Below are 51,018 nucleotides of genomic sequence, written 5' to 3'. Positions count from 1 at the left end.
CTGAGAAACCAGCGTTGCCATGCCACCACGTATGCCAGGTGTGGAAATTATTTCACTGAATGGATCCTTGCTTCTATGGTCAGCAGTGTAGCTGCAGGGAATGTTAGGGAGTATCCCAGATGTCCTCTGCCTCGACCTCAGCACTGGTCTCTCTCAGGCTTTCTGGCTTCTGGCCTGACAGACTGGAACACACCTGCTGTCCATGACTGGAACATAATGGACAGGGATGTGTGAGATTTGGACTGTGGGCTACTAGACCATGCTTTCTTTTAGGGAAGAAAGTAACTCTAGAAGCAAGGTTGTAACAGTGGACTGAATTCTGCCTCAACTGAATCTAGCTCTGCTGATTAGCAAAGCATAATTACACCAATAGATTTCTGAAACAGGAGGAATGCTGGGCACAGCTCCGTTGGTGCATGGCATTCAGGGGGCTAACCCTCATGATTCTGAGTTGAGCTAATATTCTGTAGTGTAATAGTGGAAGGTGTCTCTGCCCATGGCAGCAGGGTTGGAACAAGATGATCTCCAAGGTCCCTTCCAACTCATTATGCTTTCTATGATTCGATGATAATATTCAACAGGGACAGTGCCAATATTTTTTAGTTGTGGTAAGGCTTGAAGAGCAGTGAGTGTTTAATACACCTTTGGTTGGACCCGTGAGAGCAGCACACAGTCTGATTATCAGGGTCTGTCCCTGTTTCTTGTCTTTTTGGTATTCCCTACAAGACAATCTCCTCCCCAGTCACTAGAAGCTGTTGGAATAAACATCACCTATGACATCTCAGCATGATTGACTTCCCAATTAGCCCTGCTGGGATAAAAGAGCTTTTCTTGTTTGAAACAAGCCATCAGAATATTCCTCATCTCCACCTGGACCCTAAGCTTGAGTACTACAAAATAGCATAACCAGGCATCCAAATTCTCTCAAAAGCATATTCTGACCCAAGCACAGGAGTGCACTCACCTAGGAATCTGCATCTTTGCAGAGCTCACACCACAGCACCGGTTTTCATGCCAGATAGCCTGTATAGTAATCAAAGCCTTCCTTGATTTGCACCTGTTTTTAAAACTGTACTTTGTTTCAAAAATGTAGACACCGTAGTCAAGGCAGCAGGTAGCCAAAGAAAAGGGATTGCACGAAACATCTTTGGTAGATGCTGTCTCTCTGCTCTTCTCCCAAGAGAATACAGTTGCTGTGGACTTCATGATCCTGAGGTTCAAAAAGCCCCACTACTGAATCTCTGATTTGATTCATGATGTTCTGCACAAGATATGCTCTCATGCACCATGGTCCTGGCTCCCTCTTCCCTTCTCCCCCTTCCTCAAACAGCTGAGTAGAAAAGGGACATAACTTGTTTTCCATTCTTTTTTGAGAAAGAAACACTTTCATTTATCTTTTAAGTATTTGAGAGATTTTGTGGAATTAAATTTAACAAGGTCATGTAAAAGCCTTCTTGAACAGGTAGATCACACTTTAAGAAAAAAAACCCCAAACTTGGATTTTGGTCTGTTGCACTTTGTGACCCTCCCTTTATTTATGCTACAGAAGGAAAAGCTCCATGTGAATTAGGTGTGTACAGATGCTGAAGTAGTGCCTTGGAGAAGTAATTAAACCTTGCCAGAGTACTAATTTCTATTTCTGGAAGGAAAGACTATAGGTCTTTTGAAACCACTTTCTTTCTGCCCCTGACATCCTGCAGAGAGCCTACATCACTCACTGATGCTTTTTGCAACAGCTCCTGGGCTCTTTCCCATTTAACTCTGCTTTACATATTAATTTATAGCGGCCGCTGCGGGAGCTGCCCTTTGCGGCTCGCCCGTCCCGAAGGAGTTAACGGGGTTTATTACATAATCTGTTTAACATTCGGGATGAATAAGAAACGCACGCACGCCCCTCTTCTCCTGCAGTCTGTGGGTTCGCTCAGCCCGCCCTGCTGCCAGCCCGGTGCCAGCCCGGTGCCAGCCCGGTGCCTGCCCGGTGCCAGCCCGGTGCCCGGCTGTGTGTCCGCATGTCCGCCCGCAGCCGTGCCCCGCTCCGCCTCCGCTCATGCCCCGCCGGCATCGCACGCCCGCGGGTCTCCGTCTGTCTGTCCGTCTGTGCGTGCACATGAGAAGAGAGGAGCGAGGGGAGGCGAGACCGCCCCGTTTGTAGGAAGTGCCGGCGGCCGGTGCGAAGCGTGAGCGAAAACTCTGCCATCCCTCGGGCTGCTGCAAGGGGACAGACCACCTCACATAATGCCATCTTTTGATGAGGTTTTGAAGGAGGCCGGGGAATTTGGAAGATTTCAAAAGAGGGTCTTTTTCCTCCTTAGCCAGACAGGCATAACTTTTTCTTCCCTGTTCGCCAGCGTAGTTTTCCTTGGGCGAGCACCAGGCAACTTCTGGTGCAGGATCCCTGGGGCAGCCGAATTGAGTGAACGATGTGGCTGGACCCTGGAAGAGGAGCGAAACTTCACGGTACTGCCCCTGCACCTGGGGAACGAGTCCTTCTCTGGGCAGTGCGAGAGGCTGGATGTCACCTGGGACGCCTCTGCCAGCTGCAGCAGCCCGCTCGGCCGCTCCGGCAATGGCAGCGCGGGCAGCCGGCCCCTCGCCCCGTGCCACCGCCACTGGGTCTACGAACAGCCCCGCTCGTCCATCGTCAGCGAGGTAAGGAAAACACCCACCTCTGACCAGCGGGGTGTACCTACAAAATGGGATTGCCAATGCGAGGGTTGGTGCTTTGCTGGCTGGTTTTCCTTTGCGGATTTATTTAATTCTGAGCGCAAATCCAGACAATGAGCGTGATCGAGTGCCGGCACCGAGCTTTTAGGGAAAGGTGAGCTGGTATGAAAGGTGGCTGTTAAAAGTGCTCATGCAAAGTCGAATGTCCTGCAGAGATATTGCTCTGTCTGTAGAGGAATGTCAGATTAAAACAGAGTTAAATCCTTGCAGCTGAGGCTTCAGGTGCTCAGTCTCAGACCAGCAGCTTTGGTAGTGTAAATTCTATGACCGGGATCAATATAGATTATCTCTTCTCTGTATTTCCAGTATTGAACATGTAAGTTTGCAGGTAATAAAAAACAACAGGTGGCAGACTGCCTATCTGAGATCTGGCAGGAGTCAGCAGAAGTGATTGTGCTTACTAAAGAAGAAGAAGAAAAAAAACCAAAACCACATTTTTGTCCAAAGCTAACATTCAGCTTTTCCTGAATATCAGTGTCAGAGAACATCAGGCTATTATCACTAGTGGTAAGCACTGGCAAATGCAGTGATTTTGTAATGAGGCTGCAAAAGGTCAGTGAAGATGCTTTCCTAGGAGATCCTTTGTGTAATCTGTAACTGTGCCACGGGTGTGCTGTGGTCTGGCTTCAAAATACAGTCTGCACACTAGGAGTGTGTATTTAAGGGTCATTCTGACAGCAATTGTCCCTCGTGCAGTGATGAAAAATCCAAAGTGTGCTTAGAGGGATTGGCTCAGAAATAATCAAGGTGCACTGCAAAATGTGCAGTTGAGGGCTCTGGTTCCTCCCTGTCTCGTGAGCCTCCTGCTGTGCTTTTTGATTCGGTGCTTGCACTGGAGCTGTGTGCTCCAAAACAGGGAGCAGGGCACAGCTGGCAAAGCCCTGAGCAAACACTGACTGGAGATGCTTATCCCCTCCTTCCAGCTCAGCATAGCATCCTTCTCCCATCCCGCTGGGGCTCCTGTATCCTTGTCAGCCTCAGGCTGTCCCGAGCAGCAGCTTTGTTCCCTCAGCACCGTGCGCAACCTGAGCAGCTTTAGGCGGGCTCTGTGCCCAGGAGAGGAGAAATCAGAGCGCCCTGAGCAAAGGTTCAGATCTGGCTTTTGTGTGAGATCTGTGATATCAAGGCTGCTCAGAGGGCTGCAAACGCCATGCAGGAGTTGGTGCCAAACTTTGGTCCCTAATAATGATGGATGTGTCTCTGCCCACGTTGGCCGTGGAAGGCAGGGGTGGGTGGGCACGGAGGGAGGACAACTGGTGCCTGGGAGCTGCAGCCTGGCTCTGGAACAATCCATAGGACATGGACATGGTGGGAAGTTTATACTGCTGCTTCCAAGGTACCTCTGCTGGGGGACTGCGAGGAGTTAGACCTTAAAAATAAAAATATAGAGATTCTTTTTCTGTTGTTGTCCCTTCCCCCCCCCCCTCCTTCAGCCCTGCTATAGGTGAAGGCATGTGGGCTGTGTCCATAAGATCATGCTCAGAGTCCGTTTATGGCAGCACTTTGTGTATCTAACAGAGCCACTGTGATTTTCCAGCAGCTATGGGAAAAAGAAACCAGTATTTATCTTACAGCAATAAATGGGAGTGAATGGTTCAATGTTCTCAGGCAAACACCTCATCCATCTTCACTTTCTTGCTCTTCTCTGCTGAGGAGACCTTTCAGGACCAGGGAAGGGAGGAGGGATGAAGGGATGATTGGGCAAGCACTCCCACCTGTGTCCCCAAAGGTGCATATTGGGAAAACCCTGGAGTAACAGTCTGCCAGGCTGGGACTGTCTCTCCACTCTGCCAGGGCAGCAGGTCCCACCATTGGTGTCACTGTGACTCCTAGAGACACTCTTGCTGGCCAGGTCCACCTCAGATGGAGGCTGCTGGGCTGTGACCTGTGCAACTTGGAACCTCTTCCCAGTTTTGCAACATTTTCTGGATAAATCATATCCCACGAGGCTCAATTTCTTAATCTAAAAAGGAGGCTTGTGGCATGCATGTCCTGACTCAATTGCTCTGAGATCAGCTACTAAAAGGGGCTTGATATCTTATTATGAGTTATATACCCAGCAAAGACAATTTATATCCCAGATTTCATTTAGTCTCTTTTTTCCCAGCTGAGTCTCTAACAAAGCATGACTCAATTTAGGCTCTGTTTAATTAATGCACCAAAGACTTATTTTCTTACCCATCTACTTGTAAATGCTTCATTTTGTCCACGATTGCAGAAATGTTTCTTTCAGCTCAAGATTTCTGGCATGTCTTGTTCAATCAGCAGTGGAAGTGACCCGGGAGACAAAGTCAAAAGGAGGAGTTACAAAACAGTCTCAGGATGTGAGTTTAGGGAGAAAGAGAGAGAAGAGGGGGAAAAGTCAGTGTACTGAAGGAGTGCTTCCAGGCCTATGGCAAGCCCAGCTTCAGAGTGGGTTTGCAGTGTGACAGGGGATTCAGAGGGCAAAAGCAGGCATATAAAGCCTTCTCTTTGGATAGAAGTCATATCACACAGGAGCTGTGGCAGCCAAAACACTAGCTATTGCAGTAAGTTCTGAGCACCCTTCAGAAGCTAAATCACGTGGCTGATTTGTGAGGAGCTGTGAAACAAATGGCTCTGTGGCACCTGACTCCACTGCTCATGCTGCCCACTGGCCATTCCCTCATCTTACAGAGTTGTCTTGTGCAAAGGCACTCACAGCAGCATCAGTAGGAAGAGGCAGAGGGAAACAGGGAGTGTGGATTGATACAAAGCACACACTTCTTTGTGAGCACTGCTTGGGGTGCCTGCTGCATCACCTGCTGCTGCAGGACTCCCAAGTATCAGTGCTGGGGGTACAGAGAGGTTCTGGGAGAATGTACAGGACTTTCCTCCTTCAGTGTTTGAGGAGAAGAGCAAATTGTATTAAGAAATCATCACAGGAGCAACACATGGCAAAGCCAGCTACCTTGTTCTAGTGATGGCAATGCAGTTTTGCTAAAGATTCCCTCTTAACATCTTTTGGTGTCCAATGGGCTCTGAGAATAAGTCCCAGCCTCTGCAGAGACATGGCCAAGGGTCTCTGTGCTCCATTGCTTTAGGTCAGGTTTTTCTGTGAGGGCAATCCAGATTTGAGAAAGTTGTCACTGGTGTTGCACACACAAACCTGCACTGTGTTTGAGTCGAGCAAACAAGACCTGGGCTGACATAAAGGTTTCAAGATATCATTTTGAGACACAGCTGTGCAGAGGACCTTGGCCCAGTGCAATCAGCTCTGGTTTAATTGAGTGTGTCTTGCATATCTCCCTGTGAAGCTGCGTCAGCAGCAGGGTGGGAATGCAGTGGCTATTGAGATTTTTCTTGGAGAGGGTAAATAATCAAGGTAAATCAATTCCTGACTCACACCAGCTGGTGCCATCTGAAATGATGCTGGTCCCACAAGGTGGCTGGCGCTGCTCAGGAGGGAGGGCTGGTGACAGCAGCAGCTCCTCAGAGGGAGGAGGGAAGGGAAGAACTGTGTTTCTGTGCAGCAGATAGAGATGGAGAAACAACTGATGTGCTGGGAGGGTGCAGTGAACTGGGGGGTCACAGCCTCATGCTCTGGTCCAGGGCTTTGGAGGGGAGCCCAGGTCACCCCCTGACACGGAAAGTGTTTTGCCTGCCAAGTCCTGCTGGGTGAGCCTTGGGAAGGACCCATATACTCAGGACACACAGAAGTCAATAAACCTAACTTTTCCTGGAAACTGTGCTGAAGATGGGGTCACTGATCTTTGAGACTGCTGGGCTTTGGCACTTTGCACTATTATCCCTGAGAGACAGATCAAGCACTTTGTGAGAGGGTGGCTGGAAATAGTGTGCAAAGGAAGAACCATTTTCTTCAGACATTTTTGTCATTGGTGACTCCTCAAGGCATGGACATGAGCTACGATTGTGGCTGCAGTGAAATGGCCTGAGGTGGTGGAGGAAAGGAAGAGGGAGATCTGTGTGGTCAGCAGCAGCTACAGCACAGATGGGCATACTTTAGGCAGCATTCATTTCAGCCTTTGTTGGCAGGAGTTGAGCAGAAGGGACAGATTTCACTATGTCCTGTCTGCAGCAAATCTTCACATTGTAGAAGATGCCATTTTCAGCCCTAACAACACTTTGTTGCTGAAGTGTGAGGTCTGAGGTGGACAGATGATCATCTGAGCATAGCCTTTTGTACCTGCTGGGAATCAATCTTCTAACTTCTCTGCTTGCCAGCCATCTCAGAAAATACCAGTCAACATTTGCAGAGAAACCTGGAAGGAAAAAAATAATGTTTGTCTCGTGGTTTTTAGTCCCCCAGAGAAGGGGGACTAAAATGTAAAATGTCAGTCAAACTCAGGGTGGAAAAAGCACAGCTGATCCTTATGCTATCCTCCTCCAAGGGAATAAACAACTCAATTTACCCTCAAATTGTTGATCTAGTGTTGTTATTGGCATGGCAGTATATCCTGCCTTACTTTCACAGTCATGGTGGGATTAATATTAATTAGGGGAGGGAAAAGGGGAAAGGGCACACAGAGAGCAGAGGAAGGAGCAGCGGCTGAATTTCCTATGAAACTCTGACTAAGATTTCTCTGTATGAGCGGGGTGGAGCAGTTGCTTGCAGGGGTCATGCCAGTGGGGCTGTGTTTCTTCCACTGCCATCAAACCCTGGTACTAGTTGAGGGTTCAATATCTTTTATTATTATTTTGAGGACAGTTGCTGCTTTTCCCCCATAAGGAGATGAAGACTTTCTCTACCTCCTTCTGGCTTTGTCCCTGAAGAGACAGAGAAAAAGGAGAAGTACAGAAAAGGCCTTTTGTGGTAGGACACTCAACAGGTGATCCCAGTGGCAGGAACACAAAGTTCATGGGCTTTTGGTCATGCACAGGAGAGGAGAGAAACTTCCAAAGCTTTCAAAACTAACCCGTCCCTCAAGCCCTGAGCCCCAGGGCCCTGGCAGCAGGGTAGGCTGACTCCTCTTGTCCTGGAAGTGCTCAGCTTGAAAGAAGACATGGAGAAGGACAGTTGCTTGATCCCTGAGCATTCTGCCAGAAGCTTTAACAGAGAGCAAAAAAGAGGATAGTTTCTCCCTTTCCACTGCATGCACTTGCAGAGGGGTTGGATGCAGTAAGGATGTAGGAGAGACGGCAGCTTGAAAGGCCGGTGGACAAAAGAAGAGGAGAAGAACTGCCCAGCAACAACTAAGGAACATGTAGCAACAGTCAGCATCCCCCCAGTTTTCCTTAAACTATGAATATCTCACTGAACCATTTGTCACTGGCAGTGAAAGAGTAAACCAAACTCTTTTTGGTCACTTGTATGAAGGCCATTTAAAACGTGTACCTGGGCTCTGGACATGCTGCTGCAATTGGGCTGGGGAATCACTGTAAAATTCTTTATTGAGCATAGAGTTTAATTAACTGTTTTGTAATTTAATTGTAACAGGCAGTAAAGCTCTTTGAAACTCCTCCCCAAGGGTGCTACATTTTGAGGAGCTATTAATGGCATGCTGTGATTTAAAACAATATATTTCTACAGGGAGATGTCTGCTGAAGTGAATAAAGGTCACTCAAGTACCAGGAATTACAAGTTTGTGGTTAGTCTGGAGGTCAAACTGAAATGGAAAATGTTGGCCTTGTTCCAAAGCCATGAAGAAAGGAGAAGTTGCCACAGTTCCATATTTCCCAGTCATTAGTCATGTACAAGCTCATCCAGTTGCCTCTCCTTCTTACAGCGATTGCACCACGGATGAGCTACAGGGAGCAGTGCAAAGCCTCTTCCTTCCCCCAGAGAGATCTCACTTAGGTGGTTTGCTGCTCCTTTAGAGATCAGTTCCTTCCAGTCACAGCACTGCTCTTGTAAATCTGAGCATCTCATTGGTGTCCAAGCCTCAGCAGGCACGCAGACATTCATGGCAGGGTTGCATTTCCAACCAGCAGTGGCTGGCTGCATGGACTGCAGGGCTGGCAGGGAGGACAGAACTGTTTTTTCCATCTGATTAGGACACTGTAGAGAAATGTCTGGAAGGAGCTGGTCCCTGCTGCCTGTCTGTGCTGGCAGCATCTCATTTCTGCTTAGCTCCTCGTCAGGGCTGAGAGAGAAGCAGTGAGGAAGTGGATTGTTTCCCAGTTTGGGCAGTTTTTTAGTCAGCTCCCTAAATGGAAAAGGTGTGTGCCCAGGTGCACAGTGGCTTGCATCCTACACTGGCTAGAAATCCTGTAGGTGGGGCCAGGACTGAATGCAGAGGTGAGCTGCAGGGCTGTGCTGGGTGCCCGCACCAGGGCACTGAGGGGCTTGGCTGGGAGCACAGCAAAGCCAGGAAGGGGACATGCCCTTAGCTGGAGCTGGCCAGCTGAGCTAGGTCACCTGCAGGGTGGTTACAGTGAGCAGTCAGCTCACTGGTGTCTAACAGGGTCTGCTGGGGTGTAGCCAGCGCTCTACAGAACAACACATAGGCTTAAGATCAGGGGAAGAAAACCCTAAGGCTTTACTTCACATTGTCATATCCTTCTCCCCCTGCCCTCTGGCACTGAAATAAATGCTTTAGCATTTTCAGGAGTGTACACATCAGCCTGTGCATGGACAGGTGTGTGAATGTTCAGAAGGAGAGAGGAGGCACCACGCCACCGCCTTTCGTGGAGGCTGCTGGCCAGGAACGTGGGGCGTGTTTGGGAGGGCTGGCATCCAGCACTGACTGGAGGCAGCCTGAAAACAGAGGCAGTCTGCTGCAGATGGCTTTTGTCCACGGGATGCATGTGGGGATAACTTTCATGCACAACCAAGCCAGGTCACAGCTGAAGCACTGAAGTGGGTCTGACAGGCAGCTTGGGTAAAGAAAAGGTCTCTGCGGGGTATGCAATTCTCTTTTAAAGGTTACATTCCCCTCTAAAGGTTATGTTTGCAAATGAAACAACACATTAGCAGCGTGATGACTTCAATGCTGGGTGCTACGTCAAGCAAACAGAAGTGCTTATCTATATCAGAATTTATTTAAATACTCAGAAAGTGACAAAATGCAGGCCTAACTTAGGAGAACAGTTAATGTACTGTCACTAATCTTCACAAAGAGCCCTTAGCTCCTTAGGAAGTTTCCTGTATGGTGCTATTTCCCAGAATATATACAATATTTGACTACATTGTTAGTGTTGAGGTAATTTCAGCTGCTGCATAAATAGTAGGAAATTGCTGTACAGATAAAAGAATTCTCTCTGTTAAAGATACTTTCCCCTTCCTTTCTGGTATGCATTTGTTCTCCTGCCTTCTTTCATGATAGTTTATTTCTTGCTTGTTTACAGTAAAGAGAGATAAAATAATTTTTTTTAAAAAGTGGGTTTTTTTTTAGTTTTTGAAAAGGGGTCAAGGAGAGTCCCAACATCTGTCATCAGCACAGGCAATTACATTGTGTTTTTAAAAAAATCTTCTTTTAATGGTCATTCTAATAAATCCCCACTGTTTTCCAAAGATACATTTTTTGATACCATTTGCTAGCATTGTCATAGCTTCAAAAAGCAAGAGGTTAAGCAGCATTTGAAATCTGAAAGTGCTGCTCCATGTTCAGTCTAATTTAGGGAAGCATTGCAATTGCCCTTGAGTACGACAGCTGAGAGCAGGTTTTATTCTTCTCAGAGGTTTCTGCAGCTCTTGCTCAAGATTTACAGAAGTGGAGGCCAGGTGCTCATAGCTTGACTTGGCTGACAGGCGGCCTCTCAGGCTCCCTGGAGTAATGGGGCTGACATCAAAACCATGACTTTGTTTAACTTCAGTGGAGTGGGGTACCCATCAGGCTGGAGACCTGTGAGGTGCCCCTTGTACATCCTGTGTGATCTGAGAGCTCTGAGACCTCAGGCCTAGATAATACTCTGGGCATTACAGCATGCAGATGGGCTGGGATGCAGCTCAGGCACATGACACAACATTTTAGGGTCTGGAGAACTGTGAATGCCCAAAGAGGCTGCTGTCTCCCTAGCCCAGCCTGTGCCCACTCTGCTCCAGCAGAGTGCTTGAGCAGTGGTGTTGCCATGTGCAGGTGAGCACAAATGTGGCACATTGTGTGTTCTTCAGCCACCAGCACCTTACTGACAATTAAACATTTATCATAGCCACATCTGAAAGCAAAAGGGTCTCTCTAGGTGAATGCTGGCAGCTGCTGTTGTCTGCGGCTTCCTTTGGTCCTGAGGCCTCATTGTTGCAAAGATTACTCCAGGTATGGATTGAAACCTCCCAAATCCCATTTCATCTGCAGTGGTTAAATTTCTTTATTCTCCAGAAACAACTACAGTAATTTCCAATGCCATGCTGTCTATAGAATTACTTCCATTTTAGTTTAGTTCTAGTTTTAGTTCACAGTCCCTTCCTTCCTCTCAACCACTTTTCCCTTCCCTTTGCCTTCTCTCATCCCCACCCCCATCCCTGTTAGTAGTGCTAGGGAGTTATGGGTGCTGCAGCATAAGGAATAGAAAAGTCTGGGAAAGCTTCAGCAAGAAAATACATATTCAGTGTGTCTGCAATTGACCTGAGATCTGTTTTCAGTTTCCTTGGAGACTACATGTTTTTGCTTTTATCTAGAAGAATAACTAAACTAAACTAAACACTAGGAAGAACAACTAAACAAACAGATTTCTATAAGATGCTGTTTTCACTGGCAATAGCTGTGGACCCTTACTCTGCACCAAACAAAGCCAGGACTTTGCCTTGGCACCATATTTAACAGTGCTGTTTGCAGAGGAGCGATTTGCTTTCCAAATCTGGACAATTGATGCATGAAAGGCAGCATCCTCTTGGCGAGGAGGAGCTCTCCCTGTTCATCACCACTTTCAGAGCGCTTGCTATGGGCCCACCAGTGCTTGTTATTGAGCAAGCAAATTGGAGCTTCCCCTTCCTCTTCCTCTTCCCCTTCCCTGTGGACCTATGCAGTTCTGCAGTGTTTTGCCCTGAGGGTGACAAATGACCCACCTGGGTGTTTATGCCTCTCCCTTGCTCCCACAGTATGATCTTGTGTGTGGCAATGCCTGGATGCTGGATCTCTCACAGGCCATCCTCAATCTGGGGTTCCTGGCTGGAGCATTCATCTTGGGCTATGCTGCTGACAGGTACAGTATGAGCTCACACTTTGGCTTGTTGGGAGGTGAAGCCACTCTCAGTATCACCTGCAAAAGGCACGTGTCAACATTTTGCAGGTTAAATTCTCTTGGGATAAATATCTCCAAACTGAGTTAACAAAACCCAGCCAACGTAATCTTTGCTTTGATTTGGGCCGGAAACTTTATGCAATTTTACTTACTGGTCCTGTTTGGAGCTTAAAATGCCACAAAGTGAGCTTTTCTTGTGGTTTCCAAACTTTTCTCTGCACATCTGGACCCAGAAAGGGCAGAAGGACACAGAAACAAAAAAGGAAGCATTCAGAGGAGCTTTCTGACTGATGTTTACTGAAGGATATTTAATAGGCACCATTGATGATTTCCACTTTCTTTTCCTTTTTCAACAGATATGGCAGAATCCTCATCTACCTGCTCTCCTGCCTTGGGGTTGGGATATGTGGTATCATAGTGGCATTTTCACCAAACTTTACTGTATTTTTGATCTTCCGGTTTCTCCAAGGCATGTTTGGCAAGGGAACCTGGATGACGTGCTACGTGATTGGTGAGAGCTGTTACCCTCTCTCTTTCTTGGTTAGGCAAAGTGAAGGATTTTTGGAGGACAAAGACTCTGGCTACATCTGCTTGTCATTCTATATTTTCTTGGGAACAAAGCACTGGCCCTGCAGTCAGCAGACAGAGTAACCCAAATCCACCCAGGTTAAAGCATTTGTTCTCCAATGATTAAGAGGTGAGGGAACGGATTATTCATATATAAAGTTTTTGTTGTTACATAGAAGATCACCAGGATGATAAAAAATGGACAGAGCAAGCCCCAGACAAACCGGATACACAGACAGGGACATGCTTTATTTTGGCAGAGTCTGAATGTCTTACACAGATGCTCAGAGGAGTTAGCTGCTTCTCCTCACTGGGAGGACAGCTTGGCTGGCTGCTTTCATTCTTTAGTTTAGTGTCAAGGCTGGACACCAGGGTCCATATTAGGATTATTATTTTCCTGAAATGGGAAAAGAAAGGGGAAGCTTTGTTAGAAATAGCATCAAAGCAGCAGGGATACAGAATCTCTGGTAGATTATAATTTATCAGTCTATAGTAATGAAGCTCCTTGCACAGCAAGATTCCTTTTGATGAGGAAAGGATATTGTTGTGGTGTCTTGAATGACTGCCAGGTCCAGTAAGGCAGTCATAAAGCAAGAAAAAGCCAGACATTGAGGAAGGCATCCTGCAAGAGACAGGATGCCAGATTTGCTTAAAAACAAAACCAGCCATTTGGTGATCTACTGTTATAACCCAAACCATAGTGATAACATCATTAGGCAAAAGGGCAAAAGCTTGTAGCATTGCTGCTGTCCATGAGGCCTGTGACAAGTGTTTAAAATTCCTGGTGGAAGTTAGATGAATGGGAGCGGAATTGCAACCAGACATAAACACTTACAGTGAGACCTGGGAGCACTGCGGTGATGTACTTGCAAACATACCAGTCTAGCCCTTTTAGTACCTAAAGCCCAAAAGAACCCTGTTTTGCTGGGCTAAGTTACACTGCTGAGCAACTCCTGTCCAAGATCCAGAGAAAGGACCAGAACCTGCTCTTCCTCTTACTTCCATGCACATGGCTTAATTTTAAACTGAGATCTTATCTTGAGACTTTGGAAAGTGCTCTAACCAGCAATATGTTTTATGACAGACCCAGGGCTTCCTTTAAATGGCCAAGCTTTAACAGAAAGGGATGTTTTTCAATGCTCAGATCAGGCTGCCTGACTTTAGGGAAAGATTCAGAGATCCTGAGAACCTCAGGATCACTGTATTACTGCAGGCCTGAGCAAGGTGCCTAACTCTTGGATAGAGTGATTCCTTCCAAAACCCTGCAGGGATCAACTCTTATCTCCTGGGATCACACAGAGTATTTGGCAACCTAACATCTTTTAAGAAACATACATATACAGATCATAGGTTTGTTTGCACCAGGAGGGAGGTTGCTACTAGTACATTCCCAAAGCTCTTGATCTCTGCTTCAGGCTGCCCCAATAACCTCCCTCTGCCTTCACACACAATCCAGCTCTTTTGGGGACAGTGCTAATCAGCAATCCTTAGGCAACAGAGTTGCCCCTGAGCTATGCAGAGGTGATAGATAGTCAATAAAAATGGTCATGCTGCCATATCTCTCTGCATTGCCAGCCAAAACAAATCATTGTTACTTGTAAATTTGTGCCTCCTTTAGCTAAATAAATAAATAAATAAATTTAAAAGAAAATGTTTTCTGTGTGTTTCAAGCCAAGGTAAAACCCTCTGCTTTTACTCTGAAGGTGTTGAAATGGAGATTGTTTTGAAACAAACAGGAGACACTCCTTCATGCATTGCTCACCACAGTTGTGGATGTCATGGCCATGGGATATTGCCTGAAAAACGAGCATAGATTTCAGAGCTATTAGACACATTCACAAAATTAAAAATCCACCAAATAATTTAAAAAACCCCAAATGACAAAAACTAAAACTTTCCTAAAAAATAAACAAACCAGACTGGATCATACCTTACCCTCAGAGCAACCATGATACGGTTAAACTCTCTTCCCCAGAGATGCCTTGTCCATGTTACCTGCTGTGAGCAGCCTCTGCCTGAAGGATCCCCTTGTCTGGGGCATGTGCCAAAACCGCACTGGGGGAGTGCTAAGGACTTCCCACCAAGCACATGATCACGGTGCAATCTCAAACCCCTGCTGTGGCCCTGTGTGGCAAACATGAAGTCAGAAACCCCTCTGGCAGGAGGAGGGTGGGTGAGCTGATGAGGACACGTCACTCGTGTTTGCCCTGGACAGCCTCAGTGACATGCCTACACTGCTGGAGACAAAAATGCTGGGCTAGACACAATGTGGCCTGATACAGCATAGTCTTCCTTACATTTCACCTCTAACAATTTATTTTCAACTTGGGTTTGTTTCTGTGTTATTTATTGTGGCTTTGTCTCTGCTCAGTGACGGAGATCGTTGGTTCCGATCAGCGGATGGTTGGAATTGTGATTCAGATATTCTTTACCCTGGGAATTATAATTCTCCCTGGAATTGCATACTTGATTCCCACCTGGCAGGGGATCCAGCTGGCCATTTCACTGCCCAACTTCCTCTTCCTGCTCTACTATTGGTAATGTTGCAGTCATTGCTCTTGTCGTTATTGCTATTGCTATTTGAGCATCTCGGGAGTCTCCTGCCGTGGCTCCAAGTCTCCAGAGTGGAAGATGTAGGTTAGGAAGAAGATATTTGCACATTGTTGACTTTGTAATTTGCAATTACTTTTTAGTGAATCACAGACATACATTCCTCTAGTTTTTCTGCCCACAGTTTGCCCCTCTGATCAGCCACAACTGGCCCTTCACAGAACCCTGCACTGTTTCTAAGGTTAACTTGACTGAAGTTGGTTTTTCCCTTCAGCCATGAGACCCCACTTCTGCCTCCCATTATCTACTTAGTTAGTTTGACCTTGCTCTCAGGTCCCCTGAGGTGGGCAGTACAGCTGATGAGAAAGCAGAACTCTAAGCCATGGTAAACACCTTTCTCAGTGCAGCAGTCCTGTGGGATGGATCCCAAGAGACTAACCCATGGAGCCTCCTCCTGAACCCTGCTTCCTTAAACACTGCCGGCTGTGAACCTTAAAAGAGTGAATCATCTTAACCCTAGGCCAGCAGAAAGCCACCATCAGTGGTATTGCTTTGTTCAGTCTATGAAAGAAGTATGTTTGTGTGTGTGTATCTTACAGTGATACAGGCAGATGCTTCCTCATCTGCCTGTATGTGTTACTCTACCTGTTTAGTGTTGGCTTTCAGTGTTGCTGTTCTACAGGAACCTTCTTTGCTTGTTGGTTATACTTTTGACAACAAATGTGCAGATGCAATATTAAAATTTCTGATTTTTCAGCTTTTCAGAGTATTGATGTAGTCTCTTTTCTTCTTTCTTGCCCACTAGGATCAAATATTTTACAGAAGGCTGACTGGAAAAGCAGTCCTCAAAAGAGTTTTTGTGCCCCAAAGACTGACAAGTCTGTGTTTTGTGTTAACACAGGGTAAAAGATAAAAGACTTTGGTTTACTTATGATGTTATAAGGTAAAAGCCTTATTTACAACTTTTGTGTTCTTACAGGGTGGTTCCTGAATCTCCACGTTGGCTCCTGACACGCAAAAAGGGAGAGAAGGCATTGAAAATCATGCGCAGCATTGCAAAACACAATGGGAAATTTCTCTCACCCCATTACTCAGAGGTACAGTCATGTGTTTGAGCTAGAGGTTTTTCCAAAGCTTTCTTAAGCTTTGGAAAGGTTTTGGAAGGTTCAGTAGTGTAAAAACGCATTCTCTCCAAGGGATGGGCAGCACTCTTGAAGAGTCACACCGGAACAGTTTGTTGTCAGTCACACAGCTACTTTGTTAATTGCAAGATGGGAAAAATGAACCGGCTGGAAACATACAGGCTGAAAAATATAAGTTTGCAAAACAAGGAATCAGGTCTTTCTTTTGTAACACTCCTACTTTAAAAACTTGTGGGAAATATCAGAAACAAACCTGAGGGGCAATGGTGTTTCATAGCAGTTGCCATTTTATCTGACAGAGTGAGTGGAGACAGCATGATCCACTTTCCTGGCTCCTTTTCTAGAAGTCTCTTTTACAACTGTAAGAGAAAAGGAAATTAGATTTCAAGTATAAATTTGCTACCGTCCCAACAGGGAGAAAATATGCTGCAAAATTCACAGCTGAGGAAGCTCTGTCTGAGATCACTATGCACAAAGTAGCATGACATGTGTTAGAGCCACAGTCCTTTGGCCAGCAGTCGTGACAGAACTTGAAAGGATTGATGCATTTAATGCAAATAATGCTGCTGTGACATTGCAGCATTTGGCTTGTCCTGTGTTGGTAGCAAATGCCTGGCTCTCAGACCATGATTACTGCAGCATTGGACTTATGTTTCAGTGGGAACAGATGTGGTTAACTGCAGTGATTATGGTCCCTTTCAACCCCAAGCATTCTATGATTCTTGTCCTGGGTGCAGCACTCCAGGTGGGGTCTCACCAGAGCAGAGGGACAGATTCTCTTCCCTCACCCTGCTGGCCACGCTGCTTTGGATGCAGCCCAGGCTCTCTGGGACCCAAGTGCACATTGCTGGGTCATGTCCAACCTCTCACCCACCAGAACCCCCAGATCCTTCTGGGCAGGGCTGCTCCCAGTCTGTTCATTCCCAGCCTGTGTTGATCAGGAGTTGCCTGGACCCAGGTGCAGCACCTTGTTAAACCCCTTGTTAAACCACATGAAATTATGAAAGGACATAGGGGTGTTGGAGTGAGTCCAGAGGAGGGCTGAGGAAAGGCTGAGAGAGCTGGGGTTGTTCAGCCCAGAGAAGTGATGTTTCCAGGGAGACCCTAGAGCTGCCTTCCAGTACCTAAGGGAGAGTTACAAGAGAGCTGGAAAGGGACTTTTGTCAAGGGCATGAAGGAACAGAACAAGGGGGAATGGCTTCAAACTGAAAGAGGGCAGTTTTAGATTAGATATTAAGAAGAAAATCTGCACTGTGAGAGTGATGAGGCACTGGAACAGATTTCCCAGAGAAGCGGTAAATGACCCATCCTGGACAGCGTCCAAGGCCAGGCTGGACAAGACTTTGAGCAACCTAATAGACAGTGGCCTAATAGACAGTGTCCCTGCTCATGGCAAGGGAGCTGGAACTCGATGAACTTTAGTGCCCCTTGCAACCCAAATCTTTCTACCATTCTATGAATCTATAGTCTTTTGCTGGGGCATATACACCAGTGGGATTCCCACATCCAGGTCAGAATTATGCAGCACCAAGGTGCCCCAAGTCATGTAGCAGGAAGTTTGTGCTTCTGCACCCTCCTCTCCACATTCAGCCCCACATTCCTACACCCACTTCCTCTCTAAACATCAGCATTTTCAAATCATCATGTCAGAAAGATGTGTCTTTCCTTGTTTTTTCTTTAAAGTTTTATTTATTTTTTTTCAAAACTATCCATGCTCACGACCTTTAGCCACTCACAGCTGTAACAGATAACCTCCACACATCCAGATTTGTACTGGATCTGTTCCTAGGACCTTTTTAATACAGAATCTGTGTCAGGCTTTTGCTGTGCCCAGGGGAAAGAGAGCATCTCCAGGAAGTGCATGGGTAATGGATCAAGGGTATTTCTCCCATTAACTGATATCAGACTTCTCTTTCATGAAGCAGCTCCAGAATTTCAGGCTAAGTGCTGCAGGTGTGGAGGCTCAGGAAGAAGTGAGAGGCATTATTCCTCAATGCACTTGGGCTCAGATTTCCCAGTATGTCTGTATCAATTTCATCAGCCAAGTCTCTTACATGGCTCTGGATGTTGCAGCTTTCATTTTTTGTTGGCATGCAGAAGCCACAGATGACCTTTATATGAAAAAGGATAAACATTTGTTTCTTTTGCTTTGTGAGTTATGACACTGGTGAGGGTCAACGCCAACCAGAACTTATTAAATTAATTCTAAATTATAAACTCTTTTTTTTTCCAGTTGCTCATATTTATCCTATCATGGAGAGTTTTTTCAAACTAATTTTCTAATTCTTGGTCTCTGTCCAAAACCAGAATGAACTGCAACCTTCTGAGTAGAGCTACTTCTTATGGGAATTGGGGATCAAAACCTGTCCCTTTATCTACAGATTTTTTTCCTACCCTATACAACATATCTAGACATATATATTTCTTGCATACATTAACTTACATATGTAAATATTATATACATACACGTAGGTATAAACCTGCATGGCCCATGAAGAATTAAGCATGTGTAGAACTATATATACAAAAAAATTGTGGGAAAACCGATATGTAAGTTTGCTGGAACATGAAAATGTGAGAGAAGTTATAAAGGGCTCATCCAGGGTTTTCAAATCTTTGGAAACATGGGCCCTGTCACTGAATTCCTGACTGCACTGGTATGAATAGCAAAGCTCTCCTTGACTTCAAAGAACAAAAAGAGGATTTTTTCCCCCTGCAAAGTGTTGACTCTCCATAGTGCTTTTTTTCTTCATCTATAAAAAAGTGCTCAGTCATGCTGGGGGTTATTTTGACTTTATTAAGACATAAAAATACAAGTGGCAGTTGTGCTGAATTTATCTTTAGTTCTCTGGAAATCTAAAACCATATTTGCACAAAGTCACAACTGATGGCTGGCAGCCTGTTCTTATAAACAACAGACATGGCAGCTTTATAACCATATTATGAGAGAGTCCAAGAGCAGTGCAGAAACCCAGCAACCTCAGCCTGCCTCACTGAGGACTCTGGCATGCAGCACAAGTGGCAGTGCTTTGAAGAAAACTTTTGGCTCTGGTTACAGAAGAAAAGTGAGAGGGAGTAGAAAGGAAGTTCAAACAAGTGTGGGGTTTCTCTGTCTTACTTACAAAGCTTTGTGTCAGTCAGTTAGGAAAAAGTCATGTGTAAATACACCCAGCCAAATCTCACTGAAAAGCAGCTGTGCTACCTTATGATATAATAAAACAAATAAAGGGTGAAAGCTTTGGGCTCAGCCCTGGCTGTGCTGATGAGATCCTCAGGCAATGCCTTTGGCTTTACCTGTGTTCTCATCATGGATCTGCATCTTACCTCGAGCTGCTCTGTCTTTTCACCCCTGTCTCCCCTCTGGCCTGGGCTCCTGCAGCTCTGTAAGCAGCGAGGGCTGTGCTAATAGAGAGGGGTTTGCTCCTCTCTTTGCCCTCTTAGGCCTCCTCTCAGGAGGGGTCTATAATGGAGAGTTAAAGCAGCAAGGCTGCCTAAAATCCTTCTAAAAATGGCACAGCAGGTTTAACCCCATGTTGCCCACAGCTGCTTTGAGAGCTGATAGCAATCCCAGCTGTGGCTGCCAGTTCTTGGGCAGTATCACGTTTGGTGCCTGCCTGAAACTGCCTCTGCCTTATCTTCCTTGTGTCTTCCTCACTTGCCAAATGACCATATGAAAAAAGGGTTTTCACCTGGCTTGGTTAAAAACTGCTGGCCAGAGTTAAAAACAGCTTAGATTGTAACTAATAACCTCAATGTAGCTAATCCCTTTTCGGCCCTGCTAGTATTCTGGCTCTGTACTATCTACAGCAATGAACTTCAATGGGTAAACACAGGACTCTGTGAAATCCTGCTCTTTTCTGTTAGTGTTAAACCTTCTAACCAGTAGTTTCATTGAGTGTCTCATTGTGATTGTATTGCAGGCAGCTGAGAGCAGATTTATTACACTTTGTAGGCAATATGAGAACCATTAATTCATACTTAGCAGGTTATTTTTTTCAGGGCAAAAGCCATGTTCAGCACAGCGTGTGTGTATTTTAGGACCCTCTGAATTTCACTGGTTGAATATTTTGTAGCACCCAAGCATTGTCATAGATCTGCTCTTTCTCTCACTCCCGTTTTCTTCCTGCTGCCCAGCTTGCTGCCAGTGATGTTCCCAAACCCATTGCCTGCTGCTCAGCCCCTCTCTCCCTGCTTCCCTCAGCCCGCTGCTTTGCCCTGTCTCCTCCTCCCTGCCACCCCTGGCAGAAGGCAATTCTGTACCCAGTGGCCCTGATGTGACAGTGATTGTGTGTTAACTTCCAAGAAAATCAGGTCAACAAGGAGGAAATAATTTTTCCATTCTCAAGTTAAGATTGGGGAATTTTTAAAATTGATTTTTGCACAATCATCATGAAGGAAAGCCCACAGCTATATCCAGTTATTAGCTGTTCCAACACCCATGCACTGCTCTGGAGTGCTATGAGCAGCAAACTGGCTTGCCAGCACCTTTGCTCACTGGACTGGAATATTGCTGATCACTGTATTTACACAGAAACTGTGTCCCAGTGTGTCTCTCTTGTGCTGGGGTCGGGCAGGACCAGCGAGAGGCAGGATGGCAGCAAAGGCAAAGAGGGCTTTATTCAAAAGGACTGCGTGGCTTTTACAGAGAGGTACGATAGGTTCTATTCTATTGGCTAAGTAACAGAAACATCTTTCTCACACACTGTCCTTGAGAGGAACAGAAAAATAAAATAGAAAAACACCACGTGTAAATTCTTTATACTCAACAAGTTATCACATCTTTCTAGCTCCCTAAAACTTCTCACAAGCCGCTGTGAGAAATGCTTGCCGTTTCTCTCTCTCTGTCCCATTGCATCCCCACCAGTTCCTGCCTGACTGCTGACAGCTGGCTCACTTGTCTCCTCAGATCACTATTAGCAACGAGGAGGTCACCAACCCCTCCTTTCTGGACCTGGTGAGGACTCCCCAGATGAGGAGGAACACACTCATCCTGATGTATGCCTGGTGAGTGCCTGTGTCAGTCCAACTTGTTACCTGGGTGGGGGCTCTTGAGGAAAGATACCCTTGTGACTTTTAGGGTCTCTCCAGCTGCTTGCAACCATTTGTTTGCCTCGCAACACTTTTTTCCTTCTGCTGTTCAGGTTCACGAGTGCCCTTATCTACCAAGGGCTTGTCATGCGCCTGGGAATTATCGGAGGAAACCTCTACCTGGACTTCTTCATCTCAGGAGCTGTGGAGCTGCCCTCTGCTTTCCTCATTATAGTGACAATGGATCGCATTGGCCGGCGCCTGCCCTTCGCCATGGGCAACATCGTGGCGAGCGTGGCGTGCCTCATCACTGCCTTCCTGCCAGAAGGTAATTCCCTGCCCTGGGACTGGCTCTTCGGGCCAATGGCACCCCCTGAGCAAGGATAGTGAAACACACAGGGCTGCAGATGAAAGTAAAAGCATCTAGGGATACAGGCAGCACCCAGCCATGGAACAGCACCCCTTATCTGCATGTAGCACAACACCTTGTTTCCCTGGCACATGGAAGAGCCAGCTCTTTGATGGGTTGTGAACAACAGCTGGGGGCCGCCTTAGAGAAAACTTCTATAAAGGCCCTGCACTCTCTGTAAAGCCAAATGCAAGGGAAGAATATACAAACATAAAGGGAAAATACATTCCCTGACCTGGAACAGGCTTAGTGATGTAGGAAATCAGTGATTTTGGTGAGTCATATTGGTAAGCCTTTTCCTTTACAAACAGAACAATGCAAAACACAACACAATGTAGGGGCTGTGGTTGGCATCACAGAGCTTGTTGCCTCACCCTCACTCTCTCAGGGGTTTGGACAATGCTAAGAGGCTGGGAGAAAGATATGGCTTTTGATTAAGCCATTCTTATCTGGTTCCAAGGACAGAGAAAAGGTCTGATATTGCACAAAGGCTTCCCAGCACTTCTCTCCTTTCTTTAAATTGTTTTCCCTGGTTTTTTGGAGGGTTTGTTTTTGTTCTTGTTGTTGTTTGGGTTTTTGTTTGTTTGTTTTTTGTTGGGTTTTTGTTTGTTTGTTTGGGTTTTTTGTTGGTTTGGTGGGTTTTTGTTTTGGTTTTTTTTAATCCCTAGGGAGGCATTTGGAGGTGCTTTGAATTGTATATAGGATTATGCTTTGCCTTACTGTAGCTGGGGACCAGCAGCTCAATGGACATCAGAAAGGCTTATTCCTCCCCAGAACTGTTCCTATCAAAGTGAGGGACAGTCCTGGCCATCCTAAGAGGTTTTAGTTTCTCAAGGTATATCATGGGGCTTCTCTCAGTAGGAGAGGACAGCCTTGGGATTAAGATACTTACAGTTGGACACTTGAGGTCCAAGCCTGCCTTAAAGAAGTCTGTTTATACAGATGAAAAAAACTGCAGCTCTCAGATCTGAGCCCCTTCACACTGTGTTGCTCACACAGTTCGAGTCCCCTGGCAGAGGGAGGATCCACATGGACATCACCATCCCCTTGGGAATCTGATGGACTGAAGGGATGCCATGGAGATGATGTGGATTTGTTTTCTTCTTTCCAGCCTTTGTTTTTCTTATATAGTTTTGAAAACAGAACTCTTCAGGGCAAAAGCAGTGTCTTGCAACATGGGATGAAGTTTGATGGTGGTTTGTTTGGTTGTTTTGGAAGGGAAAAAACCCAAGTGTCTCATTTTTTGGTTCAGAGAAAACTGAATTGTTTTCTTGTTCTTCCACTGAAGGTTTGAAAAAACACAAACACTGCCAGAGCCCCCTCCAGTGGCAGGGCTCCCCTTTGTGCCAAGTTCAGGCTCGGTGTTCCACTTGCCTCCCTGTCTGCCTAGTCATGGTTAGACCATGCAGGAGACTGTCCTCTCCCAAAAGCGTGACAGAAGTGCTTTGTCACATTCCTTGTCACGGGCTTCCAGAGAGCACCAAGATCTCCAGAGAGGGGCTGCTCACAAGGAGAGGAGCAGCTCTGCCCTGCTGTGTGTGAGTGGTCACTGCATCCCTGTTGATGTACAAGGGCTTTCTGCTGATGTATTCAGGGCAGTGGCTGCTCACCAGAGCTTGAGTGGAACTGGGAGAGCTGGGCAGAGCCAACGGGGCAGCGCCAGGTACAGCCTGTGCCAGGTACGATGGGAGGGGAGGATGACCAGGACTAGCATCATTAGGAGTGGCTAGAAACATCACAAGGGGTAAGTGGACTGCTCTAGGGAGAATCATTTTACTGCAGCCTTCCTGGAGGTTTCTAAGTGATGTGTAGACTCAGGGACATGCTTTAGTAGTGGAACAGCAGGGTTGGGGAAACGGTTGGACTCAATGGTCCTAAAACTTTTTCCAACCTAAGTGATTCTATGATTCTGTGCAGATTTAGAGGTACTTTCCTTGGGGTCAGAAGGCTTTGGGAGGTGACTCAACAGTGTTTCTTACAGCATAACATCTCTCAATAGAAAAATACTCCTTTCTGCAGCACAATTTGGATGTGGTCATGGAAGCTTATGATGGTTATTCTCCCACCCATGCTGTTATGCCCCTCCAGCATCTTGAATAATCAACTCTAGTGATTTCTAATTCTCCAAAGCAGCCTCACATGACGTTTGAAAGCAATAAATGCCAGCGCAGATTGATACCTACAGCAGTGGCCTTTCAGTCTGATTTGCAGTGTTCCTGTGGTATAATTTCTGCTGACAGGCCTGGGGCTCTCAGAAATGCTCTTCTGGTGTGGAAGAGCACACTTCATGCAGAATTGTTTCTTTTTGTATGAACAGATATCCCATGGCTCAAAACAACCGTTGCCACGCTGGGAAGACTGAGCATCACAGTAGCTTTTGAAATTGTCTATCTAGTGAACAGTGAATTGTACCCTACAACACTGAGGTATGTCAAAAGCTTCCAGGAATTTTTCAACTTTTCCCTGTGCTTTTCAACATTTCCTATTTCACTGTCTTTTGGTTAAACTTGGCTCTTTCCAGAGTTTCCCACTCTGAATAGCCACTGCCTAATGTGGAAGGCATATACTGAAGAGATAAGTTTGGAGCTAAGTCCACATTCTACTCCTTAAACTGCTGGCTATTCTGTTTGGTAGCACCTCTCTAATATCTGGTACTTTTTGTCTTTTGCAGAAACTTTGGTGTTTCCCTGTGTTCAAGTCTGTGTGATCTTGGTGGGATCATAGCCCCATTCCTGCTTTTCCGATTAGCAGCCATTTGGTTGGACCTACCTCTAGTTATTTTCAGTAAGATTAAATTTACAATATACTTTTGGTTTAAATATCCTTCTCCTAAACAGAGCTTTTCTTTTGGGTCAAAAGCAGTATGTGGCCTTATCTCCCCCACAGAGCAGTGCTTCTCCACCTTTATGCCTAGAGCAAGAGGCTGAATGGCAAACGGGTGAAATGTGATTTCTCTGCACAGTGTGGAAGAGCTCAGGTCTGCTTGGGTAACTCTGCTGAAGGAGCAGAAAAGAAACTATGTGAAGTGCTTTAAGACTGAGAAACCTTTCAGCTAGGTTCGGTAACTGCATGGGAGTCTGTGGCTACACCAGATTTCTAGGAGGTAGATGTGACTGGAAAAAATCAAAATGAAAATGATAGACTAAGAGGGGAAATTTGCACCAGTGACAACTTTAGCTGAAAACAAAATTGGAAAGACAAAAGACTTTAATCTTTTAAAAGATTACCATTATTTCAAGAAAATACATAAATAGAAGTACAGTGTTCACATTACCTAATTATTAAATTCTGCTGCTTCTGAGGGACAGATGAATTCCTTCTGTCTTAAGTAAACAGCTACAAAATTAGAGAGGATCAGAGTGAACTATGCAACACTCAGGGAACATTTGATTTTTGGCTCCAGCCCTTCTATTTTTGACTTAATACATTATATAAATTATATCTATGCAGGAAATGATTCCAAAATATCCATTCCTAATTCAGATTGTATCTGAATGCTGTTCCCCAAGGAGGAGTTTTTATTCTGAACCACATAATTTACTTTGGCCATGGATAAAGAAGAGAGTATTCAGGAAAATCTCAGTGGTTTCAGGAAACACAGATGCATCTACATGACAGAGCCCTTTGAGAAAAGGCAGATTTGTTCTACATGAGAAATACCACTCTGGTTCCCGTGCTGTTCTTATACATTTGCCCATGTGCACTTACCTCAGGTTTTTGACTTCTAAGACCTCCCTTTGTGGAGATCAGGCTGCAAATGAGCTCCTAGCCCTCAAGGGATTTTGTAAAAGGCTAAATTAATGTAACATAGGGGTATTTGATTAGAATAGGTTAATCAGAAATAGCTGATGCACGTAAAACATCTCACTTCAAATCAATCTGAATAAACTCTTCTCAGTGGATAAATGCTGAAAGTGAAAAAAGTAACAATGTTCTTATTGCTTTTGTATTTCTTCAATGTCCACTGTAGGTATTCTTGCAGCTGTCTGTGGCCTCCTAGTATTGCTTTTACCAGAGACAAAAGGAATCTCATTACCAGAGACAGTGGAGGATGTGGAGCAGCTTCCAAGGTATGAGATGTATTTTCTTACTTATACTTGGGTGAGGTTTCCAGGGGATGTTCTCCACCAACTTTACCAACTCTCATAAAGTATTGATGTTCTCCAGTGTCAAAGTAAATTCCCCAGTTAGGTGGATGCCATGAGCAGGTGGTATTTTCCTCAATAGAAACCTGAACTTTGCAATATCCCGAAGGAAGGCTATTAAAAAAATGTATGGTGATAAAACCTGTATTTTTCTTATAGAGACACAAAGCTGTCCTATGCATCTCTGGAAGCAAAAAGCAACAACAGTGCACAAGAGAGGTGCTGCAAAGCATAGTCTGCAACTCTCTGCTCAAAAAAACCAATCATTACCTCAGTCAAAGCATCCTGTGGAGGAGGGCCCCTTATCATGGATGCAACCCCACAATTTGGGAAGTCATTTAAAAGTCACATATGAGATGGATTTATATTTGAAGAGCTTCAGGCACAGCTTTCCCACTCCTGGCACACAGCAAGCCAGACTGCCCTACAGATATATGGGGAATATTTGCACCTTGGCTAAGTAATTTGAGGTCCTAGTGCTATAAATGAGTTTCAAGGAGAGGCTTTGAATATTACATTAACAACTTTTGCCTGATTCAATGTACAAACAAAAGAAAAGAAATTTTCTATGGAAAAAAATAATGTTTTAGTACTGCAGCTTGGACCACAACTTAAACTACATATTTCCCTGGTTTTTCACACTTATACTCCTCTCCCCTTCTGTTTCAACAGTCATTTTGGAAAATGTGGCAAGAAACGGAAACACCGGGACACCAACTCTTACATTTGACTTTTGAAGGACAGCACTGAGCTAAGAACTTTGTTCTCATGCTGGGAATTCATTCTTCACCTGCCACCACTTCAAAATTTGCTGCAGAATATGGATTAAACTTCATGTTTTCATTCTAAGCACAAGGACATTTAATACAAGTAGTGTATTTTTCTATTAATATGGAATAAATACTTTTTTTTTCTGAGTACATTGTTTGCAAGAAGGGACTGTGGTTCTTCACAGAGAACAGAACAGCTTTAAAAATATGGAATGTCCAGCTCAGTGACCTTGTATTTATTTCTGTATCTATTTGAGACCTTTGTTTATTGTTTTGTTAGGATTTGCATTTGTGTGGGAAGGATTTAAATGGTAGTGCTTGTTTAAATGACCTCGAGGAGGAGAGGATGACTATTTTAACCTGTCCTCCTGTGCCCCTGAAGAATCTGGACCAGCAGAAGTTATGATGGCTGAAGAAGGAGGGCACTGATCAGGGTGACTCTTTCCCTGGTTGACAGGGATGGAAATCAGCAGTGTGCATCAGCAGAATCCCTCTCTGATCTGATCGTCGTCCACAGGGACCCTTTCAACAAGTGCCCTTCTTCTCTCCTTGTTCAAGGGCTTTCTGAAATGTGGAAGCAGTCCTCCTCACCTTTCCAGGGCTTCTTGTAGGAGTCAATCCCTGCACAGGGCATTGCACAGGACAGATGGTCCTGCTGCCCATTAGTGCCTTTCCCCAGACACAGCTGGAGTTCATGTGACACCCCTCATCTCTCCAAGGGAAGGGCTTCTGCCTGCTCTCCTCTGCTGAGGGTTTTTTCAAACACCTCTTTCAAGAGCAGGCTGATTTTTTCCTTTGGAAATCATACTCTCTGCCCATCCCTACAAACCAAATTCCTTCTGCTGCCAAGATGACCTGCAATTTCTGCATTCTGTTCATTATCACTATTTGTCATCTTTCTGTCTTGGGGATAATTTTTTTGGGTTGTTGACAAAGATGTTAAGCTGTTACACTGGCAGGGATGAGCCAGGAGCTTTGATTATGAAGGGAGGTAAGTGTTAATTGGTCCTTTGAAGCTGACATGTAACAGAAAAACTCTCTGGCTCTGTGAGCAGATTCCAGGGACAGACTGCCTTTCCCTTCTCCTGTATGACCTTCATCAAGAATTGTGTCCTGGCCACTGACTGGTGAACAATATGCTCCTTGCAGGGAAGAACTTGAAAAGATGTGGCATTCAAAAGGTATCCTGTTACCAACAGTGAAATAAATAAAAGAAAGTTAATGAGATGTTGTAAAGTACCTTATAAACTCACAAAAAAACCATGTTTGGCACAAGCAAATATAGAACTGAGTTTGGAAGGTTCATACCACAAATCAGTAGCACTATGGTCCTGTCAATGAAAATGAATGATCACTGACCCAGTCTCACCATCCTAGGAGCACAGGAGGATTTCCTGTGGTGAGGAATACACTGCACTTTTCAGCAATTCCCAACTCCCCCTGCCTTTTCCCAGCAACTGCCTTTATCACCAGCCCTTCTGGAGGAAAACAGGGCCTTTAATAATAATCCCAGCCTAATGTTTGCACACTTTTGGTAGTTAGTGATAAAGGCCTGTCTTTCAAGGCTGTTTCTAACTTGCTCTGAGGCATAGCAAATGTCAAAGGTACGCTTAGCAAAAGTCAGTAATGACTTAGAGATATGAAACTAAATTAACATCTCACAACATATATGGCTAATCTACAAGACACTGCACAAAACTGGAGCTACTGCTACAAGGAGAAAACTTCTCCTGGACCAATACAATCTTCTGTAGATAGCTGAAGACGATAGCCCAAGGCTGGAACTGGAAGCTATGGGCTTGCACTGGCCACAGGCTGTGTCCCAGTGAAGGCCCCCAGCCCCAAAACTCAGCCAGCCCCTACTGAAGGCACCTTGGAGAACCAGGGTGAAGTGATCACAAGTGATGCTGGTGAGCTGAACCACCCTCTTCCATTTAGTGTTTCTTTTTTGTGATTTTTTAAAATTGGTGTCTTAAACGCTTTAGCAGCTTGAGAAAGATTGCAGAGATCTTTTAAAACCACAAATTTCCAAATAAATGTGAATAATATTTGACAGCTTCTTCAGTTTGTGGACGACTAAAATGCATTGAGAAATGAGAGATTTCAAAGACTTGTTTCCTCCTTTCAGATTATGCTTTGTTTTGCATGTGTTGCTCAAAATATAATGTAAGTGATAAATTTCAATAGGTAATAGTATAATTCACACACATAATATTCAATGGGATAGTGTCAGAAGTTTAAAAATATTTATTTCTTAAAAATTTGTTTTGTAAAGGACAGCATAAAAAAGCCTATGCATATGTTTTGACTTCTAATCTAGTAGTGCTAAGCAACTTCAGGTGGAGTTTGTATTCGGTCACTGCTTTTGTGCTAACTCTTATCCCTAACAGGGATTTTGTAAGTTGAAAAATCCTTCCATCTCTGTGAGACTCTGTGTTGCCTCCTGAAGGTGTAGTGGGTACATAATGTGGTGCATGACCAGCAGTCTGGTAATGGTGGGGTTACACTCTTGTGGGCGAGAGATGACGGATGAGGTGGTGGTACCAGATGAACGGCTTCAGCATGGGAGAACCCTAAGCCAACCCTGCTGCATGGAGGTGGAGGCACCTGGGCATGCAGACCACAGGACAGGCTGTTTGTTCAAAATAAAGTTATTCTAAATTCATAGGTGCCTCCAACTGCTTAATACTTGCAGGAAAGTGCCACAAGCTTCTCAGGAGGCATAGTGTGTGTCGCTATGCCTAAGATGCATGTGCTGACACCAAAATGGCTGTCGTGACCCAGCTCACTCAGTGAGAGGCACCTCTTCACTGAGGGCTTGAAGTCTGTCAGCTATAATTGTCCTGCACGTGTGTCCTCCAGAGGCACAGTGAGAGATGTGAGGTACTCAAGAGACAAAGGGTCACTCTGTACCATCACCACATGCACACAAACAATGTGACCTCAGAAAGCCAACATTGTTTTTCCCGTTGGCAAAGAGGTTTCTTGGACCAACAAACAGATGGAAGTGCTATTTTGGGTCAAATGTGCCACTGCCACTACATGTGCTGGGTTACTTTATCCAGTCTGTGCAAATGGTTACCACAAAAAGTGACAATTTTTATTGCCCTTGACAGTCTTGCAGAAGGAAAGGATCACAACTGGCACTGTTTGAAGCATTATGAGGTGGGACTTTTGTGGTCACTCAGGCATATCCAGGCAACCCTAGCCAGTTTGGCAAGGAGAGCAGGGCCAATGGTTTCTGTCTATGGCTTGTATGGATAGGTATTAGCCATGCCTTCAAGAGTTCACATCTGAAGAGCTTAATAAATTAAAGCCCAAGCTGCAACACAGAATTTCTGTTGTCAGGGAAGAACTGTACAAATCTCTTGGCTGACTTAATGACCAAAGTGGATATATATGGAAAATATGCAGGAGGGTATTTGTGCTCAGTGGGTCTCTCTGACCAGACAGGTGGGCAGTGTGTACTTTATCAGAGCTGCTCCTGCTCAGAAAGGCAATGCCCTGAGATGATTTCATCTTCCAGAACCTGACTTCAGATGTAGAAGCTTCCAAAACCACCCTACCACCTAACTATGCTTAATAGTTCTCATCTCCCTTTAAGGCACTGGCAGAAAAAGACAAATCAAACCAAAACTCTAGGATGCAACACATCCCTTCTGCATGTGCAAGCTTACAAAAAAAAAAAAAGAAAAAAAGACAATTTTAAAATGACGTGGAGTTTGGCTTGTCTGGGAGTGCAGAAAATGGACAGGACAAATCCCAGCCCAGGAAGTAGCTGTGTTACTTGCAATGGCCTCAGCACATCCTGGGGATGCCAGAAGGACCCCGTCCAGAGCTGGGGGTCTCCAGATGCCTGTGGGGAGCTCCCTGCTTTATCTGCCAGAGAGGCAGGATGTGAGCAGGAGTTCATAGTCAGCAATTGTTTCACTTTGGCAAGCATGAGTCAAGCTTTCCCTGGAAAGCATTTCAAAAGGTTTAAGCTTACACTCCCTATAACCACATGTGTACATAATTTTCTTTTAGAGGAGAAAAATTTACATCTAACAATTATTTAGTCAGATAATTTTATACAAGGAAATAAATGGGCACTATGGGTACACAATTTTATAATATGTAGATGCATTGTCACTATTTGTGGTACCTACTGATAGATATTTTCTTTTCTTTTCTTTACTAAGGACTAACCAAGGTGAGGCTGTTTTTTAATTCATCGTTTTATATCTTTGATGCAACATTTATACTTTTGTGACACGTGTATTTCCGTAACGATAAAAAATAAGTAAACACAAACCAAATGTGTTTCCTTCCTTTTTTTTCCCATCCCATGTATTTAATGCTATCAGATATATCCAATAAAACTTCACAGGCATATAAGATATGTACTGTGAGATTCTTCTTTGGTTTGTAGCATCAAATTGGTAATAGGTTCAGACAACACATAGAAAATAAAAAGTATCCTCATTTCTTCATATGTTAGAAGCAGAACATCTTGAAAATGATGACCTTAAAAGAAAATGTCATTGCAGAGCTAAAAAAAAATTAAAATGCAGGTGTCCAGTTACAGTTAAGGTTGGAATTTTCAACATGTATTTCAGAGGTGGGTAAGTCTATTGTCAGATATAGCATACAAACTATAGAACATATAGAAACAGGGTGACAGACTGTCAGCTGGGCTTCCTGGCAATGACTACTAATTTATTGCAATTTAAAATGGATGATCGTATTTATTTTGCTTTCTCATGAATGATTGTAGCTTTAATGCACTTGGAATCTTGCATTGCTGACGTGCATGCTGCTTTCCAGGAGAGGGCAGTCCATACCTAGTTTCAGTTGTTTTCCATCACACTTTTAATCCAAGGAATGTAGTTGGAGACTCGAACATAAACACCAGGTTTCATGGGTTGGGCACAGCCAAGGCCCCAAGAGGTGACTCCATGTTGGACAAATTTATCTTGGTCCAGACAGACTAGAGGTCCTCCACTGTCCCCCTAAACAGCAAAAAAACAGGATGATTCCTTCTTGGACAGACCCATGGCCTTCCCACAGGAGGCACAGAAGTAGAAGTACCTCCTGCATGCAAAGGACACAGAAGTTATAAGGAAACACTGGAATTCCAGCAAGGCAAGAGTTTTCCATACATTTTGTTGAACACTTTTATAATAAAAGCCCTATTCATGCCACCCAGGCGTTACATTTATTTTTGAAGTAAGGGGATTTATTGAAAAAGAATCTGATTGCTCTGGTCAACTTGAACTGTGCTTCCTCCCTTAGTCTCTTTTCTGAGGTCTTCATGGGTTTCTCTTGTTGCTAGATGATCCTGTGGCACTGATACTTGGAAGTTCATAGTTCCTTTGGCCCCTGTTTTGCCTGCATGGCAGGTTCCACTGCATCCTTCCTTGACTGCTAACTGAGATGCTAACTGAGCTAGCTTGGACACTGGAGGTAATCTATCTGAGACTAGCAAGGGGGCCTGGGGAAAGAAAATCAGGCCTTTTGTCATTCTAAGTTGGCTTCCACACACCCGACTTGTGCAGCTGCGCATTACCACATGCTCTGGATTTCAGGCTTATCTGAAAAATTGCCCCACTTCCCAGCAGCAGACAAGGGAGCAAGGAAAGAGAAGAATACATGAGCATTTTTCAGCTCAGATACATGTGGTGTGGTAACATCCCAAGGATAATTCTGGGCCTCTAAAGCCCAAAAATTCGATCTGAATGTGCTTACGAGTGATTCTCATGCTGACAGACTTTCTTACCTGGCAGGTATCTGTGCCACCATGAATATTCCCAGCACAGAGCTCGTGCTGTTTAACTCTACCATTCAAGAATTCAGGGCGGTTGCATATTTTATTCTCGATTACGGGAAAGCCAGTTTCCTTTAAGAAGCCCTTACCAGAAGTACCTTTGCAAATAAAAATGAGATGAAAAAAGAATGAATGACAAAGGTAATTATCATATTCACAACACACAAATATCAGAATATGGATAAGCAATAAAATCAGCATAGAGTGCACTGTGCATACACTTCCCAGGCCCAATATGAAGATATACCAAAATCAGTAAGCATTATCAGCATTACAGTACTTAACACCTTCTACCACCCACCATTGACCTTCCTGCTCTCACAGTACATCCATTTGGATCCAGTACCCACAGATACTTGGGGGAGTCATTCCCAAGCCATTTTATTTCTCTATATCTGAATTTTGTGCAGAAGAAATTAGGTAGTAAGCAAACAGTAGTAAATGGCATGATGGGCAAGGAGGCAGAGAAGGTACCAATACACTTCTGAACCAAGACACAGTAAGAGGTTTTGAAAATGAGGGTTTTATTTGTGTGAGATGCAAACCAGCCTGGCTGGGAGGAAGAATCACTCAAGAGCATGAGAAAAGTCACATTTATGTGATTAAGAAATAACCTAAATCTAGAAAAACTTTCCATCCAATTGGGCAAAAGCCCACTTTGGGGAAAAGCGTATGGACTGAGAGAGAAGTGACTCCTAAGCTCTGCTTCTCCTCTTGTAGCATCTACTTAGAGGTTTTCAGTTTATATGGCATTGAATGATTTAGGAAAATCAGTGTCAGAGAGAAACAGTGGGAAGTTTGGCAGCACTTGATGAATTTTGATGCAACAAGTTTTTCATGAATAGCTTGTGTGGGGCACAAGAGAGGGCACACTTTGGATACAAGTATATACCAGTCTGCAAACATGGAGCTTTTAAATGTGTTCATGCTGTCTCACCTTTTGTATCCCCCCAGCCTGTCACATAGCACTCCTCTCTTCCTCCTAACACAGAGTTTTCTTTTGGTAAACAAACGGGGATTACATGATTATTAATGACTGCTGGTCTGAAATGAACAAAGAGGAAAAATCATTAGCACAATTATACTTAATACTAGGTTCTAATTCAGGTTTCTAAAAAGATTTTATATATATTTAGCCTTTTATAATTTAAATCCTTAGTTTCAGTTGAGTTTTTTTCCTGACATGCAAAACTGCTTTTTAGCCTCTAAACCCACAGAAAGTGATACACAAAAGAGAAAAGTCTGAAATGGATAATGACATAAAAAGAACCAACAATAATCCAGGAGAATGCTTGGAATTAGGCTAATGCATAGCAAACAGAACCTAATGACAAAACTATTACAAAAGGTATAATTTAACACGTAGGTGTTAGATTGCTCTTTCTGCATCTAGTCTGGTTTTAAATCACTTTCTGTCAGGACATTTGGCTCACAGCAGAACCTAAGTCCATCTGGCTTGCCATCTGACTTGCCTTTGGGTGCAGCAAAAGCTCATTTAGAAGACCACATTTTTAAGCTGACCTTGCATCTGTTTCAGACATACACTGCAGCCACAGCACTGAGAGCCCAAGCACCACACATTCACATCTGCTGGCAGCTGCATGGACAAATTCCTTTTCATTGCACAGTTCCACAGAGAGCATTTCCAATGAATGAAAACAGATGCAAGAGGGGCCATACTGGGCATTACATCAAACTCTTTGCCTGCCCACTGGCCGGCCCTGCTGGAAGAGGAAATCCCCCCACCACAGCATGGAAACAGCATGGAGTGGCATCATGTTAATATTGCAGGTTTCAATCATCATTACCTTATCAAGCATGTAGAAACACAGACTGAAAGCTCTCCTTGACATTACCTCCTGCTATTCTGCTGCCACTGCCTCACCTTGCAGCAGCTGACACCCAGTGCATTTCCAGCCTGGCTAACTGTCCCTAGCCCTCCTCCCCTCCCAAAGGCAGCCTTTCCCTTTCTGAAACCCTGGAGCCTCTGCAGAAAGGGAAGAAAGAGGAGGTCTCAAATCACTAATTGAACACAGAGTACACAGAAACACTCATTTCTACAACACCAGCGTCCACTTTTTAGTCATCTTGTCCCATGAGAACAAAGGAGTGCTTCAGGTAAGAAGGTACCTGCTCAGTTTGAGCAGGGCAATATCTGCTCTGCGTGGCTCCTTGATCAACTTCTCTACCTCGCGTATTTGTACCGATGGCTCTGCTGCTTTTTCATTGTGTAATCCAAGGTACACTTTATATGCAGCTGGTCGTGAGGACCTATTGGAAATGATTGCACATGGTGAGCTGATGAATAGACAACCAGAACAGAGACCACTTACAATGTTCACCTTGCTCCATCAAAGCCAGATAGCCACCTTTGGAGTAAACTTAATCCCTTATAATGGCACAGGAAATCAAATTGGCAGGAGTTATCACTGTCACTCTGCTTTACAGTCAAAATTCAGCTTTAATGAAAGACAAATAGACTTGGCTCAATTCTAAACTGCTTGCAAGCTGTTTGCAACCAGCTTGGGTTAGTTATTAGGTCTCCTGTTTCTCCTGTTTATTTCTATCTCATGTAAGAAGTTGCTGGGGGAGACTGTAACAGATACTTACTTTTCTAAGCAGTGGGCAGCAGTAAGAACCCATTTAGGATCTATCAGAGTTCCCCCACAGAAATGCGAGCCAAAACTGTAATAGAGCAAAATGTCATGAAAAGGGCAGTGGTTTAAGAAGGGAGTTAATCCTACTGTAATTTATCAGGTAATATTTCCAACACGTGTGGCTTCACAAACTAAAGACATTACTCCACAATTTCATTAAGAAATGCTTCTCTCTCCTATAATAATGCTTCTTACAATGATAGTAAGAATCCGTGGACATTTTTAGGAGGCTTTGTATGAAAACACCTAGATCTTTATTCTTAGTCAGTGTTTCTATTACCGGAAAACACTGTGTGCAGTGAGGTTCACCATTTTAGAGATTTTGACTTTTTCTAGCTCTAATCACAGTCATAAAGCTCTGCAACTGGCCTTGATTCCCAGTTTTATTAATAATTTTGCCAGTAGGATCAAATGTTTACATGGAAGGACAGATCAAGAGGTGTACAAGCCATATTGTTGCTTTTATTCACTGGAAACTGATTCTGTTGAAGAATATAGTGACAGATTTTAATTCATTTTGCCTTCTACTGAAAATGTTCTTGAAATTAACAATTAACAATTGACTTGTCACAAAATAGGTTGTTCTTGGTTGTCTAAATGACCTTCTTTAAGAATAGCACAATGTTTAGCTTTGAGCTATTTTTAAATGAAAATCAAGTTTAGAATGCCTGAACCACTTACTGTAACACTGTATGAGAGGCAATATTTCTTTGCATGTAGAGTCCAATGTAATGGGGAATAACCATACCTGGTACGGAGACTGATCTGCCAGGGCCAGGAGTGTGGGTGTGAAATACACCCTGCAACAATCCTTTGAGCACACAATTTTGGTCTGAACTTGGATTTCCCACATTCATACTGAGGAGGAGCTTCAGAATAAGAAAACAATATCTCTGTAAGGAACTTAAGTGATTTGCTATATATTCACAATGAACCCAGTGAACTAGAAGGGGAACCTGTCGCATTTGTCACTTCAGCTTCTGATTCCCTTCAAGTAATTCTATACCATAAATCACATATATTTTGTTAGGTCACCTTCATCTGGAACACCTAAAAATGCCTAGTAATTTTTTTTTCACATACAGTTCTCAGTGGCCAGCAAATTACACACAAGTAGCTCTACAGTCAGATAGAAAAAACCCCAACCAAACAAACCCAAAACAAAAACAGAAGGGGAAAGAGAAGAAAAGAGAGAGGAAAAAGAAATAAATTCTACAACCATTTTTAAAGGATCTCTTATGGACATCAGCAGTGTAGAAGTTGCATTGGCAGATGTTTTAAACTAATCTTGGTGGTTCAGCATATGAAATTCTAATGCTGTCTCTGAGGAACAAAATTTTATCAACTCTTATCTTAAGATCAATTGGTACTTAGATCTCTCTGAGTTATTAAATAAACTAGGTCTTATTTGGCCTTGGTGAACTGAGTCTTATCAACATAGAATTTAGAATTTTGTCAGCAAAAAGAGGTAACTAATGAAATTAAAAGCAAAACCCATGTTGCCTCTGTTCTTTAGATTACCTTCTGAACAAAAAAACCCCAGCATTAATTTAAAGAAGAAATGGATCACCTAAATACAATACAATAGTGACGTGAAAATGTGATTTTTTTTCTTTCAGAGTCCCAGCCCAACATGTTCACTGCAGTAATACTTTCACTGGTCCAGTGTGTTTACAACAACAACTTTCTTTTTATTGTGTGCTCTGTTTTTGGGTTTTGATCTGAGCACATTTTCTTCTGCTCATCGCTGAGGGGATAAAGCAGCAAGAAAGTCACCCTTCTTTTGAGAGCTACCTCTCTTCCTAGCATAGCTTTTGTTGCTGATAGACATGAAAGGACTGGAAACCAAAATGTCATAAAACTTTCTCACTGTACACTTTGTTGCACCACCTTATTCAGAGCTTGTTTACTACCAATTAAGACAAAGGGCATTTGGTTAAACATTTAGGGTCAGGTGCATTTTGCAGTCATCAGATACAGTACAATATCAGAGGAGGGACAATCTGGTTGTCATCCAGAACAGAACCAGAGCCACATGAGCAGGGAGTGCAAAGATTTTGCTGGTATAAGAGCATGCCTTGTTCAGCAAGGCCTCACACAGAGTTATGCCAGGAGATCAGGCAGGGGCAGGTAAAATTTCTGCTGGAACTGCCCATTTTGAAACACATGACAAAACCCCATAAGCTTCAGTAGCCTCCATATCTTGTGGTGTATTTGGGGCTTTCAAGGAAGACCAATCTTAAGTCTTCAGACACAGACCCTGAGAACATCATTTCCCAAGAGCCTTAATTTGTAATCTATATCTATTGCACTTAGATCAATCTTTCAGACTAAACAGCAAGTACTCTCCAGCTGTTATAAAAAGGTACAGGAAAGGGAGACACTAGTCCTTAAGGGGAAGGGGGTCACTAGTTTTTAAAGGAATAATTACGGCACTTGGGAATGTCACAGTACTCCCAGGCTTTTCTCGGGTCTGTTGTGTAGCACCAAGGTCCATTCACATCTCCATCAGGATTCCTGCAATACTGTAACAAAGAACAAAGGCACCAGCTATTAACCAGGGAATAAAAAGGCCAACCAATTAAAGCTTTAAAATAAAATAAAACAAAATTTGGGAAATATTTTTTATTTTCATTTTTATAAGTGATTTCCCATTCCTTTTGTCAAAATATATTTCATTTTTCCATTTGCTCTGTGACTTTGGAAAAGGATAATAAAAATCAGACTTCCTCAACTGTCTTCAGACATTAAGCTTCACTAGGGCAACCTTGTATTTCTGAGATCTCAAAAATTAGGAGATCTTGACTTTGGATGAAGCCTTCTAAGGCACCAAAAATACTTCTGCTTTCCCTGCAGTAAACAGGAGCAGTAGGATCAGTCCTGAGGTCTTTCCACACCCACTCTGGCTGTATGACTCAGGGACAAGTGAGTGTTGTGTAAGCTGCTCTTGCTCAACCTGATGATGCCTGCGGTGATGCAGGGCTGCAGTGTTCCCCTCATGCAGGTGCTGGTTAGCTGAATCACTCTCTAGGTTTTCCCTGGGCATACTGACTGGTCCCTGCTCAGAACAGACACCTCACACAACTGCATGCTACCAGGTATCTTTTCTAGTTCCCTTCCCTATCCTGAAACATATCCCATGTCTTAGAGAAAAGGAGAAAATATTTACTACCAATAGCCCCTGACAAATGCAAAACCAAAGAATTTATGACAGGCAGCTTTTCAGGGGAAGTTTCCCCAATCTGGAATTCAATACAGGGTATGTGATGCCATCAAAGAATTGACTAAAGCAAGTTCTAAAGTCATCTACCCGGTAAAAAAATAGCTCAAGCTGTCAACAGTCAACATCAAACAAGCTCTTTATATCACATACAAAGCTTGTCACAAATCAGGGAAATACTGTAAATGGGATGTTACAAGTCTAAAGAACTGGTGATGAGTACATTTGTTAGGACTAGGGAGTTGAAGGTTAGAAAGGGATATTGGCTTCCAGGATGGTCAGGTACACAGCCCTGAATAAAGGGCTGTGGCAGAAGCTGGAGGGCTGAAAGGGAATTATTGGGGAATGGGGGGCTACAATCCATGAGCTATGTATCTCAAGCAAACATTGAATTCATCACCACGTCACCTGTCCCTGGTACTACTGAAATCTATGAGCCCAGGCGCTCTTTCTATCAGAGGAGACAGAGGCATTGCCCACAGACCAGCTCTGGTTAGTCCTCAGTAGTGAGGAGAAGCAAGTGCCCATCTGAAGCCCCTTGGATGTGCTGCAGAAGCATTCAGTAGAGCTTCTGGGCATCTCTGTGTCCCACAGTGACCACACTGGTCATGTCAGTAACAATTATCATGATCAGGTTTTTAGATTGAACTGAGGAAAAGAAATTAACAAAGACCTGTCACCAAATGCTCGCTGAGGGACCCTGAAAAAGACAGGAAGAGCTCAATGACAACAAGTATTAAATGAACAGTTGTTTACATTTTTTTCCAGGCCTGCTCTTGGATGAGTTGTGGGAGTGAAATACTCGTGGTTATGAGGTTTCTGAGAGCTCCACTCTTGACAAGTCCTGCCCCTTGCAGTTTTTGCCACTGTGCCACGGTAGTCGACACCATTTTCAACAATGCACTCTGTGAAAAATGAAGGAAAGGAAATGGTTGTTAGCTGTGAGCTGTTGGGCCACATCCTTACTTCATGGTGGTGAAGCAGAGATAAATTTGAGGAAATACTACTATAATTTACACATCCTACATATTATGTAGATGAGGAAAGAAGGGCTACATGTTGTCAAGGATGACTAACAATGATATTTTCATTTCCTTGCATCTTAAAAATTTTCTTCATGATCACACAAGTCATAAATAAAAGAAGCTTACATTCAGTCAATCCTTCAAGACTCCAAAAATCAGGACTACAAAGACCATGCACTCATAAAGTATTTTCCCTGCAGACACTGATATCTGTTCAATGTCACATTAGTAGGTAAAATGCAGTAACATGTATTTAGCCAAAATTATTAACCTTCTAATCAGTAAAATATGTCATAGCAAAAAAAAAAATTATAAAAAGAAAGCTGCAGTACTCTGACCATCTACTGCATAACAGAGTTGCATCTGAACTGAATCAAAAAAAGCCAGCTGTCCTCTGATGGTAAGTGGAACCCTAGAAATGTGAAAGCATGGCACAGAAAAAGACTTTTTGGAGCAGGTGCCAGCAAAATGCCATCACTGCTCCATTTCTGTCATTGCTAGTTGCCCTCCCACAGTAGTGTGGAGACTAGTAGTCCCCTTCTTTCTTGTGTTTCCAATATTGCCAGATGTAGCAGGTAAAAGATGTGATATTAGCCTAAAATCTAATGCAGAAACTCTGCTATAAAATTCTACAAAAACGCTCAGAATTAAATTCTGTATTTATTTAGAGTTTCCTGTATTTCATCCTCATTAAATTCTTGGAGGTGTTTCCATAAAAACCAGCTTCCTGGTTATGAGCATTTCTGGGGAAGCTGAAAGTATTCTCACCACGGTTTGTTTCCTCTGTAGTCTGAGGAGGCTTAGGTACAGTCTGTAGCCCCTGGTCGTCACATTTCTTCAGGTTACAATACTCCCACCTCACACTGGGGTCGGTGGTGTAGCACCACGGACGGCTGTCGGCATCCGGGTTTCTGCAGTAATTTTGGCTCAGGCCCCTGCAAATGCAAACATATTATATTCCTATCTGTGCCATTGCCCTGGGGAGAGCTCAAAAGAACATTTAGAAAGCAGATCTGCTTCAGAGTTAGCATGTACCATTTATCATGTACATTCTGTCATGGCCAGTTGAAATCATTTTTACAGCAGAAAGAAATCAGGACACATACATTAAATATTTAAATATGCAAATACTTATTCACTGATTAACACTTAAAGTAGAATATAATTTAAAAATCCAGATAAGTAAATGCATACATGTATAGCAAAGATATAATTTATTTTATTTTTTTTAAATATGGCAATAGTTTTTAAAAAGGAATAGTTTTTTACATTTTGGAAAAAATAAGTGATAAATATTAGGAATAAGAAAACAATCTATCCCTTCTTCAAAGTTTTAATGACTTGCAGACTAGGAAGCAAAGACAATCTCATGAATAAATTAATGCATAGAAACAGTTCATTTCAGCATAAGGGAAAATTTATTATAATTATGAATTGCCTTAGAAGCAATATAGAAACACACACAATTAATTAGTCTAAAGTATAATAGTGACACCTCTGGTTTCTTTCAAGATGAAGTGAATAAAAAATGTTTCCAATATAAAAGAAGAAAAGGAAGGGATTCTTTTTATCTAGTACACTCCCTTCCCAGCTTTATAATCATTGCTATGCAATGATGATGCAAATCAAAACAAGTTCACGAATGACCACTGTCCAATGAAACCTGGAAATGGGAAACACACGTACGCATTTGGGAAGTTCTCTGCCGTTTTGTTGTGCCGGTGTGGCGACATTGAGCTCCAGGCTTGGCATTTCTTTCCCGAGCGAGTGAAAGAAGCTGTACCACGGTAAGTCACCCCATTGCCCTGATAGCACTCCTCAGTAACTTCAGCCTGCTCAGGCACATCAACAGCTGTAGTGAATAACAGAAAACAATCTCTTGCATCTTAACACTTTGATATTGATAATTAAACATAGATGGACAACAGAAAACAAGAAACCAGAGTATCTCATTGACCACCACAACATGCCCACTGCAACGGAATCCTTCCCAGACAGTAGATCAAAAGGAATATTTCAAAAGATACTTCCAAAAATTATATTATATGCTAGATTAAAAGCACTTATACTTAATTTTCCTGTCACACATGGGGATTTATTTCAGATAACAAGCCAAATAGTTAAGATATGAACCAAATTTTTTTCAGGATGGAGGCTGCCTGTGTCTTTGTCATACAACTATGTGTGGAACAAGACTACCTTGTGTAAGGAGAGTTTTCTTCTCATCGTTTTCTATGGTGTCTTGGTTCAATGCTCCTAAATTATCTCAGGTTTTGCTACACACTCAGTTTTTAAGGAAGTGGCATGTAAAGCTAACTAACTTTTCCATGGAGCATTTAAAAATCTATTGGTGGAGGTAACCACCACTGGGCAAAAGGAAAAGACTTCTTTTACTGCAAAATTTTGTGATCTGAGACAGCAGCTGACTTAAAACCTTCTGCACTTGGCCACCAGACTGAACACACCAGCCTGGGCTCCACATCAGACCCAGGAGCTCAACTAGACACGGCAATGCCAACAGTGACAGCAGCAATGCAACTGAGCAGAGTCACACAAGATTTTTCAAAATAAACCATGATGGCCCTTCACTTCGACTTGTCTTCTGTTCTTACCAGGGGCCTCTGGCTCAGCACTGTCACAGGAGGGGATGTTGCAATACTCCCACCGGGCAGATGTGTTGGTGGTGTAACACCATGGTCTCTTCTCACCATCAGGATTTCTGCAGTAGTTTTCATCTAGGCCCCTAGAACAGAAAAGTTGACTGATCAAAGTCTGTCTTGGAAATCTGTTAAAAGTTATGAACAAATGGAGAATCTCTTGCTGCCTAGTTTAATGTATTTACTGATGCCATTTGTTACATGAATAATTGCAATAATTCGCTGGTGTTTCGGATGTGCTAAACCAGATACCTGCACAGCTGATGGATGAATTAAGAGACTGTAATACTTTGAAGTCACGAGTAGCACAGCAGAGAGAGTCTAGGGTGAAAGAATCTAGCCCCAAGCAAATGTCATAGCTGTACCCTTCTTACTCCACATGGTTTCATCTGAGCAAGTACAGTAAAAGGATGAAATGAGGAGGGAAGGAGTCAGCCAAGAAGAACTTGAAAGTCAGAAGAGGAGACACCTGTATTCAAGAACAAAGAAGTCAATAAAAAGAAATGTATGACAAAAATGAAAATATGAGATCCAGCAGGTGACGAATGCTGGTGTAACTGAAGGACTTTGCAATACAGATGAAGAAAACTGAAGTAATTTTGAGACTTGGTATTTCTCATGGACACAGAGTAACAGAGGGGTTTCACTTACTGGCAGGGATAGTTTTCTGGAGTGCGAGCATGTCTGTGGGGAGACTGAGAACTCCAGCGCTGACAGGTATTTCCTGATTCAGTAACAGATATTGTGCCTCGATAGTCTTCTCCTCTTCCTGAGAGACACTGGCGTCCTGGTGCAGGAGGTGGTGGGGGTGTTGCTGTTACAGAAAAAGGAAGAGAAATTAATCAGTGCCTTCTAGATATAGTAAAAAACTAAACCAACAAACCACTCTGATCTTTATAATCAAGTGGGCTTTTTAGATTTCTTTGCAGGTAAGTGCTTAATATCAAAATACTTGAAAAGTCCAAAAGGCAGATAAGAGATCTAAAGATATCTTTCTCCCATTTTGAGTTCTTCACAAGCAGTCAGGCTGCCTGAAGGGCATTTGCATCTGCCCCTTTACAGCGGCCAGGATACAAGACGGGACACAAAAGTCAGGATGTGAAAATTCTAGCAGCCTCGTAAGAACAGAGCTGAAAGCGAGCAAGCGGTAATACTGTGAAGAAAACTGGGGTGAAAGTGTCTGGCCCATCAGTGATACAGACAGGTGCATGTGTAAAACAGACATACTCTGACTGGTGAGAGACAGCAAGATGAGGTCTAGTGAGACGTCCCAAGAAAAAGTATAGTGGCAAGGCCTTCAGGGGAAAAGAAAACTGAAAAGGTGGAGAATTCATTTGGAAGCGCAAAGCAAAAGCCAAAGTATTTTCAGGAAGAGTGAAACTTCTTGGAATCAAAAGAGGAGCAAGAGAAGAAAAAGCAGAAATGCCTGGTCATAGGAAAACACATCAAGGAAGGGAGATGTGCTCCAGACAAAACCATTAGAAATGCCTATGACAGAAATGTCTAGCCTCAATAAAGCTATCAGAAGTTCATTTTAAAGTGATTAATTTTTTTCTTTGAAATAAAATTCAGCTGTCTTTTATAGTTTTCTTTATTTTTGGGACCTCTTCTGTTTGTTCTAGATCCTCACACCACTCTGACTGGAAGAAGCCTACAAGCCAGACTCACTGCAACGAGGAATGTCACAATATTCCCAGCGTTTAGTTGGACTGGTAGTGAAACACCAGGGCCGAGGTTCTCCATCAGGATTACGACAATAATTATTCTTCAGATCCTTCTCTGGAAAACTGAACCAGAGAAATAAGATTTTTAGGTTTTAAGACACACTCCTAATAGCTGTAACAATTCTCCTGTCTGGTGCAGGGCGTTCGTCAGCCCACCACTGGTGATAAAGAGACCATCACAGAACCTGACTCACTTTTCTGGGAGGTATCCATGGGAGTGAGGTAGCTGGGAGTCCCAGCGCTGGCACTCAAGTCCAGACGTTGTTGTTGCAACTACTCCATGGTAGTTTTCTCCACTGCAGTGCATGCACTCTACTGTAGGAACAAAACAGAGTAAGGACAAGAGAGACAGAAAACCTCTGATGAACTCATCCAGAAACATTGCCACTTGTCTCACGTGAAGCACAAGAGCCTGATCAGAGCACAAGGCTGAAGTACGGCCATTTTTTGGCAAAGTAAAAGCTTAGTTTCCTTGGTAAGATGACTTTAACAAGCTGATTACATTTGTAGTATTCCATGAAACCCTCCCCCCCAAAACAACATTATAGACTACAGGCTTTAAAAGAGCTAAATTGAATCTATTGAGATATAATTTAAAATCTGTACTTTATTACTGTCACATTTTATTGAGTTCTGCAGTTGCAACTGTCATTTTGTTCAATTCTAATTTTATGATATATGAATACACCATATGCCTTTTTTATCTAGGGAAAAAAATCTCCGTGTTGATGTTTTCAGGGTCTTTTGATATCTTCCTTGTTGATGTTTAAAAAGTTTTGGAAAATTTCATGTTGAACTAAATTCAAGTTTGAAATAAATGCTCAATTGAAAATAAAAGTGTCTGAATAGCTTTACATTCTTGAACACATCTTGCAAAAATTGGAAAGAAGTCAGTACGTGTATCCTGACCTTCACACTCAGGGATGTTACAGTAGTCAAATCTGGTATCCGGATCTGTTGTGTAACACCAGGGTCCCTTTTCATCCTTGTCAGGATTTCTGCAGTAGTTTTCCTCCAGTCCTGCATTGGGATATTTTTCAGGCGTGTAACTGGAACAGAAATAAATGGGATTACAGAATAAGGAAAGTGTCCCAATTATTCAGCTGAGGACTCTAAAACTAAAATCTTTATCTGAGGACAATTTTGTAGATGCTGGTCTTTAGACGGCCCCGAAGAGTTACTGTGTGCAATTGCTGAAGCATTAGAAGTGCTACAATGATAGACTTCAAGAAATACAGTGGCTCTGGCCAGTTTTGCCCTTAATATGTGCATTTTCTTTAGCTATTGGTTTCCAGCAGTTATTGCTCAGGCAGGGTACCGTGTGGCATGTAGGCAACTGCCTCCTCTGGGATATGTTCCCTGGGAGACACAATGAGAACGACTTGCTGAAATGTGAGAGTCCTCTGTAACCTGAATGCTATAGCTTCTGAATAGAAGGTTACTAAATAAACGCAGTTAGGGGTTTTTTATTAAATACAAGAAATACTGCCTTGTTAATTGTGGATTCACTGATAAAATGATGCACCTCTATCTCATCTGCCACATGTTATACCTTTAGCCAAGAGAAATTCTTGCTCTGGTGAGACAAATGAAAAATTCTGATTTCAGCAGACCCGGATGTTTCTCTGTCTAGTGTTTTGCTCATGTAAAGCCCATAAAATTTAATGGCGACTGCCAAGACTGACAGTGTCTCTACTGATCATGTAGCACCACTTAGAGGTCTCTGTGTAATAACTCAGATTGGAGAATTATCTTATTCTGGATAGGTACAGAAAAATATTTTATAAGGAGATTTCTAACACCAAAAAAATTGCTTACAAGACAAATTAGCACACATGTATGGCTTGACAAAATTTCAGAAAAACATATAAACAGATATGAAAAGACCTTACTTTGGTTTATGTGGGGCATTATCAGCCCACTTCTGGCACTTCACACCTTTCTGAGTTTTGGCTTCTGTTCCTCTGTAATCCACTCCTTTTCCCTCCTTGCATTCTAGAAGATATACTGAAATGATATGTGCTTAATCAGTATCATGACATATCCATTGGATTCTGAAACACAAAATCCATTTTCATGCCAGCACACTTAAATATGTTTGATCATATTTTGACTTTCTTATGTTCTCAAAACTAGACATTTTACATTGTAAAAGCCTGCTAGATAGCCAATGTCTAAGTTCACTTAATTGGAACTGAAAAATGTACGGGGAAAGCAAAAGAAGTTCTACACCAGAATTCCAGAGAAGTAAGTGTAACAAAGCCCAGTTATTTTGGGAACACACCATAGTAGATTTAAAAAATGAAATACACTTTAAACATTTAAATAGATACTATAACAAAATAGAAACACATTCTCTTTTTCTTACCTCCTATGAGGTTATTATAGTTATGCACAGTAATTAAAATCAGATCTTTAATGATGGTCACCTGAATTCAGCTGAAGACAAGACAGCTGCAGTTTAGGGACAGTCACTGCCAGGCTACGTGTCCTCTGGCTCAGAAAACTAAGTAGGAAACTCATTTGCCATTTCCCTGGGGAAGCAATCTCTCTTTTAGGTAGTGACCTGGTTTGCCTCACTGTTTTTAAGTAGTGTCCAAACTGAATACTCAGTAGAGACTGAGTTCTGCAACAGTTTTTCTCAGCATCAAAATTCTAACAAAGCTGACATACAAGCAGAAGATTAACAGAAATCTGGAGAAATAATGCCATTTTACACAGATCTGTCTTGCCCACAGTGAAAAGAACTAATATTTGATTCCAAAATATGGTTCAGCTTTCCTGAGGGCTGATATTTTAGACCTGAACTTACAGATGCACCCTTAAGAATGCTTTTATTTCATTGTATATATAGAGGCAAGTTTACTCTAGAAACTTTAGCAGGAAGCCATTTGGATCCCTCAAACAATTTTGCAATAAAATAACATTAAACCCCTCGATCACTGAGCATTGAATCAGTCAAGTGCTGACTCTTTTTGTTTGTGTAAACTTTTGACCGTTTATATAACCTTCAGGGCTTTTCCTTTCTGATTTCTAACTTTGATCCCCAAACTTAACCCATGTCCCTTGGGTTAACTATTTCCAGACAGATATGTAGGTAACAATTCCCAAATGCAGCTTTAATTCCTGTTACTTTTACTGTAAGTCAGAGACAATTAACTTTGTATTTTATAGCACATACTATTAAAAGAAATAACTTGTGAAACATTCAGTTTTATAGTAATTGTCATCCTTTTTGTTGAACACAATGATAAATTGCAACTAGGTCTCATCAAATAATTGCTTAGACAGAAAAAATTACTGTAGCTACAAAAATGAGCAACACAGACAGCATCTGACACATATACAGTAGATTATGTACTTGATGCTTATGATACCAAGGTCCATCTTTTGGTTTTTGCAGGCAGAGGTGCAATTTTTGGAAATTTTGGTTTTGTCCTACAACAGTTTTTCACACTCTTAGTGGTGTGTTTCTGTTATTTCAAGAAGCTAAAACACATGTCTATGGCCCCAAAACATGTAGCAACAAATCCCCAATGAGTATTGAAGTACCAGGTTCTAACTTCAGTAAATCCATGGGATGTCTCGAAAATAAACCAAAATTGCAGTCTAGCTCCTGATCACAGTAAGAAAAACCAATGCAATTATTTACATGTAACTCATACAATCCTTTAGCTTTGTTACTTATTCATTGATTCACTCAGTTTTCCTTCTAAATAAGAACTGCAGAAGACTTCTCAGTATTACTTATTTGTGATGTAAGGAAATTCCCACCTGCTTCTGTGTATAATGAAAGAACTAATGTTCTAAATATTAAATTACCTGCAGAAAAAATGCAGCTGGCCAAAGGCTTCAGAAAATATTGGGTTGAAAAGGACCCTCAGTTGTCTTTGGTCCATAGCCCCAGAAATAGCAGTTCAGGTTCTAAGGTGAGACTGCTCAGAGCTGTGTCCAGCCAATATCTGCAAGGGTGAAGGCTCCACAGCCTCTCTGGGCAAGGTGGCCCAGTACCTACACACTTTTCTGTGAAAAAATTCCTCCTTATCTTCCTTATCATGCACTTATCCACAGTGCCTGTACAAAATCTCATTTGAATGTTCAGCTGCAATCCAGCTAAAGCTGTGGAACAACTATCTAAAATCTTGCAGCTGCTAGAGACACTGTCTAGCCCACAGGGAGGGGAGAGCTACCAAGGTCAACAGAGAAGTAAAGATGCATTTCTCTGGATCTCATGGGTATTTACTGTCAAGTTTTTGAGATTCTTGCCTTTTGCTTAGAAACTGGCCCATCAAAACCACTCCACGATTGTCAGCAGCTGAGAACCTGGTTCATTTTGTATTACTAAAGTACTACTGTATTATTCAAGTCAGTGAACAGCACAATGAAATTTATGTGACATTAAAAATAAACCACATTCTTTCTTCCCTGTATACAGCAAGAGCTCCAGACTTGATAATACAATTCAAAAATAGTCTTAAAACCCAATTGTTTCCTTGCATCTGGCATAAGGGGAGAATTTTTGAAAAATTGGATAGCTGCCATTCCTCAGAGACACACTTCCTATTTTCAGAAAGAATTAGAGACCATTAGAGACCATTTCTGTCAAATAATCCTCATCTATGACAAAAATATTCATAAAACATGTAAAAAAAGGAACACAAAAATTCACCACATCAATTAATTACATCATAAAAATAAGAATGAGATAAAAATGTCACTAAATTAATTAACTGAAGAGTATGAACATCATACAACAATATACAAATACTATAAAAATAGACAATTTTTATCTGAACCAAAATCCAATAACAACAACAACAAAAAAAAATATATATATAGACATACTTCTTTTTTCGTAAAGAACTGCATTTGCTCTTCTGAATACCATTGCTGTTTTGGTGTTCTCTGTCAATGTTAAACACTGCTGGTCTTTACTGGTAAATAAGAAGGCCCTGTTAAATTTAAGAAGAGAAAGCAATGTAAGAAACAATACTGAATATATGCTTACTTTCCTGAAAACATTTTTGAGTATTCAGTTGTCATTTTATCAAACACGTCAGTTCAGTGATATTTAAGACTGAGAAATGTTTTCAAATCACTGAGTATTGCAGCTCACATTTTCAGTGGTGATTTTGAACTTCTAAGTGTTCATATGAAACCTAGGTTGAAAAGGAACTACAAGAAGAAATTATAACAAGGGATTTGTAACTTGCCAGAGGTTCAAGAGACCATGTTGAAGGGGATAAATAAACAAGGCACCTTGACCTAATTTTAAAAATATTAGCAGTCATTCAAGGAGTTAGACACTGCACAGTACGTGGCAGCTACCAAGGAGCAGGCAAAACACAATCCAGGACCTAAAATTATCTTGTGGTAATTCTTCTGAGAGTAAGGACTTCATAAGTCATAGCCTTCTGTAAACTGCAAAACTGAAGCAGATGGTGTAGCCTCTAGAATAGCATCTAAGGAAAATTCTGACAGGCTAAATAATTCCTACAGCTGGCTTTTCTGGACTACAAAAAAAAAAAAAAAAAAAAAAAAAAAGAGCAAGAGCAGCATGGCATCCAGTGGGTAGATCCATACCAGGAAAGCTGTTACCCAAATTAAGCCAATTAAGCTGTCAGTAATGTTAAATTTGTAAGTAGGAAAGTAACTAAGGAGCATGGCCCAATCCACTCTAAAGTGAGAGAATAAGTCTGAAGTATTGATCTGAACACATTGGTCAGAAGCATTGATGTGAGGATGCTGCAGTGCTGCATGGTCTTAAGCTCTAACTAACATTTATCTTTCTTCCTCTCAAATCCTTCCTGCCAGACAGCACCTGTTCTTGCTTGGTTGTAATAGATCTCACATAATTAATTAAGGAGGCATTAACCTGATGTCATTCCAGTGCCAAGTGATGGCAGGCTTAGACCCCAGGGCAGAAGCTAAGGAATGATACTGTGTCTGAATATGCCTCAAAAGGGAACATTAATTTCCTGCCAACTGTAAATATATAATCTGAATATACAGATGCCCTCTCTGCCTTCCTCCCTACTCTCCTGAGCCACGTGCTACTGTGGCTCTGCCCTCTTTGTGGTTTTCAGAATGAAGATGGATCAAGGGGAATTGGTGGTGTTTCATACAGTCAGCAGACCCCTGTCATCCTTCAGGGTTACACCTTTTTATAACAAGTCTCATTTTCTCTTTGGAGTTAAAACCCAAAGTTACAAAACACATTAAAGAAGTCAGGACCATTGTATCCCTGCCTTGAATAAAAGCATTATGTAAAACCAAGTGCTTGAAACAGCACTTCAGGCAATCACTCTGCTGAGCTCAGAAAGGCATGCTGCAGAAGTGCTACACTGGAAGAGACAACACCTCTGCCCCATAGGTGCAGACTGCCTCCCACCACAGCAAAGGACAACTCTCCTCACTGCCCCAGTTTCCTGCTGCACTGCTGGAGCTCAATGGGCTGCAAGGCTTTGGCACAGGAGATCCAGCAGCTTTAGGCTCAGAGCAATGGGCTCCAGTGGGGCAGAAACCTGAGCAAAGGCCAACAATAGAGGTTCATCAACATCTTTCATGCTTTCTAGCCCCTTAAACCTGGTTAATGCAGGTGCAGCGAGAGGACTTGCTGAAAGGGTTTAGAATCATTAGGGTTTAGGTGGCCATCACCTTCTCAAAGTAAATAGAAGTTACCCAAGTCCAAATTCTATTCCATTAAAAATTCAGAATAACGGATTTCTCTGGAAGTTAGGCGATGGAATGACAAAAATTAATGCCATTATTGCTGTCCTAAATTTCCAAGAAATTAATTATGACTCCTTGTTGCAGAAGAAGTGCAAGAGTCTTGATAAAACCATGCCAAGCTGGTTTGCAGCATGTCAAGCTGTGCATCAAGATATGTTATATAAGTAATGTTTTTCAATAAAAATTCAACATAACTTTCCTAATTTCTCCATTTTTTCTCTCTTCATCTATATGTCCCAGGCATTCTCTTTGTGCACATTTTTTTGTTTTTCCAGCAAACCTCAACCCCCCACATATTCATAAGGAAACCCTTGAAAGTTCAGACTGCAGATAAAAAAGGCATATTGTTCCATCACTTGCAATGAAAGATATATGTGGGAACCAGTGGAAATTACCTGCAAGCAAACTTTTCTTCAGTTTCACATTTCTCTGCACATTCTTCATCACTATTTGCTCTATAAACTTGCTTCATTGCGTTGAGCAACCAAGCTCCCTCTGTTTTCACATAGCTGTCTAGAACGCTTCCTTGCACTAAAAGGAAAAAGAGAGAAAGGAGTGAAAATGGGAATGATGGTTTGATTTATTTCAAACTCTCACATTAAATTCTTTGTCATGTCACATCTAGTCATGTGACATCACCATTTAATTACTGGAATAGCTGGGTTAATGGTGACAAAACATGGGTAAATCTAAAATGCCTTCCTGGTATGGCAAAAGGTAGCATCACTGAAAACCCAGTGTAAGGCAGGACAGAGAAATGGCT

General features: G+C 42.8%; 2 protein-coding genes across 3 annotated transcripts; one reads left to right on the top strand and one right to left on the bottom strand.

Annotated features, from left to right (window-relative positions):
- Positions 1 to 1,921: 1,921 nt before the first annotated feature.
- Positions 1,922 to 28,254, top strand: SLC22A3 (solute carrier family 22 member 3). Of its 2 annotated transcripts, XM_084202105.1 has the most exons (12): positions 1,922 to 2,253; positions 2,349 to 2,649; positions 11,681 to 11,784; positions 12,180 to 12,334; positions 14,762 to 14,927; positions 15,920 to 16,037; positions 20,989 to 21,086; positions 21,224 to 21,438; positions 23,837 to 23,945; positions 24,191 to 24,303; positions 25,490 to 25,589; positions 26,337 to 28,254. In XM_084202105.1, exons 1-12 carry the CDS (start codon positions 2,249 to 2,251, stop codon positions 26,392 to 26,394), a joined length of 1,542 nt encoding a protein of 513 aa, XP_084058231.1. In that variant the 5' UTR covers positions 1,922 to 2,248; the 3' UTR covers positions 26,395 to 28,254. The 2 variants fall into 2 exon arrangements, with proteins under 2 accessions (XP_084058231.1, XP_084058230.1); XM_084202104.1 differs by having other exon boundaries at positions 1,922 to 2,649.
- A 2,585-nt stretch (positions 28,255 to 30,839) lies between these two features.
- Positions 30,840 to 50,781, bottom strand: LOC311151779 (plasminogen-like). Its single transcript, XM_084202441.1, has 18 exons — positions 50,651 to 50,781; positions 48,369 to 48,475; positions 45,416 to 45,530; positions 44,433 to 44,572; positions 43,718 to 43,838; positions 43,468 to 43,586; positions 42,451 to 42,613; positions 41,755 to 41,885; positions 40,829 to 40,994; positions 39,911 to 40,077; positions 38,874 to 39,022; positions 37,329 to 37,422; positions 35,646 to 35,766; positions 34,851 to 34,925; positions 34,371 to 34,511; positions 33,178 to 33,284; positions 32,193 to 32,338; positions 30,840 to 31,425 (listed from the first exon to the last, which is right to left on the bottom strand). The coding sequence occupies exons 1-18, from the start codon at positions 50,725 to 50,727 to the stop codon at positions 31,264 to 31,266; spliced, it is 2,301 nt and encodes a 766-aa protein (XP_084058567.1). The 5' UTR covers positions 50,728 to 50,781; the 3' UTR covers positions 30,840 to 31,263.
- Positions 50,782 to 51,018: the final 237 nt, after the last annotated feature.

This window comes from Fringilla coelebs (assembly GCF_963513975.1).
Source record: "Fringilla coelebs genome assembly, chromosome: 3".
Lineage (NCBI taxonomy): Eukaryota > Metazoa > Chordata > Aves > Passeriformes > Fringillidae > Fringilla > Fringilla coelebs.
The sequence above is the reverse complement of the archived record's forward strand: the minus strand, read 5'-3'. Positions and strand labels throughout refer to the sequence as shown.

Coding starts and splice junctions, on each gene's coding strand:
- SLC22A3 (XM_084202104.1), top strand. CDS start 2,236: ATGCCATCTTTTGATGAGGTTTTGAAGGAGGCCGGGGAATTTGGAAGA. Junction 21,087..21,223: donor CTCATCCTGATGTATGCCTG/GTGAGTGCCTGT, acceptor TCTGCTGTTCAG/GTTCACGAGTGCCCTTATCT. Junction 25,590..26,336: donor GATGTGGAGCAGCTTCCAAG/GTATGAGATGTA, acceptor CTGTTTCAACAG/TCATTTTGGAAAATGTGGCA.
- LOC311151779 (XM_084202441.1), bottom strand. CDS start 50,727: ATGAAGCAAGTTTATAGAGCAAATAGTGATGAAGAATGTGCAGAGAAA. Junction 48,476..50,650: donor GAAGAAAAGTTTGCTTGCAG/GTAATTTCCACT, acceptor TAAATTTAACAG/GGCCTTCTTATTTACCAGTA. Junction 31,426..32,192: donor GTGGCACAGATACCTGCCAG/GTAAGAAAGTCT, acceptor TTTGCTGTTTAG/GGGGACAGTGGAGGACCTCT.